Source organism: Zingiber officinale, chromosome 4A, assembly GCF_018446385.1.
Source record: "Zingiber officinale cultivar Zhangliang chromosome 4A, Zo_v1.1, whole genome shotgun sequence".
NCBI lineage: Eukaryota > Viridiplantae > Streptophyta > Magnoliopsida > Zingiberales > Zingiberaceae > Zingiber > Zingiber officinale.
The window spans coordinates 25569550-25641638 of NC_055992.1; the positions used below are offsets into that span (position 1 = coordinate 25569550).

The following is a 72089-nucleotide window of genomic DNA, read 5'->3' on the forward strand; positions in this document are numbered from 1 at the left end:
AAAGGCAAGAAGAGAAGCTAGGGTTAGGGTTTTCTGTACTCATTGTAAGATTTGCGCTTGTATTTTGTTTCCCTTTCCTTTCTTCTTGTACTGAGAGTCTTGTAGGGCTTCTCCGCCCTCGGTAGTTACCGAAAAGGAGTGTTTTCATAGTGGAGGGTGCGTGCGTGGTGTGGATCCTTGGATTAGTCACCTCTTGTGTGGTGGATACCAAGTAAACCAACCTTGTTAGCGTTGTGTGATTGTTTCTGTTATTTTTCGCTGCATATCCTTGAAGAAACAAGCCACGCCAAGCAACGAGCACGCGACGAGCTATTCACCCCCCCCCCCCTCTAGCTACTTTTGGTCCTAACAAGTGGTATCAGAGCAAGGCCGCTCTTCACCGGAATCATCGCCGGAAGGGTCAAGCATAACAAGAAAAGCTAGAGGGCGAAGAAGTTGGAGCAAATTCATCAAAGTCAAAGAAATCAAAAGGCTCAACTTCAAGATGCAATTCCAAGATGGACTTGGATTTGACACAAGGGTGGCTCCACCATACACTTCCACGAGTTTCGATTCTTGGAAATCAAGAATCGAAAACTTTCTTATGATGGAGATAGAGCAATGGTTTGCTCTAATGGAAGGATTTGAAGCTCCAACAAACTCCAAGGGCAAGCTTCTCAAGAAAAGCAAATGGAGCTCGGAGCAAGTCCAAAGGTGCGATGCAAATGACAAAGTGACCAAGCTTTTGGTCAATTTATTGCCAAGCACCATCCTTTGCAAAATTGGAGAATTTGAAGATGCAAAGGAATTATGGAGCAAATTGGCCAAGCTTCATGAAGAGATCCCCTCCACTGTACAAGAGCAAGAAGTAACCAGAGAGGGTGACTCTTCGGAGCAAGACCAAGAGGAGGACTCCGAGGTTGAGAGATGCTCAACCTCCGAAGAAGAGGAAATCCAAGAAGCTTCATCCTCAAGGGAATGCAACGAAGGGAACATGGAGGGAGCATACTCCTTGTTTCATATTCAAGATGATGAAGCCTCCACCTCTAGGATTGAGGGGGAGCAATCCTTGGTGACGCCGGATCAAGAAGAAGGAGAAGCTTCTATATCCGGGTCAAGAGACAAAGAGGAGGAAGAAGATTCTACCTCCACAAGTCAAGAAAAATCAAATGGAGGAGAATCAAGGTCCGATCAAGAGGAAGCTTCTACCTCCGGATCCAAAGAAAATGCCACCCCTACAAACAAAGGTATAAATATTTCAATTAATAATAAAAATCATATTATATGTTTTGAGTGTAGGGAACATGGGCACTACAAAAGCAAGTGCCCTAAATTGGCCAAGAAGAAGGGCAAAGTGGCACCTAAGGGCAAGGTGAAGCCCAAGGAGATCATCCCCAACACAAAGAAGAGCAAGGAGCATATTATATGCTTCTCTTGCAATCAAAAGGGGCATTACCGAAGTCAATGTCCCAAGGGGAAGAAGGTGGTCAAGGCTCAAGGAGGCACTAGTCAAGGGGGAGCCTCCAAGGTAAAGAAGAAGGTATCTATTATTGAGCCTACCCCTTTACATTATGATAAAAAGCATGATAGTTCTAATTTTTATCATTTTAATGCAATTTACCATAAGAATAGAAAGCATGAGGGCTTTAAGGAAAAGCATGTGGCCCTACATGCCAAAACTACCCAACCTAAGGTTAGGAAGGTAGATAGACACTTGGGCGAGAACACTAAGGATAATAGATACGTGTCCAAGAACAAAAATGCTCATGGATCAAATGAAAAATCAAATACTAAGGACTTAGTGAGAGAAAATCAAGTCTTGAGATCAAGACTTGATAAAATGGAAAAGACCCTAAAAAGGATGGAAAATATCCTATTAGGGCAAAATGAGCATAGCCTAGGTTTAGGGGTGCAAAAGTCATTCAATGGCCATAGAGGTTTGGGATACAAACCCAAAACTAAAAAGGATGTGCCAAGTTATCATAGGGTTCCGTATAGCTATGGAACAAACCCTAAGTCTAGAGGTCAAGTCAAAGATACAAGGGAAGATATCCCTAGAAGTATTTTTGCAACCAAAGTGACTAAGACTTCTAAGAAGTCTAAGAAAGTCACTAACAAGGTCACAAGGGAGGCTATCCCTAGAGTTGACCTAGAAAATGTGACCAAGGCTTCTAAGAAGCCCAACAAGGTCACTAGGAAGGTATCTAGGGAAGTTATCCCTAGTGAGTACCTAGAGCATCCAAGGAGCACCAATAGGTGTTGGGTTCCTAGGAGCATCTTCTCTATCCCATAGATGGGTTGGAGAGTGTCAACTCCGATTAGAAGGGTAGTTAGCCCAACTTTAAGGAAATTGACACTCAAGGAGCATTTTCAAGGTTTTGTTAACCTTTGAAAATGAAATGGAATTATTATTTACTCCTTGAACGAGTAAAATGTGCCTAATGGTGGAAGAATTGATTTTAATCTTAAAATGACACATATTGGGAAATTCATAAGAACTACCAAGTTGGGATTTTGGCATGCTCTTAGGAAATTTAAGGCAATCCGGGCCTTAATTTAAATGTGCTACTCTTGTGAAAAATGAAATATGCCAACATTTGAGGATATGCTTAATTTCAACTGTCATAAATTAATCAAGGGAATTAGAAATGCCAATTTAGGCTTTGGCATTTTCATGAAGCACTTTAGGGCAATCTAGTTTTAAGTTGTAAGTTTAGCTAAGTTTTTAAGGATACTTAGATAGTTGATCTAGGTATATTTCATTTATGTTAAATCTTGCCATGATTGTTTGCCCATCATATGCCATGACATCATGTTTATTTTTGCATTCATGTTTTATTATGCAAAATCCAAAAATACCATGTCATGACTTTCATACATCATGTAGTTATAGGAATCTTTCTTTTGAAAGTTATTTTATTTTGATGTATGCCATAACATTATCATGCATTAGTTTAATTCCTTGTAATTAAGGACAAATGGCATTTTAGCAACACTTATTAACAAGTGACATCCTAGGTGGATGTCTAATATCTTTAAAATGCATAGATAGATATGCATGATCCCTAGATTAGGGCAAAACCAAAATCTACATCTCACAAAGACCTATAAGATGACTTGTATGTGTTTCAGTGCACATTAGATACAAGTGAGATGTTAGGATGATGAACAAAACTCAAGATGTTGATTTAGTGCATTCTTTTGAGTTTTAAGTTCATCAAAACACATAGTTATGTGTTTCCCATCATTGGGAAAGCTAATGTACAAGTCATGTGCATTAAGCCCAAGGAACATGGTGGGATATTGGTTTTTAAAATGTTTTTAAAATAAGTTTGGAAAACCTTGGTGAAGGTTATCTTTTGATAGTAATCACCATTGAATAGTTAGACACAAACTTGAAGAAAACACTAAAGTTTTTGCAAGTTCTCAAGTTTGTGTCAATCTTTGAAAATATGATGTATTTTCATAGAAAGCTATTTTCCATGATTAAGTATGCCCTAAATAATGTCTACACGAAATTTCATGATTTTTGGATTTTTGTAGAATTTTCTAGGGGTTTCTGAAGTTGACTGAAATGGAATTTCAGCAACTATCAGAGCTCCGATCGATCCGTGGATCGATTGGAGTGCCTGAATCGATCCGTGGATCGATTCGGAAGGCAAGTCTCCCGCGAGCAGAAGCTCGCTGGATCGATCAGCCGATCGATCCAGGGAGTCTGAATCGATCAGTGGATCGATTCAGAAAGGTTCAATCGATTGGATCCCAACTCCAATCGATCCAAGTTGCTGATTTTGGCTGGGAATGACTGATTTCAGCATCTTTGAACCCCTTTGAGTCTAGGTAACCATTCCAAACCCCTAAAATACATTTGTATACATACAAAGGGTGTTTTCATGTGAAAACAAGGATGGATTGGTTAAGGAAGGCTTCATTGAAGTTTAGGTTGAGGTTTGTTTCAAATTTTTAGTATTTGAACCTCAAAACTTCTAAATTTGGGTTTCCTAAAGGTTTAGGGATTCCAAGTCATTGTTGGTGCAATGACAGAAGTTACCACCATGTCTTTAGGGGGAGGGACTCTTTAAAGACATGAAAAATTATTTTTCATGAACCTTGGAAAGTGGTTAACCTTCTGTAAAGAAAATGCTCATGTATGAGCTTTTGAACTTGAAATGGGGAGTGGATATCCTCATTATATCAAGTGGGAACTCACGTGGTTAGAAAATGCTCAAGGTGGAGTATTTGTCTACATTGAGGGAGAAGTTAGGGACAAATGAAGGGTATGGGACCTTCATTATCGTGTTGATCACAACGAGTGATGTTGTGAACAACGATGAGCAACTCTTCAGGGGGAGAGTCGTCACCAAATGGATTTGTTGATGTGTACCCAAAATTGGGGCATGGGTTGATGTGTGCCCAAACATGGGTTGATGTGTGCCCAAAGATGGGTTGATGTGTGCCAATAGGGGGAGAATGAAAGGACCTGTGAATGGGTGTAAGTTAGGCTTTCATTACCTAGAGGGAGTGTGCCCTCTTAGGGGGAGAATGAAGAGCTTAATTTATGTGTTCATTGCCTAGTGGCATGAAGATTGAGGCTATAGGATTAGCCTAACTTACATGTGGTATTGTAAGTGTTATTGTGGTATTGTCAAACATCAAAAAGGGGGAGATTGTTGGTGCAACATCCCTCAGGTCAAGGTTGACCTGGTTGACCAAGATGAGTCTTGGTTTGAGTTTAGATGTTTGACAATAAGAAATTGATTGAAGAAGAGTCAAGTAGGTCAAGGTTGACCGGATACTTGACTGGGAAGTCCTAACTGGGATGTTAGGTAGAATGGAAGTCCTGGTGAGTGAAGCCAGGCAGAAGGAAAGTCCTAGTGAGTGAAGCTAGGCAGATTGAAAACCCTAGTGAGTGAAGCTAGGTGAAAGTCCTGGTGAGTGAAGCCAGGTGAAAGCCCTAGTGAGTGAAGCTAGGCAGATGGAAAACCCTAGTGAGTGAAGCTAGGTGAAAGTCCTGGTGAGTGAAGCCAGGCAAGGGAAAATCCAGATGGATCAAGGATGATCGGACATCTAGTCCAAGTAGGTCAAAGGATTGACTGGATACTTGGCACAAGGAAATACAGATAGGTCAAAGGGATTGACCAGACATCTGATGGAAGTCCAAGTAGGTCAAAGGGAGTGACCAGATACTTGGCATGAATAGAAAAGTCCAAGTGGGTCAAAGGGATTGACCAGACACTTGGTGGGAAGTCCTAGCAGGTCAAAGGAGTGACCAGATGCTAGGCATGGTGTACCAACAGGTCAAGGTTGACCGGGTGTTGGTTTGGTAGGCTTGGGACTTGGTTTTGGGCAAAAACCAAGTACTGGATCGATCCAAGCCTTTCCTAGCGAACAGAGAGCCTCTGGATCGATCCGTGGATCGATCCAGATGTCCCAATCGATCAGTGGATCGATTGGGACGCGGCTGCTTCGCGCGATAAGCGCTGGATCGATCCATGGATCGATCCAGGCATTTTTCCCAGAGCACAGAGGCGCTCTGGATCGATCCGTGGATCGATCCAAAGCCTCCCCGATCGATTGGGAACATTCGAATCGATCGGGATCCGACCGTTGGCGTCGATAAAGGCCGCAGGCGCACGATTCCTTCGGCATCGCTTCTCCGATTCACTCCAGATCTCTCGCCAACTCCTCCACAGCACTCTCAAAGATCAGATCGCCAGTTCTTGAAGGATCTTGGAAGCTTTCCAAGTCAAGAGGCGGATCAAAGGCAAGAAGAGAAGCTAGGGTTAGGGTTTTCTGTACTCATTGTAAGCTTTGCGCTTGTATTTTGTTTCCCTTTCCTTTCTTCTTGTACTGAGAGTCTTGTAGGGCTTCTCCGCCCTCGGTAGTTACCGAAAAGGAGTGTTTTCATAGTGGAGGGTGCGTGCGTGGTGTGGATCCTTGGATTAGTCACCTCTTGTGAGGTGGATACCAAGTAAACCAACCTTGTTAGCGTTGTGTGATTGTTTCTGTTATTTTCCGCTGCATATCCTTGAAGAAACAAGCCACGCCAAGCAACGAGCACGCGACGAGCTATTCACCCCCCCCCTCTAGCTACTTTTGGTCCTAACAGGAATGTCCACTTAGGTCCCTCTCTGACCTAATTCGGTCCAGAGAACGAGCTCCCGAGCCCTCTCTGACCTAGTCCAGAGAACGAGCTGCCGAGCCCTCTCCGACTCTGTCTAGTCTAGAGAACGAGCTACCGAGCCCTCTCTGACCTAGTCCGGAGAACGAGCTACCGAGCCCTCTCCGACTTCGTCAGGTCCAGAGAACGAGCTACCGAGCCCTCTCTGACCTAGTCCGGAGAACGAGCTACCGAGCCCTCTCCGACTTCGTCCGGTCCAGAGAACGAGCTACCGAGCCCTCTCTGACCTAGTCCGGAGAACGAGCTACCGAGCCCTCTCCGACTTCGTCCGGTCCAGAGAACGAGCTACCGAGCCCTCTCTGACCTAGTCCGGAGAACGAGCTACCGAGCCCTCTCCGACTTCGTCAGGTCCAGAGAACGAGCTACCGAGCCCTCTCTGACCTAGTCTGGAGAACGAGCTACCAAGCCCTCTCCGACTTCGCGTGCCAAGTTTCCAACTTGGACTTTTCCCTTCCACTTGATCAACCTTGATCATTAATCAAACCGAGTTCAATTAACATCTGATACAAACTTAAATCAGTGTCAACATCAAAACAATAGTCAGGTCAGACTGTATCAACAGCTTGGTTAGAGGAGTACCTAACCCTAGAATTTGGCCAAAAATATTTTAAAGAGGTTAGGGAAATCATTGTTTAATCAAACTAGTACAAGATTCCCTCCAGGAATTACTAAGGGTCTTTTGTTGGTTTTTCTTGCTTAAAAGTTACTTGGAACCAAAAGAAATCCACTCATATGTTTTGGCCAAGAAAAGAGCTTAGGGTTAGGAAGACCTTTAAATTTAAGTAACCATGTTTATATGATAGAATATAGAGTTCTCTTAAAGAATTGCATGTTGAATATTGCTAGAAATTCATGAACTCTTCATTAAGATTTTCGGCCATGATAAGATGGATAGCTTAGAAAAGCTTAAACAAAATTTTAACATGCTCAAGACCTCTGTGATATTAAGATATGAAAGTTGTTTAATGCTCTCATGCTTAATTAGGGTATAGAGAATTTAGTTACATGATATATGACATGTAAGATCACAAGGGTCCTAACTTGTTTATGAACCAAATTTGTATATGATGTTCTTAGTAATTTTTGCCATGAAATTTACTTAGGTTTTCCATGCTTTAGGCCACTTAAAACCTAGTTTAGAGATTGGTAGGTTTCGGCCATGAGGAAAAATAAAAGAAAAAGGAAAGAAACCTAGGAAGCCTAAGACACAATTCACATGTATGTTTATTATGCTTGTCTTTATACATGCTATGAAACTTGTATGACTTCCTATGCTTTTAGGCTATTTGAAGCAAATTTAAACACTGATGAGTCTCGGCCAAGTAGGGTTTAAATGACCTAGAGGCCTTAGAATTGAAACCAATTGTGTTAAAAATGCTTCTTATGGAAATATGATAATATGTTGATTGAGTCACATGCTTGTATAATTTTTCCATGACCTAAATGGACCATTGTATGTTTCGGCCATGAAGGGATAGATGCCCTAGAAACCCTAGAACAAAAATTAAATATGCTCATGTCACTCTACATGAAATATGATAAGTAGAAAGCCAAAGTTCTCATGCTATATGTTGTTTAATGACCTAAAATGAGGCTAGGGTAAGTTTCGGCCGTACCCATTGTATGATGCCTTATTATGAATTTATACATGATGTTAGTTCAAGTTCACATGCTTGTATGCTTGCTTTTAGCCCTAATGAATACTTGTTAAATTTCGGCCATGACATATGTTAAGGGCTTGAAGAACTTAGGAACTAGCCTAAATATGCTTACTATGTTACTTGGAAAAAAATGCTATAAATATGGTTTAAGGTTTCCATGCTTTCATGACATTTGGGACCTTCTTTCACACCTGATAGGGTTCGGCCACATGAAGTTTAGGGACTTGGAGAACTTAGAAACCAAATTAATCATGCTTATAATGCTTCCTATGAAATTGATGTGATGATAATTTAGGTTCCACATGCTTGGAGGTTGTTTTTACCTAAATTGAGATCTAAAGGGGGGTTCGGCCATGATAAGAACCCAAGGGATTAGGAAGCTTAGAACTCAAGCTAACTATGTTACCATGTTTCTTATGATAGTATAATCACATGATACACCCTTATGCTTAAACATGTATGCTTGTGATTTATACTTTCCATGATATGATATGTGCTTAGAAATATGCATGCTTTGATGATATGCTATGTGCTTAAAATATGCATGCTTTCATGATATGCTATGTGGATAGAAATATGCATGCTTTGATGGTATGCTATGTGCTTAAAATATGCATGCTTTCATGATATTCTAGGTGGATAGAAATATGCATGCTTGGATGATATGCTATGTGCTTAAAATATGCATGCTTTCATGATATGCTATGTGGATAGAAATATGCATGCTTTGATGATATGCTATGTGCCTAAAATATGCATGCTCTCATGATATGCTATGTGGTGAAAATATGCATGCTTTTATGACATGATGTATGCCTAAGTGATGCATACCCTTTATGACATGATGTATACCTAAGTGATGCATACTTTTTATGACATGATGTATGCCTAAGTGATGCATACTTTTTATGACATGATGTATGTCTAAGTGATGCATACTATTTATGATATGATGTATGCCTAAGTGATGCATACTTTTATGACATAATGTATGCCTAAGTGATGCATACTTCTATGATATGCTATGTGACTAAATGATATATTTTTATACATGCTACTTTACTTTGTAAGGCTTGTACCAAGGGTGGGCTCCTAATCAGCCCCTAGGCCTTTGGCTGTGTGATCCAGGCTAGTAAAAACAAAGGGATGGGCTCCTTAGTACGCTCCTAGGTCTATGGCTGTGTGATCCAGACCTGGTTCCTAGTATGATTCAAGACTTGCTACCTTGGATATACTTAGGAAGCGCGCATATCTACGTGATTTATCTATGTGTGGTACAAGCCGGGGCCCTGATTATGTTGATATTATGTTCAAGTATATATGTAAGAAGAAATAGTTTTAAAGATCATGAGACATACACATGTTTTTCGGATACATGTTTTCAAAATCATATTGCATATACCTTATGATCATGTTGTGATGATGCTATGATTTATGATATGCCATGATTAGATACGATTATGTTATGTTTCATGCTATGCTTTAAGAGCTTGATATGCCATGCCACCTTATGATGATACTATGATATGCCATGATTAGATATGATTATGTTATGTTTCATGCTATGCTTTAAGAGCTTGATATGCCATGCCACCTTATGATGATACTATGATATGCCATGATTAGATATGATTATGTTATGTTTCATGCTATGCTTTAAGAGATGATATGCCATGACTAGTTATGATTTTGTTATGTTGCATGATATTCTTAAAGAGTATGATATGTTATGCCATGACTAGTTGAGATCATGTTATGTTGAGACATTCTTTGATCATGTGATGATTTTTGGTTTTAGTGAGTAGGAAAGGAACTTACTGAGCCATGAGTGCTCATAGCTTACTTTCCTTGTACCACAGATAAAGGAAAAAGCTGGATGAGCTAAAGGAGCAGCAGGAGAGGCAAGGAGATGTGTGTGGCAGTGGCTAGGCAACCAAATAAGAACCTGCTTTAAAAACTTTTAAAGAACTATGCTTTGGTATCATGAATTGTAGTACCGTATGTGTGACTTGATGTTATGTTTCTATTAATTTTGATATCATGTTATTGATGCCATGATAGTGTAGTTCAGATTTGATGAAAAGAAAAACAAAAGAAAAGTTTTTATTAAACTAAGAAAATTATTTTAAGTCTTCCGCTGTTTTAAAAAGAAAAATTTGTACATGGAGTATCGTAGCCCCGTCCCTTAGAGTTAGCAGGGAGGGCGGGCGTTACACAGGAACCCCATCGTTATGAAGTTAGATAACTACTTAGTGCATTGTCGTCTCGACCACTCGAGAGTAGTGTTAGCTAGAGGGTTGTACAGTTGTTATTATCCCGACCCCTCAGCTAGACAGGGGTCATGGTAGGTGGAGGGACGGGCGGGAGTAACACCATGTGGCATGCATGCACATTTATATATAATGCGCGGTGCATTTGGTGGAGATATATTTGTATACATGTCTTGTAGATACTAGCTACATGTGATTGTGATATGTTGCACTTGTTTGAGCTATAATTGTTGCATATGGTTGTCATGATTCATACATGTCATTTATTATACATGTATATGTTGTCGGTTATATTTCTCACACATTACGAGCAGATCTGTTGTTGATCTCCAATGAGTTTACTGATCATTATACCGTATGTGTCGATTTTCAGATTGGGTATGTGCATTTCATTATGTAAGTTATAGTTATGTGCACTTATTTTGTCATTTACGGTCTTGACTTTATGTGTTAGATCCTAATTGGGTATGCATGTTTATTATGTCATGTGTGATTATGATCTTATACGTTAGATCCGAATTGAGTATGTGTATTCATTACGTCAGCTATGTTTAGATATATTGTTTATGTCAGTGTGATCATGTTCTTATTTCCCTACTAAGACTGTATACTTTGATCTCCATATTTTATATAGACCATGCACTATCTTGTCTATTACTCGCTGAGTGACTCACACTCACCACTACATTTGTGTATTATCTTTTTCCTCATGTAGTAGATATATAATTGTGGTGTCACTTGGAGTCTGCCGATCTCATGTCACATCCGAGGATAATTTCTGGTTTTGTTTCCTATTTTACTCGCATTACGATTATGGGCTTGCCATTGTATAACTCGACTTTATTTTGGAGTGTTTCTATGTGGTGTCTTGTAGTCATTTTGTTGTGGTTGTGTAAACCTAGCCGGCTAGTAGTTTGTTGTTCTTGATTTATGAGTTTTCTTTTCGTTTTCTGCTGTGTTTTTAGTACAGTTATCTGGGTTGTTTATTATACAATTGCGTGATTGTGATCATTTTATTCCAACCCGAGTGGGTTGTGTATATAACTGTGTAGTTGTGTATGCTCCAGCCATGTGGACTATTGATTATATTTTGTGAGTAGCTTTGTGACATTGTAGATATATTTATATTCACTGTTAAAACGGAGATATTGTCCGTTTGTTAGACAGGGACTCCTTTGGAGGTGTGACATTATGAACTAAAGTTGATCGTGACCCTGCCATGCAATGACATCGTGGCTTGCTAAGTGACTATTTTGGTTTTCAGTATTGTGTTTGTAAAACTGTTTTTAACATTGTGCCTTAGGAAAATGCCAATTTTAGAGGTTCTCATAAACAATCCAATTCCGTCTAAAATAATAAAAAATAGGTATTATTTTTTTTTGTTTTGAAGATAAAGGAGAGTGCTGATATATTCTATTCAAGTCAAATAATCAATTACCCTTAGTATCTAGTGACCCAATGGCCAACAAAACTCTATTTGAAACTCTAAACCACCTAAGTTTTTTTTTAAAAAAACAATCTAATACATTGCCTATACTGAACTAATATCCTAGCTCCATCCTTACTCATAAGTAAAAAAATATTATATATACTAGTGTGATCGTGCACACGCGAATTAATTATTTGGGTAAGATTCGTCAAACCAATGCAATAGTGACACTAGAGAATCCCAGTAACAAACTACTGTAACGGGTTTCCCTATGCAAAAAATTATTTTAATTTAATATTATACTTATCTTAGTAAAAAAAACTAAGAAAAGTATATTTTTTAACATCATCGGCCTAAAATATTTATAGAAGTTTTTTTGATCATAGTGTTATCAATTCTAAGATATGGGACTAAAGAGAACTATATTTTTTTTATATAAAACAATCAAAGAAAATTAATGATGAGAAAAATTCATAATAATACGCTGTAGCTGAGTTTCGAACTCTAGATCACTGATTGTTTCACTTGTGGAATTACTAATAAACATTGGAATTATTTTTAGTGTAAATAGAAAAAAGGACATTAACGTAAATGCATTTTAGGCTTCACCAAAGTTAGTTAGTAAAGGGGGAAGATTTTTAATAAATACTAGTGTGATCGTGCACACGCGTTGTGTGTGTAATATAATAATATATAAATTATTTGGGATATAATTATTTTATTTTAATATGATACTTGTCTTAGTAAAAAAAACTAAGAAAAGTATATTTTTTAACATCGTCGGCCTAAAATATTTATAGAAGTTTCTTTGATCATAGTATTGTCAATTCTAAGATATGAGACTAAAGAGAACTATATTTTTTTATATAAAACAATCAGAGAAAATTAATAATGAGAAAAATTCATAATAATATGTCGCAGCCGAGTCTCGAACTCTAGATCACTGATTGTTTCGCTTGTGGAATTACTAATAAACCTTGTAATTATTTTTAGTGTAAATAGAAAAAACGACATTAACGTAAATGCATTTTAGGCTTCACCAAAATTAGTTAGTAAAGGGGGGAGATTTTTAATAAAATAGTAATATATATATATATATAATAGAGAAGAGTAGTTAAAAAAAATACTTAGCATGTGACCAATGAGATAAATATAAGAAGTTTGCCAATGAACATTTATGAATTTCTTGAGTTGATAAATATAAATATTTATGGATTTCTTGAGTTGACAAATATAAGGTGGTGTTTGATTCTCTCCTAGGAATGGAAATAAGAATAAGTATCATAGTATTGTAGAATGAGAATGGGTATGAGCTTGGGTATCATTCTTAAAAATAATGTTTGGTTAGTTGAATATTTTCAATCGGAATGAACCTAAATTTCTTTTTTTACCCTTAGAGAAAAATTAGATGGAAGAGAAAGTTGAATGTGAGAGAAACATATGATGAGAGAGAATGATGAGAGAGAAAGTGTGATGAGAGAAAAAGTGTGATGGGAAAAAATGAAGAGAGGGAAAGTGTGATGAGAGAAAATGAGGAGAGAGAGTGTGATTGAAGAGATTGGGAAGAGAAAAAGTATGATGAGAGCGAAAGTGTGTTGAGAGAGAAAGAGTGATGGAAAAAAATGAAGAGAGAGAAAGTGTGATGAGAGAAAATGAGAGATTGAGGAGAGAAAGTATGATGAGAAAATGTGATGAGACAGAAAATGTGATAAGAAAAAATGAAGAGAGGGAAAGTATGATGAGAGAAAATGAGGAGAGAGAGTATGATGGAAGAGAATGAAGAGAGAGAAAGTATGATGAGAGAAAATATGGAGAGAGAGTATGGTAAGAGGACTTGAGGAGAGAGAAAGTATGATGAGAGAGAAAGTATGATGAAAAAATGAGGAGAGAATGAAGAGAGAGAAAATAATGAGAGAGTGTGTGATCAGAGAGAATACAGAGAGAAAATGATAGAGAATGTGTGATGTGAGAGAGTGGAGAATGAGGAGAGAGAGTGTGATGGAAGAGAATGAAGAGAAAGGAAGTGTGATTAGATAAAATATGGAGAGAGAGTATGGCAAGAGAGATTGAGGAGAGAGAAAGAATGATGAGAGAGAAGGTATGATGAAAAAATGAGGAGAGAATGAAGAGAGAGAAAATAATGAAAGAGAATGTGTGATGAGAGAGAATACAAAGAGAAAATGGTAGAAAATGTATGATGAGAGAGAGTGAGGAAAGAGAAAGTATGTTGGGAGAGAAAATGTGATGATAGAATGAGGAGAAAGTATGATGAGAGAGAACAAGGAGAGAGAGTGAAATGAAAGAAAAATTGAACAAATATATTAAGGGTATTTTCGTCAAAAACTTAATTCTTATTCTCATTCCATCAAAACCCAAGGGAGGGGATGAGTTTCATTCCAAAATCTTGATTCCATTTCCATCAACCAAATACAAGATTTGAGAATGAATTCATTCTCTCATTCCCAAACCTCTAAACTAAACGCTATCTAAATTGAAAATTATGGATAAATGAACTCTTCCATAAGATAAGCATGAAAAAAAACATTTAAAACATCTTGGTTGTTGCAAAGGCCAATTAAAATTAACACGTATTGATAATAATAATCTATTTTTAATGACTGAGCTAAGATTAATTGATTAAATAATACTCGATCAATTTACAATATGGAAAATTTTATTCATATAATTAGACTTTCCTAATACGTTTGAAACGGTCATTCCAACCTGGATAAGAAGTATCTGAACGGAGTTGAGGAAGTCAGTTCCGATCCATCTAGATTCCTGAAACAATTTACTCAAGATGATCATCATCAAAAGCATTAAAAAAAACATCCAGTTGTTGTACATGCACGTTAATTAGTTATCGACAATAATGATTTAAATGACTAAATTAAAAATGTTGTTGACGTCAATACTCAATCAATTGATAGATTAAATAATACTAGGTCAATTGACATAATAATATAGAAAGATTTATTCTGATAATTATTGTTACGTTTGAAACGGGCATTCCAATTTAGATAAGAGGCATCTGAACGGAGTTGGGCAAGGGCACGTTAATGCCTACCCGGGGCTATAGCTGGGGCCCGGCGTTGAGAAGGGGATGGCCAAACAGCGTTGAGATGGGGACAAACTAAGATTCCGGCTCAGGCCGGTTAGACTGGCTCCGCCATCTCAGTTGAGGAAATCAGTTCCTACTAGATTTCAGCGGCGCCATTAAATATTCCATCTCCTTCAATCTTTCGTCGCTCATCAGCCATCAGCAATGGCAATGGCTTCTTCCTGTTCCAGTGCAACTTCATTCTTGCACTTCTCCTTTTCCCTTTCCCTCTCTCTTCTCTTCTTCTCCGCAACGTCGTCAACTGACACAATCTACGCTGAAAGTTCTCTGTCCGGCAACCAGACCATCACCTCCGGAGGCGGCAGGTTCGTGCTTGGCTTTTTCACACCACCAGGCAGCACCGGAACGACCTCCTTCAACTACTACATCGGCATCTGGTACGATAAGATCTCTGCGATCACCCCAGTGTGGGTGGCCAACAGAGCCACTCCAGTCACCGACACAACCGCGTCGGAGCTTAAGATCTCTGACGATGGCAATCTCATCATCCTCAACCAGTTCAAATCCATCATATGGTCGACCAACGTCACCACCATCCGATCCTCCAACTCCACAATCGTCGCGGTCATCCTTGACACGGGTAATCTCCAGCTCAGGGATGAATCCAACTCCTCTCTCATCTTCTGGCAGAGCTTCGATCACCCCACCGACACTTGGCTTCCCGGCGCCAAGATCGGGTTCAACAAGCTCACCAGCACGCCCCAACGCCTCACTTCCTGGAAGAACAAAGTTGACCCTTCTCCTGGACTCTTCACTCTCCAGAGTGATCCAACCGGCGCAACCTCTCAGTATTTTCTTTTCTGGAATTTGTCGAAGGAATATTGGGCCAGCGGAATCTGGGACGGACACGTCTTCACTTCTATCCCCGAGATGAGCTGGAGAGGCATCGTCAACTTCGCTTTCATCAACAACACCGAGGAGAGCTATTTCATCTACGCTCCCAAGGATCCCAACCTCAAGATTAGATTTGTCTTCGATTATGAGTCCGGCCAGATGCTTGTTTTGACGTGGATGGAGAATACACAATCATGGATGCTCTGCTGGGCTATTTGCGGGAGCTGCGGAGTAGAGCGCCCTTTCGTAGCTGCGATAGCAGGCCTTCTTGCAGTTGCGCCAGGGGTTACAGAGTGATGCTCCAGAAGGAGTGGGATTTGGGTGACAGAAGAGCAGGCTGCCAGAGGATCACTCCTTTGCAATGCGAACAAAACACCAACAATACTGAGAAAGATGGATTCTTTGAGATGCCAAACGTTAAGCTGCCTGATAACCCCAACACTTCGGTCAAGGTTGGGAGTAGGGAAGGCTGCGAGTTGGTTTGTATGAGTAATTGCTCCTGCAATGCTTATTCCTACAACGGTAGTGGCTGCTTTGTTTGGCACGGAGGGTTGCTGAATCTGCAAGAACAATATGATCAATCCGATGCAAGCACTCTTTACCTGCGCTTGGCTGCCTCGGAGTTGCAATCTTCTGAAAGAGACAAGAAGAGAGTGGCAAGTTGGGTTATCATCGGTTCCATTGTCCTGGCCATCTTGTTTACTTGCGTTCCTACCATTTTGATTGTGATAAAGAAGCGAGAAAGTAGGCGGATGATTGAGAAAGCAAAGGCTATGCAGAGTCGTCTCGTCTCGTTCACATACAGTGAGCTGCAACAAGCCACACGGAAGTTCTCAACGAAGCTCGGGGGAGGAGGCTTTGGATCAGTGTTCAAAGGCACTTTGCCGGGGTCTAATTATATCGCTGTGAAGAAGCTTGAGGGCCTTTACCAAGGCGAGAAGCAATTCCGAGCGGAGGTGAGCACACTAGGAGCCATTCAACATGTAAACCTCATTAGGCTAATAGGATTTTGCTCTCAAGGGACCAAGAAGTTGTTGGTCTACGAGTTCATGCCAAGCGGTTCCTTAGCTGATCAACTTTTTCTTAGCAACTCGAATGTACTAGACTGGAAAACAAGATATCAAATTGCTACCGGAACTGCAAGAGGATTAGCCTATCTCCATGAGCAATGCAGAGACAGCATCATACATTGTGACATTAAGCCAGAGAACATACTGTTGGACGATGCACTTGTGCCAAAGGTAGCTGATTTTGGTCTAGCAAAGCTTGTCGGAAGGAAATTTAGCAAAGTTCTCACAACCATTCGAGGAAGTAGAGGGTACATCGCGCCTGAATGGATTTGGGGTATGCCCATCACTACAAAAGTAGACGTTTACAGCTACGGAATGATGTTGTTCGAGATCATATCAGGAAAGAGAAACCTCATGCACACCGGAGAAAGTAGTTTTGAGTTCTTCCCCTTAGTCGCAACGAACAAACTCGTAATCGGAGATGTCAAAAGCTTGATAGATCAAAGGTTAGAGGGTAAAGTCAACTTAGAAGAGTTTGAAATAGTTTGTAAACTTGCTTGCTGGTGCATTCAAGATGACGAGAGTTCGAGGCCAACCATGAGTCAAATTGTTCAAGCTCTAGAGGGCAATCTAGATGTTGGCATTCCTCCTGCTCCAAGGTCTCTTGGAGCCCTAAACGTGTCATGAGCCAAGAGCATCAATTCCTCTAGCTCACATCAGCACTAAGGATTATTGTGCCACTTCAACTAGTCCTCAGATGTGGAGTTCTGCAACTTAAATCCTGTTTAAGTTCCAATAAAACCAGGAGAAAGAGTTGCAGTGAGTTCCTTTTTTATTTATTTATTTATTTTTATTTTTTGTATTTGAACTTTAAATCTGCATGTGGAGGTTGTTTGCCAATGAATTGAGAGCAAGTCATGTTGTGTTTATTTCAGATTCTAAATTCATATTCAGATTTTAGAATATGGTTCTCTTCACTTGAAGCAATCAGGTCCCCTGAATTCTACTAAAATGCACAAGTTGAAACAAATTGGGAATTTAGGAGAAACAATTTACATCTCCAATTGAAGTGTAATTTATACAATAACATTCTAGACAATAACATAATGCAACTTTCAAAGTAGCAATCATCTAAGAACATACTAAATGCGATACACTTTCATAATAAAAAACACAACCTATTCACATTTTATAGACAAACTTCATAAAAGACATTACCATAACAAATGAACTTGTTGCATGTCTTTGTTCTGCCTTATTTAGAGCTCGAATAATATTTAAGTTATAGATTTGTCTATTTGACGGCTAGTCGAAGTCTACAAATAACCTAATTTTAAACTTAGTATACATCAAATCATAGACTCGATGTGGTGGTTTCTATATCTGCATGATCTACTTGGGCTTCGCCTTTGTCAATTCTCTATTGGACTTTCGATCATCAAGTGTTCTAGGACTTTGTCTTTGCTAATTACCTATTGGACTTTCAACCGTCAAATATCTAATCAACTATAATCTACTTGAACTTCTCTATATCTAAACCAATCTTGATCAACTTGACTCGAGATCGATTGTATCAACAATCTCTCACTCCAATAATCTCTCATTTTCTTGATATCTTGCTCACAACCATCAAAAATATTGTTCAAACATAAAAATCCGACTAAACCAACTCAAATTTAATCAACTTTGATCATATATCAATCAACCAACATAAAGTCCATGCACTCAAAGACAATTGTCACATTTCCTTTCAATCCTTGAAGCTATTCCCATTTAGATAGCTACAATGATGAATAAAAAAATACCATATATGAATTCATAATAATGATCAATAAATTAAAATAATGATAGATCCATCAACAAGCTAAGATAACTCAATATTAATATTTAGTCTTTGGATAGAAAATATTAATTTGCAAGTGGTAATTTCAATTTTCAATGTGATAGATAATAAGTCTAGTCAAACAATTGGTTTATACTTAGACTGACCAATCGTCCACGTGAAAAATCACTAAATTGGGTTCCACTTTTAAGATAGTTATTTATAAATATATTTAATTAAATATTTTAGTACACAATTATTTTTTACAACATGTTCTGTATGTGGTGACGGTAACACATTGGACAACAAGAAACTGGATTCATCACCCCAAAAAAATGTTTGTAAAAATCTTGTTTCATCAAAATGTTCCCAATGCATTCCAAGGCTGGTGTGTTTTTGAATCAGTTAACTATGTAGCTTCCATTCGGATATATACATTGTGGTAAAAGGTGAATATGTTCGTCCTCAACGTCCCCGTTAATCCGTCCCAGTGTCAACACGGAGGAGGTAAATCACGGGCGACTACTAGTCTTTGGAATAGTGACTAGCACATAAGGGAGGTATTTACCTCGGCTTTACCAAGATTCGAACCCCAGACCTCATTATGACAACACCTCATGCGCTAGCCACTAGATTCATCCGAGGGGACTCCATTCGGATATATACATGATTCCTTGAAACATGGTTTGGGATTGACTTTGAGTCAAGAAGATTGTGTTTTCCACTTCACGAAGCCAACTTCCTTGTAAACTAATGTTGAACAACCAATACAAACCATGGATTCCATGCCTTGCAATTGCATTGTCACCACCAATCAACCCTGTTGTGAATTGAGCAGGTTCTATACTCGGGTCATTGATTCGAACCTTAAAATTGGATGGAAACATTAAGACCTTTACCATATCATTACAATTATAACAAAAACATAATTCAAAAGAGGAAAACAAACGTTTATGAACATACTTGTAGTTTAGAAAGTGTGCAGAAGCACATGGCCGACCCTGGAGGAGGGCGGCACTGGACGATGACCCTGAGCCCATAATTTGAGAGGATCCAAATTTTTTTTTTTAGTATTATGTATTATAGACATGTAATTGGGGCTTTGAATAATTGGACTCAAATTCATATTTTATAATTTTTTGATATTGTTTTTTACTTTTATCTTTTTAGACATGTAATTGGAGCCTTGAGTAATTGGGGCCCAAATTTATTTTGGATTTTTTTTTCCATCCCGAACTTCCTTTGTAGAAGGACCGGAGCTACAGAAGAAGTGCCACCCAAGCAAGTGCCACCCTGAGCTTGTAAACTCCAATCCTATGTAAACTAGAAAGTCAAAATTTTATCTGCCATGTCTTTGCAATTTATTTGAATTATCTTTCTGCTTCCTGCAAGGATGATTTTTTTTTTTCTTTTGGTAAATGATATGAAGAATACTGATATAGACAGAAGCAAACTCATCTAAAACACCATATAAACATGGTAACTTGAGCAAAGAACCAGTCTTTTGTATAGTTACTGACACCAATTTGGTAGATTAAATTAGTTGTAGGATACAAATCTGCATCTCTCCCATAACCCATATTGTCTAAACTTATCGTGCTCAATGTAAAGTTTGTTGACATATTTAGGATTTGGATCAGAAACAAAGAACTCAGCAGCAGAGTGATTAGGAATGCCAATCTCCCACAAGGTTGGGTCATCTCTTGGTGGTCTATATACAAGGTTGCCTAAGTCAATATGTTGGACGTTGCATCAGTTGCAACGTCAGGAAGATGAAAGGGTGCTCATTTACCTTCATCTTCCTCCATTGAAAGCCATCAAAGCATCGGTTAGTAATCGATGTTTTGTTTCCTATTTAAAATGATGTCCAAGAACAATCGGAGAAGAGGGCAAGAGCATAAGGGGAGAGGCGACGGTGATCAGTGTTGGTCGAGCAAAGGAGAACGTCTGAGAGGTTGGGGATTTGGCTCGTGAACCTTGAAGCACTTTCCAGTTATCCGTGATCGTGCTTCCGACAATAGTGACGTCCGACGGTTCTTCTTCTTCGATTTCTTCGGGAGATCACAGTGAATGGTTACAGCTTTATCTTATGTTTGATCCATGCTAACAAATAGACAACAATGGTATCAGAGTCATGCCTAAGCAGGAAACTAGTCTCTTCATCCAAATGAAAATCTCTTGATCGCCTTCGCCAGGCGAGATCACAACTGGGCTGTGATCTGCCGCAGTTGTCAAGCCCCGAGAGGTTGTTGGCTATCGGCTTCCGTCGCTGGAGAGTGCTGGTGACCACGTCGGGAGGCCGACAATCGACAATCGTGACAACCTCGTTCGTCGAGGCAGAAGAAAAGAATGTTGCGGTCGGCGACAGAGACGAGAAGAAGTAGTTTAATCGATTAACTAATCGATTAAGATAACTTGAATCGATTCAAATAATAGCTCAATCGATTGAAATGATGAAGCTATATTTTTATCGATTGAATTCTGAATCGATTAAATCAATCGATTCAATTCAATTGAATCGATTGAATGAAATTTTTAATCAATTCAAAAACGCGATGAACAGTGCTTCGTTTCGACGACGCACTGGAAAAAAAACAAAAAAAAACAAAATCCCGTTCGTTGCATGCAAGAACAGTGGTTTAAAATTATATTAAATATATTTATTAATTAATTAAATACATAGGGAAATGTATTATTAATTAATAAATACATATTTAATTAATTTGGGGTTCAATTAGTTAAAAATTGAACGAGACCAACTTGTCCAATCAAATCCAGGCCTGGCTTAAATTATTAGTTGATTTAAGCAGACTATATTGATTCAATAATACCTAGATCTAGTTCAAATTATTTGTTGGTTTAAACCGGTTCGTATTATTATTGAACTAATTGGGGTCATTTTGATTACATAAGTTGGCCTGATCAAATATGACTAGATTAGTTATGTTGTGTCAGATTTGATCAAAAAGATTAGACTTATTCTAATGGGTCAGACTTAATCCAATGGATGAATCAAACGGACCTAAGTTTGATCAATGAGTCTGAGATTGACTCAAATGAGCTTAAACAATAACAGAACATAGGTCAGAAATCTCTGTCTAATTAGATTAGTTCTAATGAGGACAATAGACTAAGCTTAAGATCCGGATTCATGATCGACCGATACAATGTGTCAGTCACATGAGACTCCCCAAATAAAGAAAGTTTATTTTTCTTAATTGTTTGTGTATTCTATATATATTTGTTCTATATGTGAGAATTGAATTTGACCGATTTTTGTTACTGGTCTGTCGATTTTGTATTGACATCATGATTTTCATTTCCAGAACAATATACACGATGAATGGTCGCTATGAACGACAACATGAGCTATGAGAGGAGATCAAGAAGTTGGAATATAACCCAGATCATAGAGTCGGTAGGCTTATTGGTCGGCTCGATTGGATGTTCTAGAATCTAGAGCAAGAATGGTATCCAGTCTAGGACAAAGAAAGAAGATGGGCTCTGGTTTATTCATTGTCGAAACATCTTAGGCAGATATCATTCCAACTTTGGGATGATTTTGAAAGACACATCTCATATTCAGAAATGTGTAGATAGTTACTTCATTTGGAATGGGGTTTTAAAGAATCTGAAGAGGATCAATATCCCGAAAAAATGAACCTCGAAGAATCTGAGGAGGATCCAAAAGTAGATCCTTAAGATTTTGAGGAGGATCCAAATTCCACAGAATCTGAGGATGATCTAGGAATGAACCTCGAAGAATTTGAAGAGGATCCAGAAATAGATCTTGAAGATTTTAAGGAGGATCCAGAGATGGATTCCGAGGAGGATGTAGAAATGGACCCCGAAGAATCAGAGAAGGATCCTCAAGAGTGTGTAGAAGATCCAGAAATGAATCTGATGGATACGTTTAAGGCTGATCCACCCATCATAGAGTCCGACATAAACGGGATACAATTGCCCACTGCTCTAGCATTTATCATATTAGGAGTAGTGCTAGCTTATCTATGTTACTAGTGTTCTGTTTACTGTCGTTATATATGAACAGTGTTAACTCATTTAGTTTTTGAGTCATGTAATAATTTCTCTCGTTATGTATGAACAGAGTTATGATAAATAAACAGTTATGTTATGTGTTAACTAACTTGCTCATGATTAGTTCATGTGAATATAATTAGTTCATATATCCATATGATTAGTTCATATGAAAAATGATTAGTTCATTTTAATAATGATTCGTTCATTAAATGGGATGTGTGTAATATAATTGATCAATGTTGATTAGATTAGAACATACAAATGATGAGTGAAAATAATGTTATCACTTGATTTTATAAACTAATTTTAATTTACATTAAGTCAAGAATTAATTGAACATATATGAATTACACTGAAATAATAAATAATGTGTTTATTTATGTAGATCATGGCAACTAAAAACATTATAGTTGAACTCAATAAGGGAGAGAAATTATATGGGAATAACTACAAAATCTGGCATCTCAAGATACAATACGTTCTTGAGGAACAAGAAGTTCTAGAGGTTGTAAATCAATTCATAGAGGAACCGGTTGATGGTTCTACAGCACAGCACATACGTGACCTTGATGCCTATAAGACATGGAAAAGGAAGGACTCCATTGCTAAAGGAATATTGATTAGTTCAATGGTGGATGACCTGGTATTTGAGTATGAGCCATTACTATCGACTCATGCTGTCTGGGTAGCCCTTAGAGAAAAGTACAGTAGAGTAAGTCTCAGTAAGCTCCGTCAGCTAACAATTAAGTTTGATAGCTATAAAAAACACTCAAATGTTACCATGACTCAACATCTCAGGGAGATGGGTAACATGATTCGAGAGCTTAATACTGCTGGTTATGTGTTGATCGATGAATAACAGGTTCAGGAAGTTATCCATTCCCTTCCTGATTCTTGGGAAACGATGAAACAAAATCTGACTCATAGTGAAAGTATCAAGACTTTCACCGATGTCTCACGTCATGTTGAACTTGAGGTGGAGAGGATTGAATTTGCAAGGATTTCTGGTCAAGCTTTTGTAGCTAAAGGTTCTAGTTCCAAGAATAAGGAAAGATGGTTCAAGAAAGGAAAGAGAAAAGGAAAGGAGGCTAGTGTTGTTGCTGTTAAAAACCAAATCAAGAAGAAAGGAAAGAAATATGGACAAAAACCTAGGAGCAAGTTGACCTACTTCAATTGTGGAAAAAAGGATCATTTTGCTCGAGATTGTACTGAGCCTAAAAAGGTAGATCCATCTCTATCTTCTTTCCATGAGCATCATGTTGCAAGTACAATGTTGTTAGCTGATTCGTATCCTTTGTGGATTATAGATTCAGGAGCAACGAACCACGTAACACATGATTGAGCTACATATGTGAAATACCGTCGGGTACCAGCTGACAACAAATGGATATATGTAGGAAACAATACAAGAATTAAAGTCAAAGGAATTGACACTTGCAAGCTCAACCTACATGGTGGGTGTACCCTGTTTCTACATGATGTTCTGTATGCTCCTGAGATTCGACGGAATCTGATTTTCATCATTTATCTTCTTGATTTAGGTTATTGTGTAGATTTTTATAGCTGTTGTGTGGAACTTCGAATTAACTCTGTGTTAATTGGCCATGGTTATGTAACAAATGACTTTATGGTTCTTGATGTAGAACCAAATAATAATGATGATTATTTTTCAAACATTGCTCTTACTAGTAATGTTGATGTTAATGATGAAATTTGACATGCTAGATTATGACATATAGGACAAGAACGAATGAATAGATTAGCTAAAGAGGGCCTTTTAGGCACTCATGCTAAGATTAACTTGTCTATATGTGAGCATTGTCTTGCTAGAAAGACGACTAGGAAACCATTTGGTAAGGCTATTAGAGTTGAATCACCATTGCAATTAATTCATTCAGATATTTGTGGTCCAATGAATATGAAGGCTAGAAATGGAAGTTCTTATTTCATTACATTTATTTATGATTTCACACGTTTTGGTCATGTGTATTTGATTTCTCAGAAATCTAAAGCATTAGATTGCTTTATTTGTTACTTGAACGAAGTTGAGAATCAATTAAAAAGTAAGGTTAAAACCTTGCGTACTGACCGTAGAGGTGAATATTTGTCTGATCAGTTCAAGATAATATGTAATGAGAAAGGGATTATTAGACAATTAACTATCCCTGGAACTCCACTACAAAATGGAGTTGTTGAAAGAAGAAATAGGACTCTTCTTGAAATGGTTAGGTCTATGATGACACAGGCTAATTTGTCAATCTCCTATTAAGGAGATGCATTATTAGTTGCGACCTATATACTTAACAAAGTGCCTTCAAAGTCAGTTCCATCTATCCCACATAAATGTTGGACAAGCAGAAAGTCAGATTTGACTAATTTGAGATCTTGGGGGTCAGCTGCCTACATTCATGATAAGACTCACAAACATGAAAAATTAGAACTCAGAGGTAAGAAGTGTATCTTTATAAGGTATTCTAAGACTTCTAAGGGTTATGTTTTTATTGGTGAGCGACAAGATGGAACCATCTCTAAAATAGAGTCAAAAGATGCTACTTTTCTTGAAACTGAGTTCCCAACACAAGGTGAAGTTGATAAGACAATTCCTCTATATGAGATAGAGGATGAGGATAATGTTCCTTTATCAACAAACCAGGAGATGCCTGAATCTAGTCAACCTAGTGGGAGTAATTTGCCACTGAATGAGTCAGTTTCTCAACAGTCTAACATATGAAGAAGTAGTCATCAGATTATTTCTCAGAGAAGGTTTGATATTGAGAATGAAGCATTGAAGATTCTTCCAGTTGATGATGAGGAACCTTGAATAGTCGAGGAAGCTCAGTAAGAGAAAAATGGAAAATTGCAATTGAATTGACTTAGGTTGATCGGGCATGATTATGATTTTGATATGTGTATCAAAGAGTTTAAGTTAGACTTTCATATGTGTTTGATATGTGTTAAAGTCATGTAGGACTTGGTGAAACACATGAGGAACTTAGTGCGACCAAGTTGTGGGAAAAGCTCATTCTAGGGCTCGGGTCTTTGAGACAGTGAAGAATGATGCATTTGAGGGACCATCAGACGAGGAGCAACTAAGTGGAGCCGAGGGAAGCGGACTTCAAGGAAACGTGAAGGATGGCATGGAGAGGAGCCGTTGGCTCAGTGTATCTGAGGGACGAAGGTCAAGGTAGACGACTTCAAGGGTGACTTCGGAAAGGATGAGTGTGAGTGAATATAAGATATCAGTCGACTGCTACTGAGACCAGTCGACTGGTCCAAATTCATGAGAGCACATAATGGTTTTGTGCCCATGGTTGCGAAGACTAGTCGACTGGTGATGACTGGTAGAAAGTTGTTATCAGAGTCCCAGATTCTACAGAGTATGTCCAACGGCTACACTAGTCAACTAATGCATGGACCAATTGATTGGTGCCAAGATGAGTTGATTTTGTGTTCAACTCTCTCTTCTTATTTAAGGGGAGCTTTGGGGTATGAAGGAGTTTACTTATGCTCATTGAATAACTCCTAAGTTCTTGCTCAAAGCTCCCAAATCCTACACTTTTCTTCCAAAGCTCATTCTCAATCTTGTAAAGAAGAAGAGTGCCTTATGAGAGATTTTGCTCCATCGAGAAGGAGCTCATCTAGTTGGAGATTACCGGGGTCTAATCCACCAAAGGATTGAGGGTTCGTCTACCTCAAGGACAAGCCGTGGAATAGGAGCAAGCACTCTTCGAATCACTTTACATCGACCGTGTTTGCGTTTGTATTCTTATTTGCTCTGATTGTTTTATTTCTATTCCGCTTGCGCAACTAACATTGTAGAAAGGAGAACGATTTGGGGGTACCGACTATTCAACCCCCCTTGTAGCCGACCTTTCGATCCTCAACATGATGCATGATAATCTAGATTTACATTATTCAAATTTAGATTTACAAAATAATCTAGATTCTAATCAAAGTAATCAAGACTTTAACTAAATCAGCATCAATCTTGACTTGGTCAAACAGAACATTAATCAAATCAATTTAAATAAATTAATTAGTTCAGACATTAAAATAAATTTGAATTTAAAATTTAAAATAAGAAAATAGATTTAGATAAAATCAATAAATATCTTAATAAATTATTTAATAATCTAGATAATATTAATTTAGAAAATTTCATTATAATAATAAATAGATTTAGAAAATAATTTAATTAATAAAAATTTCAATTTAAATATGTTTTTTTGGACAAGATAATCAGTGTAGTATCTTTGGTAGAAACGAATTAAAAGATGAAGGTGCTTAAAAAGATCAATCACAGTATAAATTTATTATAGATATCATTTTCGCTACATATATTATACGGGAACACTAAATTTTAAAATATACGAAATTTGAAAGGTTTAAATAATTTACAAATATGTAGAATTTGAAAATATTATAAACTACAAATTCATTGAAATAAATACCCTTGTTGCTAGTTTTAACTTTATCGAAATAAATTCATATATCAGCATTTATTTTATTCCCGGTGTATAACTAATCCATCATTTATGCCACCAACCAAAGGAGGGCATAAATTGCTGCCCCGACAATGATGAGATTTCTCAGACATCTGACATTTAATGATAGTGTCAGTTTTGATTAGTTAACCGATAAATATTCTTTAATAAATAGTTAATGAGTACTTGTTGTTGTTATAAGTATTTTTGATTTATTTTAATCGGTGAAAATTTTATGTAAAATCTTGTCGATCATCATTAAAATCAATCAGTACAATTTAGATTCCCAGTGCTAATTATTAAAAAATAATTGAATTGAGGAAAGAAAGTTAATACTCCACACCACTAGCAAACCTGAGAAACCAACCTGCTAGCTAATTCTCATATACAATGTTTTAACTTAATACTTACTAAAAATGGGCCATAATATTATAAATGATCATCAAGATGATCAGGAGGAAAATATATGAAATCCAAATGGCTGCAATCCTTGCCTTTGTCTCCATGTATAATTGTCATTCGTAAGACGTTCATTTGGAATAATTTGGTTTATGTCGCTAATATATTTTCCATTTTGGCACAATGCACTTCATGCAGGGCTGCAATGCTCACTTGCTGTTCAAGCTCAGCCGGCAATGGCCATCCAGTGGCGCCCGGAGCTGCGGTGACTACTGTCCACGTAAAAGGCCAATATGTAGCCATTGTTCTCTGTTTCATGTTTTTTTTTGTTCTGTTTATATGATCCGATAGCACTGATATAGTTTGCGATCTGCAGGTTGTGATGGACAATGGCATTGTCCGGCTGACATTGTCAAACCCCGAAGGCTTTATCACTGAAGTTATGTACAATGGAGTTGATAATTTACTGGAAGTTCATAGTAGTGAACCGTATGGAGGGTATATATGTTTTCATCCAGCGTTCTTTTACTTAATATTTCTGAAAACACCCATAAAAACATCCTGAGATTGGAAGCAGCTACTGGGATGTTGTTTGGAATGAAGAGGAAAATGAAGAAATATTTGAATTGTGAGTGCCACCAAAACTTCTATTAATTTACAAAAAAATATGGAATATATACTAAAGATACTTAAAATTGCAGAATTCCCATAAGGTGCGTTCTAACTTTCAGATTTTTTTAGAAGACACATTTATTTTTTATTTTACCTCTTCAACTAATCATTGTGGTGCTAAATTTCAAATAACAGTATCACCGTGGGGTTGCATTTCAAAAAACAACACTACTATTGTGCTAATTTTTAAAAATCAGCACGACAGTGAATTGTTCTTTGAAATACAGTACTACAGTTGTGTTGTTTTTCTTGAATGTAATATCCTAGTGGTTGGCTAGAAAACAAGGGTACCTTTTGGGAAATCTAAAAGTTAGGCACGCTTTTTAGAAATTTTGTAATTTTAAATGCACCCTTTGATCAATTGTTGAATATATATTGGTTGTGCTATGTAACAACATGATAATTGGTTTAATTAATTTACAGAATAGAAGGAAGTCAATTTCAAATAATATATCAAGATGACAAGAAAATTGAAGTGTCTTTCAAGAAGAAGTGGAATCCCTCCCTCAAAGGCAAGCGTTCTCCTCTCAACATAGACAAAAGGTATATATATCTTCAAATTAACAGCGGTGATAAATCTGAAAGTTTTTTTTTTTAATGAAATCGAATTCTAATCATTACTACTATGTAGATTTGTATTATTGCAAGGTAGCTCAGGATTCTACACATACGCCATCTATGAGCATGTTAAAGGATGGCCAGACTTCCAAATAACAGAAACTAGAATAGCTTTCAAGCTTAGAAAAGAGAAGTAAATATTAATCAATTTCTTTAAATTTTCTTTTGGTCATAATGAAATTTAAACTAACCAAATCAATCGTTAAAACACAGGTTTCATTACATGGCGATCGCAGATAATAGACAAAGGGTCATGCCTATGCTTCAGGATCGTTCGCCTAAGAGATCTCAGAAGTTAGCCTACCCTGAGGCAGTCATCCTTGTTAAACCAACTAATCCAGCCCTTAGAGGAGAGGTAAACATTTCATTCATTGTGTTTACTTCTTTATAACTTCATTTAAAGTAAGAGATTTGATCATCTAGGTGGACGACAAATATCAATACTCCAGCGAGTACAAAGACAGCTTGGTGCATGGATGGATTTGTGCTAAGCCTTCTATTGGCTTTTGGTTAATCACTCCGAGTAATGAGTTCAAGTCAGGAGGACCTCTCAGACAAGATTTAACATCTCATGTTGGCCCTACTGTCCTCGGTGTATGTAACAAAATGCTCGAGTTTTATTTTATTTTTATATTTTTAGTTTGCATAAAAAATAGGGTAAAATATATTTATATACCTGAAGTTTTATTTGTGTGAATTCAATGATCATTTAGATGTTCCATAGCTCTCACTATGCTGGGGAAGAAATTGTTGCTAAATTTACGAATGGTGAATACTGGAAGAAAGTGTTTGGCCCAGTATTCATCTACCTTAATTCTGACTTGAAAAACTCAAGACCAAACTTTCTTTGGGAGGATGCTAAAAGACAGGTAGAACATTTCACTTTAACTTTGTCATTATTTTAAAACACAATTTGCAATCCTATGTTTTTTCTTTTGCTTTAATCAGACCCAAATTGAAGTGGCGAATTGGCCTTACGAGTTTCCAACTTCAGTGGATTATCTTAAGAAAGAGCAAAGAGGATCTGTTTCTGGAAGGCTACTTATTTTAGATAAGTAAGTTTCAATTTTTCAAAGCAGATATAATTTTTTTGTTGTAGTGATGATAAATGACTCGAACTGAATGCTAGAGTTTCATCCATTTTTGTCAGGTACATTAGTAAAAATTACATATATGGGAATGCAACTTTTGTTGGTTTAGCTTCTCCAGGAGAAGAAGGATCTTGGCAAAAAGAAACCAAGGTTAATACTCACTAACATATCATTCGATCGCTTTCATGAAATTTGTTTAATAAATCCTAATGATACAGGGATACCAATTTTGGGTAAGAGCAAACGCCAAAGGAAATTTCTTTATAAAAAATGTTCTCTCTGGAGTTTATAATCTGTATGCATGGCTTCCTGGTTTCATTGGAGAATTTACTTATAGCACCACAATCACAGTCACCTCAGGTAAGCTAGATATACAAAGTTCTTTAGAGTTCTCACGGTTAGTTATGTTAATTAACTATTTCTTTGGTGATTTAAACAGGAGGTAATATCGACTTACACAACCTTGTATATAGACCACCAAGAGATGGCCCAACCTTGTGGGAGATTGGCATTCCTGATCGCTCTGCTGCAGAGTTCTTTGTTCCTGATCCAAATCCTAAATATGTCAATAAACTTTACATTGAGCACGATAAGTTTAGACAATATGGGTTATGGGAGAAATATGCAGATTTGTATCCTACAACTGATTTAATTTACCAAGTTGGTGTCAGTAATTATACAAAAGACTGGTTCTTTGCTCAAGTTACCAGGTTTACATTGTGTTTTAGATGAGTTTAGTTCTGTCTCAGTATTCTTCATATCATTTACCAAAAGAAAAAAAAATCATCCTTGCAGGAAGCAAAAAGATAATTCCAATAAAGCAACAACATGGCAGATAAAATTTCAACTTTCTAGTTTACATAGGACTGGAGTTTACAAGCTCAGGGTGGCACTTGCTTCTGCACACCTTTCTAAACTACAAGTATGTTCATAAACTTTTGTTTTCCTCTTTTGAATTATGTTTTTGTTATAATTATAATGATATGGAGAAGGTCTTAATGTTTCCATCCAATTTTAAGGTTCGAATCAATGACCCGACTATAGAACCTGCTCACTTCACAACAGAGTTGATTGGTCGTGACAATGCAATTGCAAGGCATGGAATCCATGGTTTTTATTGGTTGTTCAACATTAGTTTACAAGGAAGTTGGCTTCGTGAAGGGGAAAACACAATATTCTTGACTCAAAGTCAATCCCAAACCATGTTTCAAGGAATCATGTATGACTATATCCGAATGGAAGCGACATAGTTCATTGATTCAAAAACACACCAGGCTTGGAATGCATTGGGAACATTTTTGATGAAACAAAGTTTTTCACAAGCATTTTTTTTTGGTGATGAATCCAGTTTCTTATTGTCGGGTGTATTACCGTCACCACATACATGGACATTAGATGAACATGTTATAAAAAATAATCGTGTGCTAATATATTTAATTAAATGTGTATAAATGACTATCTTAAAAGTGGAATCCAATTCTATGATTTTTTATGTAGATGATTGGTCGGTCTAAAGATAAACCAATTATTTGATTGGTCTTATTATCAATATTTGATTACTACATTGAAAGTACCACTTAAAAAAATAATATTTTCTATCCAAAGATAAAATATTAATATTGTGTTAGGTATCTTGTCGATGAATCTACCATTATTTAAATTTATTGATCATTATTATGGATTTATATATGGTATTTTTTTAATCATCATTGTAGCTATCTAAATGGGAATAGCTTAGAGGATTGAAAGGAAATGTGATAATTGTCTTTGAGAGTATGGATTTTATGTTGGTTGATTGATATATGATCAAGGTTGATTAAATTTGAGTTTACTCGAGTTGAATTTCAATGTTTCAACTTGATGGTTGAGAGTGAGATATCAAGAAAAGGGGAGATTATATTGGAGTGGGAGATTATTGATACTATTGACCTCGGATAAGTTGATCAAGATTGGTCAGGATGTAGAGAAGTCCAAGTATATCATGGTTGATTGGTTACTTGACGGTTGAAAGTCCAATAGAAAATTAGTAAGGACGAAGTCCACAGTTGATAGAATACTTGATGGTTGGAAGTCCAATAGAGAATTGACAAAGACAAAGTCCAAGTGGATCATGTTGATATAGGAACCACTCCATAAAAAAAAGGTAGATCCGCTACCTTAGCGGCCCCCTAGTGCCGGCCCCACGGATATGGAGGGAGGTTCATGCAGGTACACAGGCCATAGACGCATGGCGGGATAAATCTCAGGTCGTCAGTTTCTAGAATCGACCCCTGCCCATTACACCAGAGATATTATGCGCTCACCGTCTCCGCTACGTCCTGTGGGCTAGGAACCACCCCATAGAATCTATGTTTTGATGTATACTATATTTAAAATTAAGTTATGTGTACACTTCGACTAACTGTCAAATAAACAATTATATAACTTAAATATTATTCGAGCTCTAAATAAGGTAGAACAAACACATGCAGCAAGTTCATTTGTTATGGTAATGTCTTTTATCTGCATATGAAGTTTGTTTGTCTATAAAATGTGAATAAGTTGTGTTTTTTTAGTACATAAGTTGATGTTAGGTATCAACCAAATGCTATTATGAAAGTGTATAACATGTTCATATTTGGTATGTTCTTAGATAATTGTTATTTTCTTCTATGTTTTTACCATTTGCACTAATAATTAGTAGTATCCATGATTTACCTTCTCCGTGTTGATCTAGGGACGAATTGGCGGGGGGCGCTGGGGCGAGAGAATCGGCTTTGCCACATTAGATGATTGCTACTTTGAAAGTTGCATTATGTTATTGTATAATCACACTTTAATTGGAGATGTAAATGGTTTGTTCTAAATTCCCAATTTGTTTCAACTTTATGCATTTTAGTAGAATTCAGGGGACCTGGTGGCTTCAAGTGAAGAGAACCATATTCAAAAATCTGAATATAAATTTAGAATCTGAAATAAACACAACATGACTTGCTCTCAATTCATTGGCAAACAACCTCCACATGCAGATTTAAAGTTCAAATACAAAAAATAAAAAATAAAAAAATCAAAAAAATCAAAAAAAAAAAAAAAAAAAGGAACTCACCACAGGATTTAAGTTGCAGAACCCCTTATCTGAGCACTAGTTGAAGTGGCACAATCATCCTTAGTTCTGATGTGAGCTAGAGGAATTGATGCTCTTGGTTCATGACACGTTTACGACTCCAAGAGACCTTGGAACAGAAGGAATGCCAACATCTAGATTGCCCTCTAGAGCTTGAACAATTTGACTCATGGTTGGCCTCGAACTCTCGTCATCTTGAATGCACCAGCAAGCAAGTTTACAAGCTATTTCAAACTCTTCTAAGTTGACTTTACCCTCTAACCTTTGATCTATCAAGCTTTTGACATCTCCAATTACGAGTTTGTTCGTTGCGACTAAGGGGAAGAACTCAAAACTACTTTCTCCGGTGTGCATGAGGTTTCTCTTTCCTGATATGATCTCGAACAACATCATTCCGTAGCTGTAAACGTCTACTTTTGTAGTGATGGGCATACCCCAAATCCATTCAGGCGCGATGTACCCTCTACTTCCTCGAATGGTTGTGAGAACTTTGCTAAATTTCCTTCCGACAAGCTTTGCTAGACCAAAATCAGCTACCTTTGGCACAAGTGCATCGTCCAACAGTATGTTCTCTGGCTTAATGTCACAATGTATGATGCTGTCTCTGCATTGCTCATGGAGATAGGCTAATCCTCTTGCAGTTCCGGTAGCAATTTGATATCTTGTTTTCCAGTCTAATACATTCGAGTTCCTACGAAAAAGCTGATCAGCTAAGGAACCGCTTGGCATGAACTCGTAGACCAACAACTTCTTGGTCTCTTGAGAGCAAAAGCCTATTAGCCTAATGAGGTTTACATGTTGAATGGCTCCTAGTGTGCTCACCTCCGCTCGGAATTGCTTCTCGCCTTGGTAAAGGCCCTCAAGCTTCTTCACAGCGATATAATTAGCCCCCGGCAATGCTCCTTTGAACACTGATCCAAAGCCTCCTCCCCCGAGCTTCGTTGAGAACTTCCGTGTGGCTTGTTGCAGCTCACTGTATGTGAACGAGACGAGACGACTCTGCATAGCCTTTGCTTTCTCAATCATCCGCCCACTTTCTCGCTTCTTTATCACAATCAAAGTGGCAGGAACGCTAGTAAACAAGATGGGCAGGACAATGGCACCGATGATAACCCAACTTGCCACTCTCTTCTTGTCTCTTTCAGAAGATTGCAACTCCGAGGCAGCCAAGCGCAGGTAAAGAGTGCCTGCATCAGATTGATTATATTGTTCTTGCAGATTCAGCAACCCTCCATGCCAAACAAAGCAGCCACTACCGTTGTAGGAATAAGCATTGCAGGAGCAATTACTCAGGCAAACCAACTCGCAGCCTTCCCTACTCCCAACCTTGACCGCAGTGTTGGGGTTATCAGGCAGCTTAACGTTTGGCATCTCAAAGAATCCATCTTTCTCAGTATTGTTGGTGTTTTGTTCGCATTGCAAAGGAGTGATCCTCTCGCAGCCTGCTCTTCTGTCACCCAAATCCCACTCATTCTGGGACATCACTCTGTAACCCTTGGCACAACTGCACGAAGGCCTGCTGATATCACTGCAGCTACCGAAAGGTCCGCAGCTCGCATACACCGAGCAGCTAAAATTGGGCATAGCCCAGCAGAGCATCCATGATTGTGTATTCTCCATCCACATCAAAAAGAGCATCTGACCGGACTGATAATCGAAGACAAATCTAATCTCGAGGTTGGGATCATTGGGAGTGTAGATGAAATAGGTCTCCTCAGTGTTGTTGATGAAACCGAAGTTGACGAAGCCTCTTCGGCTCATCTCCGGGACAGAAGTGAAGACGTGCCCGTCCCAGATGCCGCTGGTCCAATATTCCTTCGACAAATTCCAGAAAAGCAAATACTGAGAGGTTGCACCGGTTGGATCGCTCTGGAGAGTGAAGAGTCCAGGAGAAGGGTCAACTTTGTTCTTCCAGGAAGTGAGGCGTTGGGGCGTGCTGGTGAGCTTGTTGAACCCGATCTTGGCGCCGGGAAGCCAAGTGTCGGTGGGGTGATCGAAGCTCTGCCAGAAGATGAGAGAGGAGTTGGATTCATCCCTGAGCTGGAGATTACCCGTGTCAAGGATGACTGCGACGATTGTGGAGTTAGAGGATGGGATGGTGGTGACGTTGGTCGACCATATGATGGATTTGAACTGGTTGAGGATGATGAGATTGCCATCGTCAGAGATCTTAAGCTCCGACGCGGTTGGGTCGGTGACTGGAGTGGCTCTGTTGGCCACCCACACTGGGGTGATCGCAGAGATCTTATCGTACCAGATGCCGATGTAGTAGTTGAAGGAGGTCGTTCCGGTGCTGCCTGGTGGCGTGAAAAAGCCAAGCACGAACCTGCCGCCTCCGGAGGTGATGGTCTGGTTTCCGGACAGAGAAGTTTCTGCGTATATTGTGTCAGTTGATGACGTTGCAGAGAAGAAGAGAAGAGAGAGGGAAAGGGAAAAGGAGAAGTGCAAGAATGAAGTTGCACTGGAACAGGAAGAAGCCATTGCCATTGCTGATGGCTGATGAGCGACGAAAGGTTGAAGGAGATGGAATATTTAATGGCGCCGCTGGAATCTAGAAGGAACTGATTTCCTCAACTGAGATGGCGGAGCCAGCCCGGTTTCTAATCCCGGAGCGCCGACGCCGACGTCGTCACCCGGGGACTTGTTTCTCTCACCTTTTCCTAGTTTGTCCCCTTCTCAACGCCGCCGGGTATGCATTAACGTGGCCTTGTTCAACTCCGTTCAGATACCTCCTATCTAAATTGGAATGACCGTTTCAAACGTATTAGGGATTAACAAATACTTCTTATTTACGAGTTTAGATCACCTGATCAGTAATTTTTTTTTTTGGATTTTTTCATAATTTACATGTTAGATCCTTGTTAGAATCCGATTAAAATTAATTATGATCGCTGTTGCAGTACACGTGGAATTTTTCGGGAGTAAGAAGATGCTAAGCATATCCCCGCTCCCCCTAATCCGTCACTGTGCTCCTTATCTAATTATCAGAATAAATCTTTTTATATTAATATGTCAATCTATTATTTAATCATTGAGTATTGACTTCAAGAATATTTTTAATTTAGTCTTCAAAATTCCATTTGTTAAATTATTAATATCGATACCAGTTAATTCTAATTAACGTGCATATACAACAACTAGATGTTTTTTTAATGCTTTTGATGATGATCATCTTGAGTAAATTGTTTTCAATGGCGTCGATGGACTGTAGAAGGATCGAAACTAACTACCTCAACTTCGTTCAGATACTTATCCAGATTGGAATGACCGTTTCAAACGTATTAGGAAACTGTTAGCCCTTTAACTTTGGCAAGGCTGGGCACATTCGTTGCACTTTTAATCTAGCTTATTAGGTATAACATGCAAGGCATGCCAACGATGGGATTTCCAGAGGCTGTCAAAGCACAAGTTGAGTGGAAGATCAACTTGGATTGCGGCTAATAGATGCAAAGATTGGACATGCGGAGTCTTGCAGTAAATGCGAGTCATTACATGCAACAGGTGCATATAATGCATCACAATGGATGAAGTAGTCAGAAGGCTGTTTATGCCTAAGTATGTGGTGCAGGACTAGGGCCATGCACATGACATATCGACTATCATTTGACATGGTGCCAAAGCAACCAGTTTGTGGAGCAACCTAGGCCAAGCACAATTGTGCAAATTGACCTTTGGCATGGTGCCAAAGCAGCAAATGATGTGGACAAGCAATTTTATACATGTGACAAGGCAGTTGATAAAACTGTCATGAAATCATTTGAAACCTGATGACCTCCTTTTTTGTGCTCGCTCGGGTTCCTCCTTTTCAGAAAGCTTAGATCCACCTCTAACTTGTGAGATCCAACACCCTAAAATGTAACACTTGAGTTGGCATACCGATACGGTCCCTCTAACATTCAAATCAGTCACTGAGGAAGAAGGAGATACGATGCAGAAAGAAGAAAAAGAGAGCTTGGTGAAGAAAAGTTGCCTCCACTTGCGAGAATAAGAAGACCACCCACTTACTTGAACTTACCATCCATGGTGTTTATATAGTTATCAGAAAAATATTTCCATGTCCAATGTCATGCTTTTGATAGTATGTTACGCATTCTTTCTATTCATTAATTGTCATGTATTAAGATGAAGGAATCAAGAAAATTACCTATGACAGATCCAAGCCAATGGCTTCTAATTGGGGAGTCATGAAACTGTATACTGCATTGCACCAGTTAAATCTAGCTAAGTTGTCAAAATCATATACACAATCAATTAGGGAGAGCACAAGTACTCTAAGAACACTGGTACTACCACAAAACAAAACTGTTGCAAAAAAATACAGGATATAAAGCTGACGGTACAACTTGTCATTTGATCTCGACTTCATTATCAATTTCTCCAAATGTTTAATAGAACAACCAAAATCTTGAAAAAACTCCATGTACAGTACGTTGGAAGCCTCATTTAAATCGAGACGAACTATCTCTCCATTGTCGGGTAGGCCTAGAATCAGTGCAACATCTACCTTTGTAAATTTTAGTTTCTTCCCATGAAAGATATAGTTTTGTTCCACCTGATCCCAATTATCAAACATATTCTGGACCTTAGCTCTTACAAAAGAACTATTAGGGAAGTCGAGGATCCACGAAAAAGGTGTGCCTCGAATCTTCTGTTCTTGTTCTACAGTCTGTTTAACAGAAGAAATAAATTTTCTGAAGTGACAAATGCTACTTTTCCAGTTCATTCTTTTTGTTCATCCTCTGTTGACATAACTTGGATAACTTAGTCGAGCAGCACTTCCACTTGTCAATGCTCCTTTTGTAGCCATTCCGAACTTAGCTACCATATGATCACACACAGAAAAACAACTCTTAGAATCCATAATAATGACTATGCTCTTATTCTAACATGCCCTTAACATTAACACAAACCCTAGGTGAAACTGTTAGAGAAACAACCACTAAATTAGCAACGGAGTTACGTACTAAACAGATGGTTGGATGTCGATGATGCTAGAGTCACGCCCCGAATGGAGCTACGTAGGATGCCTTCGAGAAGAAGATGACGGCCGAAGGAGAGTGCGAGCATTTGCTTTGAATGAAACGTGGGCCTGATATATCGCATATTTTTATTATGCAATTTTTTTTATTTAATTTGTGATTTTAGTGTTAGCACATTTAAATAAAAATATTAATTTGGATATTTAATATTACATTCTTTAATATTATAAAAATATTTTGAAACCTATTCATTGGGCCTGATATGGTCTCATATCAGGCCAACGTTGGGCTTGATATGGTACAACATATCAGGCCTAATATGGGGCTGCAATTTTTTCAGACCATGCAACCACCCCTAGAGAGATGTACATCAGTAATGGATAGCACCGTTGGAGTCCTTGCAATACTAGATTCTAACCCGACTTTGAATGGGTCCAATCAGAGGTGTTTAGGTCCATCAGTGGGCTTTGACCAAAACCTTCTGACGACCCTACGCTACTTGGATTTACTTGAAATCAGGTTTCCTATGAAGGTTTGAGAGGGTAGATGGTATATATGGTGTCAAGACTTAGTTATACACCTTGGATAAGAAGTTCTTGCTCCATGCCATTTGACACAGAACATGTGAAGTTTATTTGTATTCAATGAACAACAACCGAGAGAGGAGAATCTTTAATTATATATATATATGTACATATATATATATATATATATATATATATATATATATATATCTCTATATATATATATATATATATATATATATATATATATATTCTTATTTTATCTGAATTTTTTGTAGTTATTCAAAATTATAATTTCTTTAGCTCATATTGTATCGATTTATTTTATCCTATATATTACTCCTTTTTTTAGGCTATTTGATTTTATTCAAATTCTCGTTCTGTAGGAAGGTTTGAAAGGGGAGGAGTTATGGATTTTAATGCACACCTTTTAAGTTACGAGAACCACCAACCGTCATTTTATTTTTAAGTCAAAAAATTAGACAGAGATTAAAGTTATGTTCCAATACTATTGTCTATATTTCGCTCCCCATGTTGTTGACTTAAAGCCCATGGTAGCACCTTTTTATGTTATAGAAGGGAGAGATAGTATCGGCATTTTTGAAACCTATCATGCCCACGTTGGGCCTAATATGGTTTCATATCAAGCTCACGTTGGACTTGATATGGTTTCATAATATCAACCAAGAGAGGAGAAACTTTAATATTAGTTTATATATATATATATATATATTCTTATTTTATCTAATATTTTTATAGTTATTCAAAATTGTTATTTCTTTAGATCGTATTGTATCAATTTATTTTATTTTATATATTTATTTTATTTTATATATTACTCCTTTTTTTTTAGGCTATTTGATTTTATGCAAATTCTCGTTCTGTAGGAAGGTTTGAGAGGGGAGGAGTTGTGGATTTTAATACACACCTTTTAAGTTACGAGAATCACTAACTGTCATTTTATTTTTAAGTCAAAAAAATTAGGCAGAGATTAAATCTATGTTCCAATACTATTATCTATATTTCACTCCCCACGCTGTTGACTTAAAGCCCATAGTAGCACGTTTTTATGTTATATAAGGGAGAGATAGTATCAACATTTTTGAAACCTATCAGGCCCACGTTAGGCCTAATATGGTTTCATATTAGACCCACGTTGGGCCTGATATGACTTCATATCAGGCCCACATTGGGCCTGATATGGTTTCATATCAGGCCCACGTTGGGCCTGATATGGTTTTATATCAGGCCCACATTGAGCCTGATATAGTACTATATCAGGTCCAACATGGGGCTGAGATTTTTTCAGATCGTGCAACCACCCCTAGAGAGCTTTACATCAATAATGGATAGCACTGTTGGAGTCCTTGCAATACCAAAATCTAACTAGACTTTGAATGAGTCTAATCAGAGGTATCCAGGTCCATCAGTGGATTTTGACCAAAACCCACTAATGACCCTACGCTACTTGGATTTACTTAAAATCAGGTTCCCTATGAAAGTTTAAGAGAGGAGATTGTATATATTGTGACAAGACTTAGTTATACACCTTAGATAAGAAGTTCTTGCTCCGTGCCATTTGGCACAGAACATGTGAAGCTTATTTGTATTCAATGAATAACAACCGAGAGAGGAGAAGCTTTAATATTAGTATCAACATTTTTGAAACCTATCAGGCCCACGTTGGGCCTAATATGGTTTCATATCAGGCCTACGTTGGGCCTGATATAGTATCATAGTATCAACCAAGAGAGGAGAAGATTTAATATATATATATATATATATATATATATTCTTATTTTATCTGAATTTTTTGTGGTTATTCAAAATTGCAATTTGTTTAGCTCATATTGTATCAATTTATTTTATTGTATATATTACACCTAATTTTTAGGGTATTTGATTTTATTCAAATTCTTATTCTGTAGGAAGGTTTGAGAGGAGAGGAGCTATGGATTTTAATGCACACCTTTTAAGTTATAAGAACCACGAACCGTCATTTTATTTTTAAGTCAAAAAATTAGGAAGAGATTAAAGCTATGTTGCAATACTATTATCTATATTTCACTCCCCACACTGTTGACTTAAAGCCCATGGTAGAACGTTTTTATGTTATAGAAGGGAGAGATAGTATCAACATTTTTTAAACCTATTAGGCCCACGTTGGGTCTGATATGGTTTTATATCAGGTCCATGTTGGTCCTAATATGGTACCATATCAGGCCCAATATGGGGTTGAGATTTTTTTAGACTGTACAACCACCCCTAGAGAGCTTTACATCAGTAATGGATAGCACCATTGGAGTCCTTGTAATACCATAATCTAACCAGACTTTGAATGGTTCCAATTAGAGGTGTCTAGGTCCATCAGTGAGTTTTGACCAAAACCCACTGATGACCCTACGCTACTTGGATTTACTTGAAATCAGGTTCCCTATGAAGGTTTGAGAGGGAAGATGGTATATATAGTGACAAGACTTAGTTATACACCTTGGATAAGAAGTTCTTGCTCCGTGCCATTTGGCACAGAACATTTGAAGCTTTTAGTTGCCGGATTAACAACCAATTTTTTATTTTACTCTTAACTTAGTTACTTTGGAGTTCCTTAATCACATGCCTAATTCAAATTTTGGTTTAACAGAACCTTGTATACTTGAAACCGAGTGTTGGGCCTATCCTATTTGATTTCAGAAAAATCCCATCCGTTACAAAGTTTTAAGTTTTCAGAAGATAGATATGGTGTGCAGGTTAAGTTATATAAATTATGTCTCTTTTCAATGATAAGCACCAGCATGACAATTTGGATATTATGATTTTTAGTTCACTAAATCACTATGCAATAGTATTATTATTCCTGTGACAGTTTAGTAAACTCTTCTCATATCATAAATACCATTGTATTATACAACATATACTACATACAAAGATATAAAACTACCAACACTACGTAATTGTACCTTTACATTCCCTACCAGCTTTTTGGCTTACAACACTATGGATATTTAATCCAATGCTTTACAGAACTTATCCCTCAAAATTAATATAATTACATCAATTCTAATTTTTTTCATGTCTCCTTTTTTGAAGTCCATCTTCATATCGTATAGAAGACATCGAATGTATTGGATCACAAAGAAGGCACATTCAAGGCTGTAAATAACATCACCAATTTAATGTAAAATATTTTATATTCACACTATTTGCTCGACTTACCTAGCTTCTTGTTGTGGACATTCTATTGTATGAGACATCCATTGATCGAAGGGATGATGTCTTTCAAATTTTGGATCAATAGAAGCAAGGTGCTCATGACTATAGAGTTTTAAATCTGATACCTGTAAGATTGAAGAGGAAATTTAAATTTTACATCAACTAGCTTTTATACTACAAAACAAACGTGCACATGAATATTGGATATTCACCGCTGCATCAAATTCATATTTGTACTTTCTTCTAGTTGCTAGTGAATTGTAATGATTGAACGCCAATGATTTGGTGTCCACCATCAACAAGTGGAAGTGTGCATTATCACTACACAAAGGTATAAAAATATACCTAACCTCTTCATCTTCTGTATCTGTCTTTATCAGTTATTAGAAGGCAACCTTGCATGAGATTTTTATTAATGACTACAAAAATGCAAAGTCATACATACTTAACCGAATAATAAAATGTATTCAAATTTTAACTATTCTCAAATCGATTCTTTACTGTGAAGAAGGTTGAACAATAAATAGACTTGTTGTATGTCCTATTAGACGATGATGCCCCCCTAAATAAAATTTTACAATACGTGTCAATTACCTCCTCATTTGTCAACATCTCTCCATTCACACTGGATAAGAGTGAATACACATTTAAACCAAAGAGTGGTTCCTGTAGAGAGATCAGTGGCTGGCTTAAAGGGGAGTTGGATAGACAGCACCCCCAAATACTCGCTTCCTACACTTGTTAGTTTGCGCAGCGGAAATACAAACTAATATGAATACAAAGAAAGCTAAAGACAAGAAAGAAATCAAACTAAACTACACAATTATTTAACGTGGTTTGGAGATTGCTTGCTCCTACTCCACGGCGTGTCCTTGAGGCGGACGATCCCTATCCGTCGGTGGATTAGCACCCGACAAACTTCAGCTATCTCAAGTCGCTCCTTATGGGTGGAGAAACCTCACCACAACACCAACCAAGACTCTTGAGAACTAGTAGACTACTAATTAGGGTTTACCACCACTAATTTTGTCAACTGTAACCAAGCTCCCAAGCTTTGGTTATATAGGTCGCGGGTTGAAAACCCCGCTTACCAGTCGACTGCTAAAACCATCAGTCGACTGCTCTATGTGGAAATTCAACCGTTACATCCCAACGGCTCGATACCAGTCGATTGCTAAAACTAGCAGTCGACTGCTCCACACTGGTCGAGCAAATAGAATCATTCTGTATGCTCCCAATCGATTGCACCAGTCGACTGGTGAAACTAGCAGTCGACTGGTACCCGAGTATAATCTCTCAGCACTCGGACCCTCACCCTTACGACTCATTTGACGCTTCCTTCGCAGCCTCGACCTCTTGCCTTCAAGTCTACTTCCTTTGGCTCTTATCCCTGGGATTCATTCAAGCCCGCGACTTATCCCCAATGACATCCTTCGTGTATGCCTCGAAGTCGCTTCTCTCGGCCCTTGTCCTTGCTGCCTTGTCCATGGTCCCTCGGATGCTCCATCCTTCATCAGACCCGAAGCCATCAACCTGAGTCACATGTGTATCCTGTAAACCTACACACTCACATACACATATCAAATACAAGGGTGAACCTAACTTAAACCCTTTTCCCAAATACCAAAACACATGTCGCATAGACCATCGAGATTGCTCCAACAATCTCTCCATTTTTGATGTTTGACAATACATTTAAGTTAGGGAAAACATAATAGCAAATAAACATGCTAAAACAAATGGACTTATGTTGCCAAGGCTACACACTTGACTTACACCGTTGAAAGGACTTACGTTGCCAAGGCTACACACTTGGACTTACACCACCGAATGGAAACAATGCAACATGCATTAGAACTTATCCCAAGGCTCCCCCTAGACCTATGCACCCCAATGAGCTAGGAATTTTCCCACAGGGTTATTTAAGAACCTATCATAAGGATCCCTCTACACCTAAGCTCCCCAATGAGCTAGGATTTTCACATAGGGCTATTTAAGAACCTATCGCAAGGCTCCCCCTACGCAAAGGCACTAAGGTTTTCCCAACTAAACCTTACTTCTCCCCCTTTGCCTAACATCCAAAAAGTTTTCCAATAATATCCCAATTGTTGAAAACTTGTCATCCAAATTGACCCTAAATTCGTGTATTCATCCCCCATGGATCTCATACACCTATACGAGCTGACCCGGTCAAAAACCAATGCTGAAAACAGTTTCAGACTAGTATCAGTCGACTGCACCAGTCTACTGCCTTTATCGAAATAACACACAGAAACATTCTGTGTTCGATATTCACTATTACCAATCGACTGGTAACTGTACTAGTCGACTGACACACTATTTTCAGCCTATTCTACATTCTGAATCTAATTTCAGAAATGCGCCAATAATTCCACAGGCATCCAAAAATCTCCAAATTTTATGGAGACGTCTGTTTTACCCTTGTCTACTTAGGAAAAATATATTACAAAATGTATCTATCATCAATCCCAATATTGACATAAAATCCAAAACTAGTTAAATGGTTCAATTGAACCTTGACCTAAAGTCCTAGTTTTGGGTTCCTCTTGATGTATTTGCCCATACTAACCCGCAATGCATCCCTAACATTGATTTATATGACATCTATACATCCAAAACCAATTATCATGTTATATGACCTCAATGTCATATTTCTAAGCATGAAACATAATTCAATTGTATGTCAAATCCCTAACTTTGAGACTCAAGTTCGTCTCCAAACCACTTGGCACATTCCATGACCCAATCTAGACTCCCAGTAGTACCCACTTGAGATCCATTTGCCATGGGTCCCAACTTGACTCTTAGAGCTCCCCCTAGAGCTCTTAACCTTAACCACCTCCCTAGGTGACTCATATACAATAGCTAGGCCACATCGGTGCACCTCCGGTGACACTTGGCCTACAAACTTAACTTTCTTAACCTTGGACACCTTGTCCTTGGTTAATTTCTCCTTACCTTTAAATGTATTTCTCTTTCCATTTATTGGCTTCTCCTTGCTATAGTCATATGCAACCCTAGCATAAGACTTTCCTTTAGCATTGGAGTCACTAGATCGGTATCCTAAACCCGATCTATCATTGTTGGATCTTTTGCTACCCAACACCATACCTAAACCCTTAGATCCAACATTGAATCTTTATAGGGTTTTCTCAAATTTATCAAGATTTTCCTTCAAAGCTTGATTTTCTCTTTCTTGGTTCCTAACCCTAGAATTGACTTGTCCACATTGGACATTCCTAGACCTACCCATTTTTCTAGCATATGTCTCCCCTTCTTGGGATTAATGCCTTGGGTCTCCTTAGGTCTAATGTTTCTAGAGTTATCATGAATGGATACCTTAGGGTTTTGATCTACATTAACCCTACTTCTATCATGATATATAAATCCAAAAATTTTCATTGCTACATAATGATTATCATTATTTTTCCTAGCATGCATGGGAACATAAGAATTTGAATTACGATTCAAGTTAGGGTATACCTCCCTTACCCTTGAAGCTCCCCCTTGATTTGAGCTCCTCTTCTTCTCTTTCTCCCATTTCTTTAATTGTGTCAACTTCTTGAGCTCTCCCTTCCTTGGACATTTTGTGTGGTAGTGTCCCATTTCTCCACACGTGAAGCACCTAATGTATTCTTCTCCTTCTTCTTCCTACAACTCAAATTAGATTCTAAAGAAATTGAATTGAGTTTAGGAGATACCTCATTCTTACCCATAGGACATCTACTATTGTAGTGTCCCTTCTCATTGCACCCGAAGCACACAATGTGGTCCCTTGACTTGACTTCGGTGGAGGTGCTCACTAGGTTGACCTCCAAGACCTCTTCTTCGCTTGTCTTGGATTCTTCTTCAACCCTTGAGATGTGGATGATGTCTCATTTTCCTCATCCACACATGTGGATGGCCTCTCTTCATCCTCCTTCTCCTCGGACGTGACCGAATTCACTTCCTCTTCTTCTTTTAATGTTGAATTGGTCTCCACATCTGATTGGTCCTTCTTCTCCTCTTGGACCACTTCATCCTTTTCTTCGGATTTTTCCTCTTTATGTGTAGGCATGAGTTCTTCCCATTGAACCTTCTTTATCTTGCTCCACAAATTGTGAGCATTCTCGTACTCACCTACACACCTCATCACATTAGAAGGCACCATATCAATTAAAATTGATATTACCTTATTGTTTGCCTCTGATCTTAAGGTTTGCTCCTCCGTCCAATATCGTGGTCGGAGCTTCTTCCCTTTATTGTCTTTCGGGACTTCGAACGGTTCCTTGATCACCATCCTGGTATCCCAATCCGTGTCGAAGAAGACCTCCATCTTCACCATCTAATAGGTGATGCCCCATAAACCTCCGCCTTCAAACTTCGGCAGTTCAATCAAGTCGGTCATCTTCTTGTATTTGCTCTTCTCGGCGATTAGTCCTGTGAAGTGCGACCTCGTCTGTGATACCACTTGTAGGGAGATCAGTGGCTGGCTTGAAGGGGGTTGGATAGACGACACCCCCAAATACTCGCTTCCTACACTTGTTAGTTTGCACAACAAAAATACAAACTAATATGAATACAAAGAAAGCTAAAGACAAGAAAGAAATCAAACCAAGCTACACAATCATTTAACGTGGTTCGGAGATTTCTTACTCCTACTTCACGGCGTGTCCTTGAGGTAGGCGATCCCTATCCATTGGTGGATTAGCCCCCGACAAACTCCGGCTATCTCAAGTCGCTCCTTATGGGTGGAGAAACCTCACCACAGCACCAACCAAGACTCTTGAGAACTAGTAGACTACAAATTAGGGTTTACCACCACTAATTTCGTCAACTATAACAAAGCTCCCAAGCTTGGGTTATATAGGCCACGGGTTGGAAACCCCGCCTATCAGTCGACTGCTAAAATCATCAGTCGACTGCCCTCTGTAGAAATTCGACCGTTACATCCCAATGGCTCCATACCAGTCGAGTGCTAAAATTAGCAGTCGACTGTTGCACACTGGTCGAGCGAACAGAAGCATTTTGTTCGCTCCCAGTCGACTGCCCCAGTCGACTGGACCCTCACCCTTACGACTCATTTGACGCTTCCTTCGCAGCCTCGACCTCTTGCCTTCAAGCCTACTTTTGGCTCTCGTCCCTCGGATGCATTCAAGCCTGCAGCTCGCCCCCAATGTCATCCTTTGCGTATGCCTCGAAGTCGCTTCCCTCAGCCCTTGTCCTTGCTGCCTTGTCCACGATCCCTCGGATTCTCCATCCTTCACCGGACCCGAAGCTATCAACCTGAGTCACATGTGTATCCTGCAAACCTGCACACTCACATACACATATCAAATACAATGGTGAACTTAATTTAAACCCTTTGCCCAAACACCAAAACACATGGTCGCACAGACCATCGAGATTGCTCCAACAGTTACTCCCAAACTAATTCATTTGTAAACCTACAAAGTAAATCAATGATTATAATTCATAAAATGTAATTAGAGAACCATATAATTATATAAATTTTAAAAGAATATAATTGTCTTGACTTATCATTTAATTAAATCAACTATGTAATTCACATACTTTAGTTTCTCCAACACTTTTAACAAGTACACCATATCTTCATCTTGTTTTTTTTTTCTTCTAAGTCTTAAATTGCTTCTTCACAAACTATGGCCATCAACATAGAAGAAATTTAATTAATGATTTAAATCAAACAAATTACTATAAAATTAGTAAATATCAATTTACATCAATGGCTTGTTTCCTCATTTTGTTATGTGTGGCAAGCCTATCTGCATCCTTCTCTGTCTCTTCTTCAGAATTATCTTCATTCAATTGTACAATGTCTCTTTCTTCTTCCATATCATCCACATTAATTTTTTCCTTTCCCCTTCTCCAGAAGATCAGGTTCTTTTACAATTTTTTTTCCCTCTCCTTCTCTTGAAACGTTCTCCGTAAGCTCAAATATTTGTGTATTTCTCCGCTACCTCTTAGGTAAAATTTTCAGCCACAATGGACTATAATTAGAGTATCCTTATAATAATAGCAACTTCTGTCACATCCTTTCCTACTTCTTGTTGCAAAAGCTACTGGTTTACATTGAGGATCGTCTACAGACTCGCTATGTTGAGATTGCATGCCTTTATTTTCTAATATTTTAAGTAATTCTTTCACTCTATCATTCAAATGCATGTTCTCCATTGTTAGATCCTTAATTATGTTTGCTTGAATAATATAATTACAACATTCCTTATTACTTTGGCTTCCTTCTTTATGTACTTCAAATTGTGATGTCTCCATTTGTTACGCTTCAACAAGTGCATGGATTCGTCATCAGTAATAAAGATTATCGATCCCACAAGGACTGGTTATAAGCACTAGTGATGGCATACTTAGGATTAGCTACACTATCGATGGTTGTAAGTAATTTAAGAAAAGAGATTAGAAATCGAAAACGAGAACTAGCAATGAGAAGAAATCAACCTGGTTAATGAAGAGTTCTAGGAGTTCGGTTTCATTGTGGAGGTATTGATGTATCACATACTACCCTATACTCATTGTCCATCAACATGCATTCACTGAAAGCTAAAACAACTATCCTTAAGGACCAAACAAAGACGATCCCTATGAAATCCTGTTACAGTTAACCTCTGTCACTAGGGCGCCTTGATAGATCACAAGAACACAACTCTAATTGATGTTATTAAAGATAGAATTAAGGAACTTAGTTTGGTCTCTTACTTCCGTGTGGAGGAGTCGCCTCTCCTTTCAAGGAAGTACCCTAGATGTCTGTGAACGGGTTACCCCTGTCACTAGGGACTCTCGGGTGTACGATCCAAGATATTCCCTCTATGAGGTTGGCAATTCTTACACAATCAATCAACACGACAAAGAGATCGAGTAGTCAAAACAAAGCAAGTGAAATCATCCAATGAATATAAGCATAATATGAGTCTTACATCAAAACCAATCCACAATTACTCCCTCATCCTAGAATAAGGACTCTACTCCATAGACGCCGGAGAAAAACCCGAAGACATGATGTATATAAACATACAAATTCTCAACACGAAGAGAGAAGGAAGAAGTATGCTTATCCAACGATGACGAGTGATCTTCGGATCCAATCATTTGCTTCTGGAGTTGATGTGGTGATGAAAGATCGCTGGACCGATGTTTTGGATGGCGTGGAATGACACCTGAGTGATTCTTCTGTTGACGGCTCGCCTCCCGGCTCTCCCCTCCTCGAAAAAAGGGTTAAAACCCCTTTTATAGGCTAGGGCGCGGCGCGGCGACACGGCCGTGCAAGGATGGCACCGTCGTGCCCTTTCTTGTCTCTGGGTGCGCTGCACGACCGTGCCAATTGGCACGGCCATGTGATGCTGGGACTCAGATCTAGGGACACGGCCGTGCAGGGTTGCACGGTCGTGTGCTGCTTGGTCTTGGTCATGGGGGGCACGGTAGTGCAAGTATGCACGGCCATGCTCTGATCTGCCTCTGGGTTGGCCGCACGACCATGCAAGGGTTGCACGGCCGTGCACTTCTCCTCTCCTGTTTGGCCACACGACCATGCAAGGTTTGCACGGCCGTGTTCTCTAGCTTGCTCCGGTGCGTCGACAAACGCTGTTTTCGCTCCGAAAGTTGTCTCTGTCAACACAAAACCAAACAAAGAGCAGATATTCGTACAAGAGTATATATGATGAGTACATGATAAAAGAGGTGGTCATACAAAGAATATGTACGTATAAAGAAAGTGAATGTGCGTAAAAATATGTATAAACTATCATAATATTTACGCACATCACACCCCCAGACTTGAACCTTTGCTTATCCTCAAATAAAATGCTACAAACTATATTCATGAGCGCATGACAGAGTTTCATAATCCCTAGTGCATTCACCTAACTCTATCAACTAGTTTCATTGACAAGCAATATGATTGTGGAGTTACCTAAGTATGACCTAAGCATAAGTTCTTTGTGCTCGGTGCAATAAGTATCTCAAACTCTTTAAGTTTCAATTCTTTATCCTAGTTAAGTCGTCATACAATTAAGTTCATAATGTTCCTAGTGATATGCACTTACCTACCACACACTTGGTTCATTTTTCTTAAATTACATAAGGTCTCAAAAGATACTTCTCGGAATCAAGAGAAACATAACATTCATTTCCCCAGTAACCTAACTCGGTTACAAAGGGGTGAATTATTAATTTCTACTCACGACAACTATTTTTTATCCTTTATTCTTTTTTTCATTTTGTTTTAATTTCTTTTTGGTGCTATAGTGTAGCACTAATTACACATGCGGGATGCATATGTTGGGATTTAGATTTTTCCAAATGAGCGTCCATGATCCGAGGTCATCCAATAACCAAAGTGTAAATAAGAAATCACCATGGGAACAAAAGTACTAAACAATTTGGATGAATCATAACTATTCCAAAAGTATTTCTACTATTCAAGCTTAAGTACTTAGGTGTAGCTTAAATAAGATCCTTAATGTTAGGCCAAAACTTATACCAAACTCCGTACAATACTTAGCTTATTTCATGCTACTAGAGATAGAGAAAGGATATACACCAAACATACTAACACTATATTGACACCACATAAACTAAGAAAATGCTAGTCATTTTGCTATCAGACAAGTAACAGAAAAAGTAGAAGGTTTGATGTTCTCAAATATGCCTCAAAACTAGAAATATGAATCTCATAAAATGCAGATAAACCAAGCAAAGTGCAAATAGAAATATGAAACTAGAAAAATGCGAATAAACAAAACAGCTAATAAAATATGTAAAACAAAATAAAAACTCGACTCAACTCAGGTTGTGCAGACAGACACAATAACCCCCAGACTTAGACTTTTCATTGTCCCGATGAAATCAATATGGTGGTGGGGGTGGGGGATAAGGGGGTCCCCGATGTGTGTCAGGGGGAAATCTAGGCATACCAGGAAGATGACCAATGTGTTGATGATATTGATAAAGGGCATCTACTTGTTGTCTAGTGATATCTATATCATCCATAAAATTTCTCATTCTTTCCTAGTCAACCTCATAATCCTGAACGAACCCTGTCACTTGACTATGGAAATTGCTAGTAAACTGAAAATGATCTTGTACCTTCTTAAACTGGTTGTCAGATAACTTGAAGCGACCCTCCAACAATCACTATTGGGTATTATGCTTCTCATGAAGGGAGTCTAAGAGGCATGGAAGTCAGAAAAATCAAATCTAGAGGATCCTGTGCCATATGCAAAAGAGTACCTAGGAGGTTCCGGATGTCTGGAAGGCTACGGGAATCCTGATGACGAGGGGTCTTGGTGGTACTCGGTTTCTTCTACAATGGAGGGTACAATCTCGGGGTGTAAATCAGTAATCACCCAATTCACGGGGTCGCGAACTGAAGTGCACTCGGGGCAAGGAAGGGGTAATGGAAAACCATTGGTCATAAGGAAAGTAAACCCATTCTCATCCCGACAAATCATCCTCATAGCAAGACAAGAATCAATATCGATCTTGTCATTACCATTAATCACCTCTCTCCATCAAGCTCACAACCCAGATTGAATGTTATTTAGGTGATCAATCCACCAAACACTATCATCCCCGAAGATGCCTTAGCTGCCCTTAACAAAGTTTGTAAGAATGAAATCCGGAATCAAAATCAACTTTATTCAACATCACCCAAAGAGAATAGAGTTCTATCTTTCTAACCACCCCATCACTCTCTCCTCGACCAAAGATCATTTTGCTCATCACTCGGTGAAGGTATCTAAAGGTTGGGTTTTGAATGCGGGATGCCTTAGCTCTAGAGGGTTCATAAGGGTCTTTTGATCCGGTTATCAACGTCCAAAATTCATTCCATCTTATTTCATCATCAAATCCACGGGCACCACCAATGGGTAAACCAAAATAATTATTGAAATCATTAAAAGTCCACCGAACTTCTTTATTCATCATCCTAAAAGTTATGACCCCTACATAGTCATCCTCAGAAGAAAATTTAACATCAATCGAGCTCAAAAATTCAAGTACTAGGTGGGGGTAAGTCGGTGCATGAGCGTACATAATGTCATTCCAATCTAAGGAACTAATCATCCAATCTACATCATCCTTAATTCCTAGCATGTCCATAGTAATGGGATCCATATATTTAGTGCATGTAATTTTCCTAGCGACAAGGATATCAAATCTAGCTTTTTGTTCATGATTTCTAAAAATAATATTGAACTCGTTTTCGTTACCTTCGTTGCGCGTCACCCTTTTTCCTTTGCCTTTTGAAGAAGAAGTCTTCCCTTTGCCTTTGTCGCCTCCCGATGCATCTCCTTCACTAGATCCACCACTTCCTCGACAAAGTTTCTTCAAGATTTGCTACATGGTGCAAGGTTTTGAGGAATTTCTTGTGGAGATGGGTCTTGAGGATGGAAGAGGAGGAGAAGGAAGGAAAAATAAGGAAGATTTTGTTGGAGCAATCCCAATGGTCCGTGGGACCATGTGTTTTGGTGTTTGGGCAAAGGGTTTAAGTTAGGTTTGTTGGTGCAATATTCCCTAGGTCAATGTTGACCTGGTTGACTAAACTTGAGTTGGCTCAAGCTTGGATCTTGATGTTTGGGTTTCGATGTTTGACAATACATTGAGACAATACATGGAGACTGACAGGTCGTGGAGATTGCAGGTGCAATCGTCCGTGTGAGAAGTCTTGGTGAGTGAAGCCAGACAGATGAAAATCCTAGTGAGTGAAGCTAAGTGAAAGTCCCGGTGAGTGAAGCCGGGCAGTTGAGAAGTCCTGGTGAGTGAAGCCAGTCAGATGAAAATCCTAGTGAGTGAAGCTAGGTGAAAGTCCCGGTGAGTGAAGCCGGGCAGTTAGGAAAGTCCTAGTGAGTGAAGCCAAACAGGTAGAAGTCCTGGTGAGTGAAGCCAGGCAAGTGAAAGTCCTAGTGAGTGAAGCCAGGTAGGGGAAAGTCCCGGTGAGTGAAGTCGGACAATGGAAAGACTTGGTGAGTGAAGCCAGACACGAGGAAATCCAGATGGGTCAAGGGTAACCGGACATCTTGTAGAAGGAAGTCCAAGTGAGTCATGGAGGACCGGACACTTGGCACGAGATGATAAGTCCAAGTGGGTCAAGGTTGACTGAACACTTGGCACAAGGAGAAAGTCTAGATGGTCAAAAGTTGACCGAACTCTTAGCGATCGTAAGTCCAATAGGGAGTTGGCATGGAACTAGGAAGTTCGGACGTAGTGAGCTTCCGAAGGCCATAACTTTTGACTCGGATATTAGAATGAGGTGATCTCGGATACGAAACGAAGCTAATTTCAAGCTCTACACAGATTTCTGCATCCCAATCAATTGACCGATCGATTTGGGGGTTCAATCGATTGGTCAATTGATTGGGTGACGCGATTTTATGTAGAAATGTTGTGAACCGATTGGGTAATCAATTGAAACTTCCCCAATCGATCCATTGATCGATTGGGAGAGTTTCTGAGTGAACAGTAAGCTTCTGAATCGATCGGTTGATCGATTGAAATCTCCAATCGATCGACCGATCGATTGGAGCACTAGAAATCGCTTAAGAAGCCTTGAATCGATCGAGCAATCGATTTAGGGCAATTCCAGAAAGCACAGAGACACTCTGGATCGATCGGTTGATCGATCCAAAGCCTCCCCAATCGATTGGGAGCAATCCAATCGATTGGGATTCGACCGTTGGCGCGGATAAAGCCGTTGGTGAGCGATTTCTTCGGCACTTCTTCCTCTCTTCTCCACAGGTGATCACAGCACAGCTCCACAGCGATCTTTTCTTCCTCACCGCCAGTTCTTAAGGTGCGAAGCGAATGAAAAGGTAACCAAATTATTGGTTAATTTATTGCCAAGCACAATTCTATGTAAAATTGGAGAATTTGAAGACGCAAAGGAATTGTAGAGAAAATTGGCCAAGCTTCATGAAGAACCCTCCACTATACCAAATCAAGACAAATCCAAAGAGGGAAACTCATTGGAGCAAGACCAAGAGCAAGAGGACTCCGAAGTTGAGAGATGCTCAACTTCCGAAGAAGAGGGTCAAGAAGTTTCATCTTCAAAGGAATACAATGAAAAGGGCAAAGAGGGAGCATACTCTTTGTTCCATGTACAAGAGGAAGATGAAGAAACCTCCACCTCTAGAATTGAGGGGGAGAGACCTTTGTTGACATCGGATCAAGAAGAAGGAGAAGCTTCTACATCCGGGTCAAATGGAGAAGAAGACAATGCATCCTCCAAAAATCAAGAAACATCAAATGGAGGAGCAAGTGTCATCCCTACAAGAAAAGGTAAAAATGTTTCAATTATTAATAATAAAAATCATATCATATGTTTTGAGTGTAGGGAACACGGACACTACAAAAGTAAGTGCCCTAACTTGGTAAAGAAGAAGGGCCAAGTGACACTAAAGGGCAAGGAGAAGCCTAAGGAGACTGCCCTCCCTACAAAGAAGAGCAAGGAGCACATTGTGTGCTTCTCGTGCCATCAAAAAGGACATTACCGGAGTCAATGTCCTAAGGGGAAGAAAGTGGTCAAAGCTAAAGGAGGAAGCATGGATCAAGGGGAAGCTTCAAAGGTAAAATACAAGGTATCATTTATTGAGCCTACCTCTTTAAATTATGGTAAAAAGCATGCTAGTTCTAATTTTTATCATTTTAATGTTATTTACCAAAAAAATAAGAAGCATGATAGCATTAAGGAAAAACATGTAGCTTTTCATGCTAAAACCACTCAACCTAAGGTTAGGAAGGTAGATAACCAACTAGGAAATAATTCTAAGGGTTTTAAGCATATGCCTAAGAAAAGGAAAAATCAAGATTTTAGTGAAAAATCTAAGGTTGAGGAACTATGGAAGGAAAATCAAGTCTTGAGGTCAAGACTTGATAAAATGGAAAGGATCCTTAGGAAAATCACAAATAAAACACAAGGGTCCAAAAATCATAACCTAGGTCTAGGAGTACAAAAGTCATCCAATGGTCGTAAGGGGTTGGGATACAAACCTAAACCCAAGAAGGATGCAATTTCTTACCATAGGGTTCCATATACCTATAGAACTAACCCTAGGCCTAGTGGTCAAGTCAAAAATACAAGGGAAGTTATCCCTAGAAGTATTTTTCTAACAACAAACGTGACTAAGACTTCTAAGAAGTCTAAGAAAGTCACTAGGAAGGTCACAAGGGAAGAAATTCATAGGGTTGACCTAGAAAAAGTGATCAAGGCTTCTAAGAAGCCTAACAAGATCACTAGAAAGGTATCTAGGGAAGTTATTCCTAGTGAGTACCTAAAGCATCCAAGAAGCACTAATAGATTTTGGGTTCCTAGGAGCATTTTCTCTACCCCTTAGATGGGTTAGAGAGTGTCAACTCAAATTGAAAGGGTAGTTAACCTAATCATGATAAAGTTGACACTCAGAGAACATTTTTAAGGTTATTATTAACCTTTGAAAATGAAGTGGATTATTCATTTACTCTTAAAAGGAGTAAAATGTGCCAAAAATTTGAGGAATTTGATAAAATCTAAATTGGAACAATTTAGGAAAATCATAAGAACTACCAAGTTGGAATTTTGGTATGCTCTTAAGAAATTAAAGGCAATCCGTGCCTTAAGGTTAAAATGATTACTCTTGTGGTAAGAGTAAATTGTGCCAAAGATTTGAGGAATATGCAAAATCTTAACTGGCACAAATTAATCAAGAGTTAAAGAAATATCAAGTTGGGTTTTGGCATTTTCTTGGGAAATATTGGGTAATCTAGGGTTTAAATTCAAGATTAGCTAAGGTTTAAGGATACTTAGATAGTTAATCTAGGTATTCTATTTATACTAATGTGTCATGCTTTGTTTGTTCATAATATGCCATGACATCATGTTTTGCATTCATGTTTTATTATGAAAAATACAAAAATACCATGTCATGTCATACATACATCATGTAGTTATAGGAAATTATCTTTTGAGAATTATTTATCTTTGATGTATGCCATAACATCATCATGCATCATGTTTAATTCCTTTCAAATTAAGGAAAAATGGCATCCATTAACAAGTAACATCCTGGGTGGATGTTCATAGTTTTAAAAATACCTAGGTAGATAAGCATGATCCCTAGTTTAGGGCAAAACCAAGATTTTACATCTCACCAAAGAACTATAAGGTGACTTGTATGTGGTTTCGTACACATTAAATACAAGTGAGATGTTAGGATGATGAACAAAACTCAAGATGTTGGTTTAGTGCATTCTTTTGAGTTTTAAGTTCATCAAAACACATAGTTATGTGTTTTCCAATCATTGGGAAAGCTAATGTGCAAGTCATGTGCATTAAGCCCAAAGAACATGGTTGGATATTGGTTTTGAAAATCATTTTAAAATACTTTTAGAAAACCTTGATGAAAACTATCTTTTGATAGTAATTATCATTGAAAATGTTAGACACAAACTAGAAGAAAACACTAAAGTTTTTAAAAGTTTTCAAGTTTGTATCAATCTTTGAAAATATGAAGTATTTTATTAGAAAACTATTTTTTCATGATAATATATACCCTAAATAATGTCTACAATGATTTTCATGATTTTTAGAATTTTGTAGAATTTTCTAGGGGTTTCTGAAGTTGACTGAAATGAAATTTCAGCAACTTCAGACCTTCAATCGATCACCCGATCGATTGAAGGGTCTCAATTGATCAGACGATCGATTGAGAGTGAGCTTCTCGTGAATAGAAGCTCACTGGATCGATCCACCGATCGATCCACACTAGCTGAATCGATCAGTGGATCGATTCAAGCAGGTTCAATCGATTGGGACCCAACTCCAATCGATTGGGGATGCTGATTTTGACTGGGAAAGCTTATTGTCAGCATTTTTGGTCTATGTAACCATTCCTAACCTCTCAAAAACATTTGTATACCTTTAGGGGGAGTTTTCATGATGAAAACAAGGATGGATTGGTTAAGGAAGACTAAGTAGAGGTTTAGGTTGAGATTTGGCTTCATTATTGACTTTTTGAACCTCAAAACTTCTAAATTTGGATTTCCTAAAGATTTAGGGATTCCAAGTCATTGTTGGTACAATGACAGAAGTTATGCGCATGTCTTTAGGGGGAGTTACTCTTTAAGGACATGAAAATCTATTTTTCATACACCTTGGAAAGTGGTTAATCTTCTTTAGTGAAAATGCTCAAAGTTGGGAATTTGAATACAATGAGGAGTGGATATCTTCATTGTTTAGTTGTTCGTGCTCAAGGGTGAGTGTTAGAGATAATGAAGGGTATGAGACCTTCGTTTTTGTGTTGAACACAATGAGTGAAGTTGTGAACAACGATGAGTGACTCTTCAAGGGAGAGTTTTTGATGTGTGCCAATAGGGGGAGAATGTGTGGTTAAGTTAGGCCTTCATTACCTAAAGAGGAAGTTTATGCCCTCTAGGAAAGGGGAAGAATGAAGGGAACCCTCATTCATACATTGATATGGGATTAGCCTAACTTAAAGGTATTGTCAAACATCAAAAAGGGGGAGATTGTTGGTGCAATATTTCCTAAGTCAAGGTTGACCTGATTGACTAAGCTTGAATTGGCTCAAGCTTGGGTCTTGATGTTTGGGTTTCGATGTTTGACAATACATTGAGACAATACATGGAGACTGACAGGCCGTGGAGATTGTAGGTGCAATCGTCCGTGTGGGAAGTCCTGGTGAGTGAAGCCAGACAGATGAAAATCCTAGTGAGTGAAGCTAAGTGAAAGTCCCGGTGAGTGAAGCCGGGCAGTTGAGAAGTCCTGGTGAGTGAAGTCAGTCAGATGAAAATCCTAGTGAGTGAAGCTAGGTGAAAGTCCCGGTGAGTGAAGCCGGGCAGTTGGGAAAGTCCTGGTGAGTGAAGCCAAACAGGTAGAAGTCCTGGTGAGTGAAGCCAGGCAAGTGAAAGTCCTAAAGAGTGAAGCCAGGCAGGGGAAAGTCCCGGTGAGTGAAGTCGGGCAATGGAAAGACTTGGTGAGTGAAGCCAGGCACGAGGAAATCCAGATGGGTCAAGGGTGACTGGACATCTGGTAGAAGAAAGTCCAAGTGAGTCATGGAGGACCGGACACTTGGCACAAGATGATAAGTCCAAGTGGGTCAAGGTTGATTGAACACTTGGCACAAGGAGAAAGTCTAGATGGTCAAAAGTTGACCGAACTCTTAGCGATCATAAGTCCAATAGGGAGTTGGCATGGAACTAGGAAGTTCGGACATAGTGAGCTTTTGAAGGCCATAGCTTTTGACTCGGAAATCGGAATGAGGTGATCTTGGATCTGAAACGAAGCTAATTTCAAGCTCTACACAGATTTCTACTTCCCAATCAATTGGCCGATCGATTGGGAGGTTCAATTGATTGGTCAATTGATTGGGCGACGTGATTTTGTGTAGAAATGTTGTGAATCGATTGGGTAATCCATTGAAACTTCCCCAATCAATCCGTTGATCTATTGGGAGAGTTTCTGAGCGAACAGTAAGCTTCTGAATCGATCGGTTGATCGATTGAAACCTCCAATCGATCGACTGATCGATTGGAGCGCTGGAAATCGCTCGAGAAGCCTTGAATCGATCGAGCAATCGATTCAGGGCAATTCCAGAAAGCACAGAGGCACTCTGGATCGATCGGTCAATCGATCCAAAGCCTCCCCAATCGATTGGGAGCAATCCAATCGATTGGGATTCGACCGTTGGCGCGGATAAAGCCGTTGGTGAGCGATTTCTTCGGTACTTCTTCCTCTCTTCTCCACAGGCGATCACAGCACAGCTCCACAACGATCTTTTCTTCCTCACCCCCAGTTCTTGAAGGTTCTTGGAGGCTCATCCAAGTCAAGAGGCAAGTTGTAACAAGAAGAAGAAGAAGAAGAAGCTAGGGTTTTCATTGTAATCTTGTAAGATTCATTTGTATTTTGCTTCTTTCTTTCTCATTGTTGTATTGTGAGGTTGTAAGGCTTCTCCGCCTTCGGTAGTTACTGAGAATGAGTGTTTTTATAGTGGAGGATACGTGAGTATGTGGATCCTTGGATTAGTCACCTCTTCTTGAGGTGGATACCAAGTAAATTCCTAGAGTTAGCGTTGTGTGTTTGTTTTCTTGTATTTTCGCTGCACATCATCGCAAGAGGCAAGCAACGACGAGCATGAGATCACGCCGAGCTATTCACCCCCCTCTAGCTACATTTCGGTCCCAACAAGGTTCACCCTTGTATTTGATATGTGTACTTGAGTTGTGTAGGACTGCAGGATACACATGTGACTCAGGTTGATGGCTTCAGGTCCGGTGAAGGATGGAGCATCCGAGGGACCGTGGACAAGGCAGCGAGGACAAGGACCACGGGAAGCGACTTCGAGGCATACGCGAAGGATGACATTGGGGACGAGCCGCGGGCTTGTATGCATCCGAGGGACGAGAGCCAAAGGAAGTAGGCTTGAATGCAAGAGGTCAAAGCTGTAAAGGAAGCGTCAAATGAGTCGTAAGGGTGAGGGTACGAGTGCATGAGAGATTGTACTCAGAGTAAAATCCTAGTTTTAGGGTTTTGCTGTAGCGTTACTGTAGCAGCACTGTAGCAGTCGACTGCATATTTTAGCAGTCGACTGGTGCAGTCGACTGGGGCAGTCGACTGGGTGTGAACAGAATACTTCTGTTCGTTCGGTCAATGTGGAGCAATCGACTGCTTATTTTAGCAGTCGACTGGTATCGATCCGTTGAGATGTAATGGTCGAATTTCCACAGAGGGCAGTCGACTGCATGTTTTGGCAGTCAACTGGTAGGTGGGATTTTCAACCCGCTGCCTATTGATAACTAGCATTTTTTGTATGTTATTTTGGCTCTTGGACTTGATATTTTTATCATCTCATATGCTTAATTCCTTATTTATATCATATTTTATGAGTTGAGATTTATTTGGAGCGTTGATCTAATTTTTCCTATATTTTCTGATATTTTATCTAAAAGATGCATCTTGTTTTGTAGGGAAATAATCTGGACCGTTGATCAAGATCCATGATCAAGGAATCAAGGAGATCCAAAGAAGTAAAGCCTCCAATTCAAATCCAATTCAAAACCCACTTTTAAAGCCCAAACTTGAAGCCCAATTTCATAACCCAATTTCCCTTTCTTATTGGATCCGGATCTTACTCAAACTTCTCAACCAAAACCCAAGATCTAGAACCCGTTAAGAAACCCTCTTCTTCTCCTCACGCACGACACAGTAGCTCTCTCTCGGCTCACGATTTCTTCCTCAGCGCCGCTAGGGCACACGACCACCTCCCTCTCCTTTCTTCCTTCTCTCCGGCCGGCAGCACCACTTCTTCTCTTCACCGCCGCCGGCCGGTCCTCCACATCCTTTCCCTCTTCCTGGCATCTGCATCGGCTAGGGCACGCGAGTCTGACGCCCTTTCCTCCTTCTCTCGATCGAAGACACGAAGACGACGGTGGCGATTTCCGGCGGATCTATAGCAGCGATGATCACAGGGCTTCACCGGAGTGGTTACTTCAGTGGGTTCTTCATCCACCTCGCATCCCAGTCGGGGTTCCTGCTGGACACGGTGAAGAAGGTGGCGAATCACTGACGGGCAGCGAGCTTGGTTCTTCTCCGGCATTCATTCCATTCCCCTCACCACTAGCCGGAGCTCAAGGTTCCTGCCGGAAACGGTGAAGAAGGCAGCGATTTAGGGTTCCAGCAGCACCCAATTCCCCTTCGTCAGAGAGTTTCCATGTGATGATCTTCCAGGTTTCGACATCACACAACCTTAATTTGCCCGACACGATGAAGAGGGCAGATCTATGTTGACATTCTTGGCAGATTATCTTCGTTCCAGTAGCTTTCCAAGGAGAGGTTTCTTCAAGGATTTCGCGCTTCCACCGTCGCGAATTGTAGTTCCGACCAGTAACGTCAGCTGTCCACCGGATCCAGGAGTTTTCTGAGTGACAGCAGATTTCATTCTCGGTGATTTTGTAGTGACAGACAGAATACTTTGCGTGTTTGATCGTGGAGAATTGGATTGGTTAATTAGGATTTATTTATTGTTCTTGTTTCATTTTATAGTTAAGTTCTTATGCTTATTTAATGTGTAGTTGTTAGCTTAATTTCATGTTTGATCTTCTTATGATGCATGTTAATTAGTTTTGGTATTTTGTTTAGTTCATTATGTATGATTGTTGATCTTGTATCATAGCGAGATAATATGGTACAAGTTTAGCTTTTATGCATAATTAGGTTTTGTTTAATTGTCATTAAGTTTGTTTAGTTAATTGTCTTTGAGTATTGCTTCTTTTATTAATGTTTCTTGGATCCTCATAGTGTAGAGTGACACTGCATTATGAGTTTATATTTGCTGTTTAGTTAGGATTTCCTTATTTGCATTAGGTGTAGAAATTCCAAAACAAAACCCCATTATTCGATTTCGTCTGAGAGCAAACGTCCGATCACTGTTTCCACGTGAGAGACGACCCGGTCCTCTACTATACTACCTTAGTGTAGGTTAAGGGGCTCGGTTGAGTATAAATTAATTAATTTGATTTGTGAGTGTGACAGACTCACTGTCACCTATATAATCAAGGCATGAAAGCTTGATTATCTCTGACGAAATTAGACTTGGTTAAGGTCTAATTAGTAGTCTACAAGTGCTCAAGAGTTTCCCTTGTGTCCAAGAGGTCTTGGTGAGTTTGTGGTGAGGTTTCTCCACCCACAAGGAGGTTTGAGCTAGCCGGAGATCTTCCGGAGAGTAATCCACCGATGGATAGGGATCGTCCATCTTACGGACACGTCGTAGAGTAGAAGCTTTATCTCTGAACCACGTAAATGATCGTGTAGCTTGATTTGCTTTCTTTTCTTGTCTTTAATCTTTAGCTTGTTTGTATTTTGTATTATTCCGCAGCGCAAACTAACATCGTAGGAGAAGCGATCGATTTGGGGACGCCGTCTATCCAACCCCCCTTCAAGCCGGTCACTGATCACCAACAAGTGGTATAAAGCTAGGTTCGCACTTCACCGGACTAATCATCGAGAAGAGCAAATACAAGAAGATGACCAGCTTGATTGAACCTCCAAAGTTTGAAGGAGGAAGCCTTGGGGACATCACCTATTGGATGATAAAGATGGAGATCTTCTTCGACACAGATTAGGACACCATGATGGTGGTAAATGAACCGTTCGAAGTCCCGAAGGATAAGAAAGGGAAGAAACTCCAATCACGATATTGGACGGAAGAGCAAACCTCACGGTCAAAGGCAAATTCAAAGGTAATATCGATTTTAATTGATATTTTGCCTAATAACTTGATGAGTCGTATAGGTGACTATGAGAACACCCACGATTTGTGGAGCAAGATAAAGAAGGTTCCATGGGAAGAACCTTTGTCTACACAAGAGGAAGAAAAATCCGAAGAAACGGATGAAGAAGCTCAAGTAGAGAAGAACCAATCGGATGTGGAGACCAATTCAACATCAAAAGAAGAAGAGGAAGTGAATTTAGTCACATTTGAGAAAAATGATGAAGAAAGGTCATCCACAAGTGTGGATGAGGAAGATATAGCATCTACATCCTCAAAGGTTGAAGAAGAATCCAAGACAAGTGAAGAAGAAATCTTGGAAGAAGTCAACCTAGTGAGCACCTCCACCAAAGCAAAGTCAAAAGTTCACATTGTGTGCTTCGGATGCAATGAAAGGGGACACTACAAAAGTAGATGTCCAATGGGTAAGAAGGTAACTCTTAAACCCACTCAAATTATTTTAGATACTAATTTGGGTTGTAGGAATGATGGTGCCAAGAAGAAGAAGGAGAAGAAGCACATTAGATGCTTCACTTGTGGTGAAATAGGACACTACCACACCAAATACCCAAGGAAGAGAGATCTCAAGAAGTTGGCGCATTTGAGGATGTGGGAAAAGAAGTGGGGGAAGAATGGAGGCTCATGTCAAGGGGGAGCTCCAAAGGTAAAGGGTAAGGTATACCCTAGTTTAAATTTGAAGTCAAATTTAAATTCCTCCATGCATTCTAGGAAAAATAATGTTAATCATTATATGCCCATGCAAAATTTTGGTTTCAAATATCATGATAGGAGTAGAGTAAATGTAGATCAAAACCCTAGGAAACCAATGCATGATAAACCAAGAAATGGTAGACCTAAGGAGACCCAAGACATTAATCCCAAGAAAGGGAGACATATGCCTAGAAAGGGTAGGTCTAGGAATGTCCATGGTGGACATGTCAATTCTAGGGTTAAGAACCTAGAAAGGGAAAATCAAACTTTGAAGGCAAAGCTTGATCAATTGAAGAAAACCCTACAAAGATTCAATTTTGGATCTAAGGGTTTAGGTATGGTGTTGGGTAGTAAAAAACCCAACAATGATAGATCGGGTTTGGGATACCGATCTAATGTCTCCAAGGCTAAGGGGAAGTCTTATGCTAGGGTTGAATATGACTATAGCAAGGAGAAGCCAATAAATGGCAAGGGAAAGTCATTTAATGGTAAGGAGAAATTAACCAAGGACAAGGTGTCCAAGGTTAAGAAAGTTAGGTTTGTAGGCCAAATGTCACCAGAGGTGCACCGATGTGGCCTAACCATTATGGATGAGTCACCTAGGGAGGTGGCTAAGGCTGAGAGCTCTAGGGGGAGCTCAAAGAGTCAAGTTGGGACCCATGAACAATGGATCTCAAGTGGGTACTACTTGGGTGTCTAGGTTGAGTCATGGAATGTGCCAAGTGGTTTGGAGACGGACTTGAGTCTCAAACCTAGGGAATTGGCACACACGGGATATGATTCATGCTTTGAAATATGACATTAGGGTCATATAGCATGATAATTAGTTTTTGATGTATAGATGCCATATAAACCAATGCTAGGGATGCATTATGGGCTAGTATGGGCAAATACATCAAGAGGAAGTCAAAACTAGGACTTTAGGTCAATGTTCAATTGAACTTTTTAGCTAGTTTTGGATTTTGTGTCAATCTTGGGATTGGTGATAGATATATTTTTGTATATATTTTTCCCAAGTAGACATTGATATAATAGACCTCTCCACAAAATTTGAGGATTTTTGGAGGTCTGTGGAATTTCTGGCGCATTTATAAAGTTGGCCAGAAAAGGCTGATTTTTGTATGAATAGTATACCGGTCGACTGGTAACAGTGTTTTTAAGCACAGAATGTCTCTGTAAGCTTGTTTTCATGGGGGCAGTCAACTGGTACTTCTTGCAGTCGACTGATACTAGCCTGAAACTATTTTTCAACGCTGTTCTTGATCGTGTCAACTCGTTTAGATGTATGGGATCCATGGGGGATAAATACACGAGTTTAGAGTCAGTTGGATGACAAGTTTTCAACAATTGGAATATTGTTGGAAAGCTTTTTGGATGTTAGGCAAAGGGGGAGAAGTAAGGTTTAGTTGGGAAAACTTGAAAATACCTTTGCGGTGTGTGAAAATCCTAGCTCGGGAGCATAGGTGTAGGGGAAGCCTTGGGATAGGTTCTTAAAAAGCCTTATGGAAAATTCCTAGCTCAATGGGGAGCATAGGTGTAGGGGGAGCCTTGGGATAGGTTCAAATGCATGTTGCATTGTTTTTATTCGGCAGTGTAAGTCCAAGTGTGTAGCCTTGGCAACATAAGTCCATTCGGCGGTGTAAGTCCAAGTGTATAGCTTTGGCAACGTAAGTCCATTCGGCGGTGTAAGTCCAAGTGTGTAGCTTTGGCAACGTAAGTCCATTCAGAGGTATAAGTCCAAGTGTGTATCCTTGGCATCGTAAGTCCATTGTTTTTAGCATGTTTATTTGCTATTTATTTTCCCTAACTTAAACGTCTTGCCAAACACCAAAAAGGGGGAGATTGTTGGAGCAATCCCAATGGTCCGTGGGACCATGTGTTTTGGTGTTTGGGCAAAGGGTTTAAGTTAGGTTCACCCTTGTATTTGATATGTGTACTTGAGTTGTGCATGACTGCAGGATACACATGTAACTCAGGTTGATGGCTTCGGGTTCGGTGAAGGATGAAGCATCCGAGGGACCATGGACAAGGCAGTGAGGACAAGGGCCGAGGGAAGCGACTTCGAGGCATACGCGAAGGATGGCATAGGGGACGAGCCGCGGGCTTGTATGCATCCGAGGGACGAGAGCCAAAGGAAGTAGGCTTGAAGGCAAGAGGTCAAAGCTGCAAAGGAAGCGTCAAATGAGTCGTAAGGGTGAGGGTACGAGTGCATGAGAGATTGTACTCGGAGTAAAATCCTAGTTTCAGGATTTTACTGCAGTGTTACTATAGCACTACTGTAACGTTACTGTAGCAGCACTGTAGCAATCGACTGCATGTTTTAGCAGTCGACTGGTGCAGTCGACTGGGGCAGTCGACTGGGTGCGAACAGAATGCTTCTGTTCGTTCAGTCAGTGTGGAGTAGTCGACTGCTAGTTTTGACAGTCGACTGATATCGAGCCGTTGGGATGTAACGGTCGAATTTCTATAGAGGGCAGTCGACTGCATGTTTTGGCAGTCGACTGGTAGGCGGGATTTTCAACCCGCGGCCTATATAACCAAGGCTTGGAAGCTTGGTTATCTTTGACGAAATTAGACTTGGTTAAGGTCTAATTAGTAGTCTACAAGTGCTCAAGAGTTTTCCTTGTGTCCAAGAGGTCTTGGTGAGTTTGTGGTGAGGTTTCTCCACCCACAAGGAGGTTTGAGCTAGCCGGAGATCTTCCGGGGAGTAATCCACCGACGGATAGGGATCGTCCACCTTACGGACACGCCGTGGAGTAGGAGCTTTATCTCTGAACCACGTAAATGATCGTGCAGCTTGGTTTGTTTTCTTTCTTATCTTAATCTTTATCTTGTTTGTATTTTGTATTATTCCGCTGCACAAGCTAACATCTTAGGGGAAGCGATCGATTTGGGGGTGCCGTCTATCCAACCCCCCTTCAAACCGGTCACCGATCACCAACAGTTTTTCTCTCTTTTCGGATTTGTGGCTTGAAGAAGTGTTAGATCTAGATGTAGATCTAAGCAAAAGTGAGCTCTAGAGGTGGGAAATTAGGGTTTGATGAGGTGTAGTAGGGAGGAGAAGGCTTTTGGGAGTGAAGGAGATGGAAATAGGGTTTTTTGGAGATGTGGACGGTGCACACGGGGAGGGGCACGACCGTGTCTTATAGACACGACTGGGTTAGGTGGGGCTATGCACGACCGTGCCAATTGGCATGCCCTCCTCTTTTCTCCCTTCGACCAAGGTCATATGGTCGTGCCAATTGGCATGGTCTAGTCCTCCCTGTTCTTTGGACATGTCTCACGGTCATGCCAATTGGCACGACCCGAGTCATCTCCTTCTCTGGCAATCTCGCACGGTCGTCCCGAGTGGCACGGCCTGTGTCCTTCTTCTCTTTGCATAGGCCACATGGTCGTGCAAGGTTGCATGACCCGTGGCCTTCATCCTTTTGTTGGCTTTGCACGGCCATGTGGGATCACACGGCCGACTCCTTTAGGCTCACGGTGACTCGCCTTTCGCTCTTTCGGTTCCTCTGATGCCTCCGCGCCCATGAAACGCTCACGGCCAGCTCGTGGAGGCTATGCACATCCTGAAAATGAATACCAAAAAATAAAAAAATAATAAAAATACTCAACTAAACTCACCAAAACTAGAACGACGAACTAGAATGAAAGAAAAACCCTTGGGTTGCCTCCCAAGAAGCGCTTATTTTAGGTCTTTGGCTCAACCCCATTTTAGTTAATGTGGGCTAAACTCGTGGAAGCACGGCTCTCCTCCTAGGGTTAATGCTTCAGTCTATGCCTTTAGTTTCGCTCATGCAGGACAAATGTATTTCTTATTGCTCGCTAGAGGAAAACTCTCATGGAAACTGCAGTCCTCGACTTTGTGTATGTTGATCTTGCTAGAATTTCCTTGAGAAGAGTGGTCGCAGATGGAGGAATTAGATAAATCAAATTCGATCTTTTATTTGCCGATCTCCAAGGATAACCTGTGACTTTTTACATCAATAATGGCTCCAGCTGTGGCAAGGAATGGTCTTCCAAGGATAATCGGTATCTTGGGATCTTCCTCCATATCCATGATAATGAAATATGTGGGAATGATACATCCACCCACTTTTACTGGCACATCTTCCACTATTCCCATGGGATATCTACATGAATGGTCAACTAATTGCAGTGTCATAGTAGTCAGTTTAATATTCTGGAGGCTCAGCTTCTTACATAAAGACTACGGAAGTAGGCTAACGCTGGCCCCCAAGTCGCAGAAAGCTCTCTGTATGAGTTCAGGACCAATTTTGCACGGTATAAAAAAACTTCCTGGATCCTGAAGTTTTGGTGGAGTATTTGCCATAAGTAGAGCACTACAATTCTCTGTTAATGCTACGGTCTCAAAGTCACCCTTCTGCCTCCTGTTAGATAAAATACCCTTCAAGAACTTTGCAAACTTCAGCATTTGGTGCAGTGCATCTATCAGTGGTACTTCTATTCAAATTTCCTTGATCTTCTTCAGGAATCGGTTGAACTCCTCTCTGTCCCTGGTCTGGGTCTGATTGGGTATTGGGGAAGAGGGCTCTTCCTCTGAGTCAGGTTCCTTCTGAGTAATGATTTGGGGGTCTCCCAAAGTTCGTTCGCTCCTCAGCTCAATGCAGTTACAATGTTCCACTGGGTTTATATCTGGCTTCCCTGGAAATGTTCCCCATGCTCTTGAGATAGATTGGGCTATCTGGGCTATCTGGTTGTCTTGCATCTTTTGATGTTTCTTAGAATTTTCCATTCTTTGGGTTAATAGCTTGATCTCATTCTTCATCTCTTTTTGCTCTGAGAGCTTCTTCAAGCATCTTTTCAATCATGGACAATTGTGAAGGTTGCTGTTGAAAAGTATGTTGTCCAAATGAGTAGCTCTGCTGCCTAGGTGAGTAGCTCTGTTATCCAGGTTGATAGCTTTGTTTTGCTGGCCCTTGGTCCTGATTGTTCCGGTATGAGAAGTTTGGGTGATTCCTCCAACCTGGATTGTATGTATTAGAGTACGGATTATTTTACCATTGGTTGTAGCTGACTATCGCATCACACTGCTCAAGTTGGTTTATCTGTGCTTGTATTGGCCCTAGGGGGCAAGTATCTTGAGCATGATTCGTACTTCCATAAGTTTTGCAAACATAGACTATCGCATTGGCAGTGTTATTGTTGTTCCCCATGGACTCAAATTTCTTGGTCAGAGCGTCTAGCTTTGTAGACATGAGAGTGACTACATCTACATCGAATTTCCCTAACGCTTTTATTGGATTCCCTGAGAAAGAACCACCAAATCTTTCTGATGTCCACTGATGGTGATTATGTGCCACATTCTCTATGATCTCTTCAGCTTCATCAATGCTCTTGTTTATCAGTGCTCCTCCTGCTGCAAAATCAAGGGATACCTTCATGTGATAGTTGATTCCATTGTAGAAGGTGTGTGGAACCAACCATTTCTCAAGGTCATGATGGGGGCACTGTCTCAGCATACTTTTGAATCTGTCACATGCTTCAAATAATGATTCTAAGTCTATCTGTTTGAAGTTTGCAATCAGATTCCTCATATGAACAGTTTTGCTTGGTGGATAGAATTTGTCCAGGAATTTCTGCTCACACTGCTCCCAGGATGTAATGCTATTTGCTGGAAGGGAATTTAGCCATTGCTTGGCTCTGTCTTTCAGGGAGAATCCGAAGAACAATAACCTTACTGATTCTGGAGGGACTCCGTTCACTTTCATGGTGTCGCAGATCTCGTAGAAAAGCTCCAAGTGATGGTTTGGATCATCGTGCGGTCCTTCTCCAAATTGATTCTGCTGAACCATGTGAATTACTGCAGGCTTTATATCAAAGTTGTTAACTTTGATTGGCGGTCGAGTGATGCTAGACCGAACCCCTCGTGCATAAGGTGCTGCATAATCCTTCAGTAATTTATCATCCATCTCTGAAGATTCTTGTGCTGCTTGAAATACTTTCAGAAGGTTTTTTCTTCTCAGGAAAGTCCTATCAATCTCTGGATCGAACGGTAGAAGCTGTCCTGAAAGATTAGCTCTTCGCATGCAAAAATAAAATATGAACAATAGTAAAGAAGAAGAAATGAAATAATAGTATTTTTGGCATTTTAATAAAATTACAGAAAGTAAAGAAAAACAAGAATAAAATTATTTATCTCTAAATGCAAAATAAAAGAAAGACGCAGTCCCCGGCAACGCCGCCAAAAAAGAAAACAAAGTCTAGTTTAATCTAGTATGACTATCACCAATGTTATAGACGCAGTCCCCGGCAACGGCGCCAAAAAATTTGTTACGCTTCCGTAAGTGCACGGATTTGTCGTCAGTAATAAAGATTATCGATCCCAAGAGGACTGGTTATAAGCACTAGTGATGGCACACTTAGGATTAGATACACTATCGATGGTTGTAAGTTATCTAAGAAAAGATATTAGAAAGCGGAAATGAGAACTAGTAACGAGAAGAAATCAACCTGGTTAATGAAGAGTTCTAGGAGTTCGGCTTCATTGTGGTGGTATTGATGTATCACATACTATCCTATACTCATTGTCCATCAACATGCATTCGTCGGAAGCTAAAGCAACTATCCTTAAACACCAAACAAAGACAATCCCTATGAAATCCTGTTACGATTAACTCCTATCACTAGAGCACCTCGGTAGATCACAAGAACATAACTCTAATTGATGTTATCAAAGATAGAATTAAGTAACTTAATTTGGTTTCTTACTTCCTTGTGGAGGAGTCGCCTCTCCTTTCAAGGAAGTACCCTAGATGTCTGTGAACGGGTTACCCCTGTCACTAGGGCCCCTCGGGTGTACAATCCAAGGTGTTCCCTCTACGAGGTTGGCAATTCCTACACAATCAATCAACACGACAAAGAAATCGAGTAGTCGAAACAAAGCAAGAGAAATCATCCAATGAATATAAGCATAATATGAGTCTTACATCAAAACCAATCCACAATTACTACCTCATCCTAGAACAAGGACTCTACTCCATAGACGCCGGAGAAAAACCCGAAGATATGATGTATATAAACATACAAATTCTCAACACGAAGAGAGAAGGAAGAAGTATGCTTATCCAACGACGACGAGTGATCTTTGAATCCAATCCTTTGCTTCTGGAGTTAATGTGGTGATGAAAGATCACTGGACCGATGTTCTGGACGGTGTGAAACGGCACCAGAGTGATTCTCCTATTGACGGCTCGCCTTCCGGCTCTCCCCTCCTCGGAAAAAGGGTTAAAACCCCTTTTATAGGCTAGGGCACGGGGCGGCGGCACAACCGTGCAAGGATGGCACGGTCGTGCCCTTTCTTGGCTCTGGGTGCGTTGCACGGCCATGCCAATTGGCACGACCATGTGATGCTGAGACTCGGATCTGGGGACACGGTCGTGCAAAATTGCATGACCGTGTGCTGCTTGGTCTCGGTCATGGGGGGCACGGCCGTGCAAGTATGCACAGCCATGCTCTGATTTGCCTCTGGGTTGGCCACACAGTCGTGCACTTCTCCTCTCCTGTTTGGCCAGACGGTCGTGCAAGGTTTGCACGGCCGTGTTCTTTGTCTTGCTCCGGTGTGTCGACAAACATTGTTTTCGCTCCAAAAGTTGTCCCTATCAACACAAAACAAAACAAAGAGCAGATATCCGTACAAAAGAGTATATATGATGAGTACATGATAAAAGAGGCGATCATACAAAGAATATGTACGTATAAAGCAAGTGAATGTACATAAAAACATGCATAAACTATCATAATATTTATGCACATCACCATTGCACGTGGAATGTCATCAATACCAACAAGGTTCTCAACCAATGATTTCTCATATTCGGTAGGGATTAAGTCAATCAGAACCTGTCAAATTATTAAAGCACATATTAAAACAGGATTTTTAACCTAACTAACGTCACAGTAATGAAAATTTACCTCTTCAGATGAGACTCGATCGAACAAATCCCTCACCTTAGTAATATGTGAAGGAATATTCCTCCACTTATTTATTCTTGCTCCTTCTATTTTGTATGATATTTGGATTGGAACATGCTCCAAAAACCATGCCTGATTCACCATCACAAGTGTTAACTATTCATACATGTCCGTAAATTATTGTTAAATTTAACATCATTTATAAATTTACTGTTAAAAGACCAGCAAAGCCCTTTAGGTAAGGAAGGTTGGTGTGAGCATGTATTATCCAAGTTGATAAAAATATGTCCCCAATCTTAGGTAATTGTGAAGCTATAAATTCATGGATGACTTCAACTTAGTTGAATATAGTAAGATTCTCAAAATCATTTACAATATCTATAAGACATAACGGGACCTTATATGTACTAGAAAAAAATCAGACACAAACAAATATATGCAAAATATAGAATTTACAAAATAATAAAATATCATCTTTTCTTTCAACGCGATTGACATAAAATTTAAGCAACTCCTCAATTCTTGATCTAGTCGCTTCTTTTTTGTTTGAGAAGTATGTTAGAAAGGGGCCACCGAATATTTTATAGATTGGAATTGAAGCACCTCGGTCTGCAATACCAAGCAGAAATGAAATGTCTTTTCTTGTGAAGGCAACCGAAACACCTAACCAAGTTAAATAATTAGTTGACATCTACGAACATATACTTACGTATTGGGCACACTATGGGCCCGATATGATCATATCAAGCCCATGTTAGGCCTGATATGGGAACGTATCAGGCCCACATTGGGCCTGATATGATGTCATATCAGGCCTACGTTAGGCCTAATATGATGTTGTATCAGGCCTACGTTGGGCTTGATATGATGTCATATCAGGCTTGTACGAGATCAATGGTCAGCTTGAAGGGGGGTTGGATAGACGGCAACCCCAAATACTCACTTCCTACACTTGTTAGTTTGCAGAGTGGAAATACAAACTAATATGAATACAAAGAAAGCTAAAGACAAGAAAGAAATCAAACCAAGCTACACGATTATTTAACGTGGTTCGGAGATTGCTTGCTCCTACTCCACGGCGTGTCCTTGCGGTGGACGATCCCTATCCATCGGTGGATTAGCCCCCGACAAACTCCGGCTATCTCAAGTCGATCCTTGTGGGTAGAGAAACCTCACCACAACACCAACCAAGACTCTTGAGACTAGTAGACTACTAATTAGGGTTTACCACCACTAATTTCGTCAACTATAACCAAGGTTCCAAGCTTTAGTTATATAGGCCGCGGGTTGGAAACCCCACCTACCAGTTGACTGCTAAAACCATCAGTCGACTGCCCTCTGTGGAAATTCTACCATTACATCCCAACAGCTAGATACCAATCGACTGCTAAAATTAGCAGTCGACTGATCCACACTGGTCGAGCAAACAGAAGCATTTTGTTCACTCCCAGTCGACTGACCTAGTCGACTGCACCAGTCGACTGGTGAAACTAGCAGTTGACTGGTACCTGAGTACAGTCTCTCAGCACTAGGACCCTCACCCTTACGACTCATTTAACGCTTCTATCGCAGCCTTGACCTCTTGCCTTCAAGCATACTTCCTTTGGCTCTCGTCCCTCGGATGCATTAAAGCCCACAGCTCGTCCCCAATACTATCTTTCGTGTATGCCTCGAAGTCGCTTCCCTCGGCCCTTGTCCTTGCTGCCTTGTCCACGATCCCTCGGATG

General features: G+C 39.4%; 4 protein-coding genes and 1 non-coding gene across 5 annotated transcripts; 4 read left to right on the forward strand and 1 right to left on the reverse strand.

The window, feature by feature from the left end:
* The first annotated feature begins 14785 nt into the window (after nucleotides 1-14785).
* On the forward strand, nucleotides 14786-15772 carry LOC121972307 (G-type lectin S-receptor-like serine/threonine-protein kinase At2g19130). Its single transcript, XM_042523991.1, has 2 exons — nucleotides 14786-14812; nucleotides 14924-15772. The coding sequence occupies exons 1-2, from the start codon at nucleotides 14786-14788 to the stop codon at nucleotides 15770-15772; spliced, it is 876 nt and encodes a 291-aa protein (XP_042379925.1).
* Nucleotides 15767-17362, forward strand: LOC121973220 (G-type lectin S-receptor-like serine/threonine-protein kinase At2g19130). The gene has a single exon (XM_042524779.1). It carries the CDS (start codon nucleotides 15772-15774, stop codon nucleotides 17170-17172), a length of 1401 nt encoding a protein of 466 aa, XP_042380713.1. The 5' UTR covers nucleotides 15767-15771; the 3' UTR covers nucleotides 17173-17362.
* Nucleotides 17363-27613: 10251 nt separating this feature from the next.
* Nucleotides 27614-30862, forward strand: LOC121972308 (rhamnogalacturonate lyase B-like). The gene is made up of 13 exons (XM_042523992.1): nucleotides 27614-27729; nucleotides 27809-27859; nucleotides 28327-28446; nucleotides 28535-28654; nucleotides 28735-28876; nucleotides 28945-29115; nucleotides 29235-29390; nucleotides 29470-29576; nucleotides 29672-29762; nucleotides 29831-29972; nucleotides 30052-30322; nucleotides 30408-30534; nucleotides 30632-30862. Exons 1-13 carry the CDS (start codon nucleotides 27614-27616, stop codon nucleotides 30860-30862), a joined length of 1845 nt encoding a protein of 614 aa, XP_042379926.1.
* Nucleotides 30863-32796: 1934 nt separating this feature from the next.
* On the reverse strand, nucleotides 32797-35121 carry LOC121972309 (G-type lectin S-receptor-like serine/threonine-protein kinase At2g19130; the record flags this gene model as incomplete). The annotated part of the gene is made up of 1 exon (XM_042523993.1): nucleotides 32797-35121. A coding segment is annotated over one exon (2325 nt), but the record flags the coding sequence as incomplete, so codon positions are not given.
* A 32760-nt stretch (nucleotides 35122-67881) lies between these two features.
* LOC121973964 lies at nucleotides 67882-67987 on the forward strand. The gene has a single exon (XR_006109864.1). It is a non-coding gene; the product is annotated as a small nucleolar RNA R71 (small nucleolar RNA).
* The last annotated feature ends 4102 nt before the right edge of the window (nucleotides 67988-72089 follow it).

Coding starts and splice junctions, on each gene's coding strand:
- LOC121972307 (XM_042523991.1), top strand. CDS start 14,786: ATGGCAATGGCTTCTTCCTGTTCCAGT. Junction 14,813..14,923: donor TGGCTTCTTCCTGTTCCAGT/GCAACTTCATTC, acceptor TCCGGCAACCAG/ACCATCACCTCCGGAGGCGG.
- LOC121972308 (XM_042523992.1), top strand. CDS start 27,614: ATGGACAATGGCATTGTCCGGCTGACATTGTCAAACCCCGAAGGCTTT. Junction 29,973..30,051: donor CACAATCACAGTCACCTCAG/GTAAGCTAGATA, acceptor TGATTTAAACAG/GAGGTAATATCGACTTACAC. Junction 30,535..30,631: donor CACACCTTTCTAAACTACAA/GTATGTTCATAA, acceptor TCCAATTTTAAG/GTTCGAATCAATGACCCGAC.
- LOC121973220 (XM_042524779.1), top strand. CDS start 15,772: ATGCTCCAGAAGGAGTGGGATTTGGGTGACAGAAGAGCAGGCTGCCAG.